The sequence below is a fragment of the Talpa occidentalis genome, unplaced genomic scaffold (assembly GCF_014898055.3).
Source record: "Talpa occidentalis isolate TD23 unplaced genomic scaffold, MPIMG_talOcc4v2.1 talOcc4.4, whole genome shotgun sequence".
Taxonomy (NCBI): Eukaryota; Metazoa; Chordata; class Mammalia; order Eulipotyphla; family Talpidae; genus Talpa; species Talpa occidentalis.
The window spans coordinates 95,777,043-95,849,131 of record NW_023604295.1 but is presented as its reverse complement, the minus strand read 5'-3'; the positions used below and the strand labels follow the sequence as shown (position 1 = coordinate 95,849,131).

General features: G+C 40.7%; 2 protein-coding genes and 1 pseudogene across 2 annotated transcripts in view; 2 read left to right on the top strand and 1 right to left on the bottom strand.

Annotated features, from left to right (window-relative positions):
• Positions 1–1,433, bottom strand: part of LOC119258202 (2'-deoxynucleoside 5'-phosphate N-hydrolase 1-like) — a 14,889-nt gene extending 13,456 nt beyond the window's left edge. Inside the window, exon 1 of the mRNA XM_037526660.1 lies at positions 1,343–1,433. Coding sequence (XP_037382557.1) covers positions 1,343–1,433 — 91 coding nt within the window. The remainder of the gene's footprint in view (positions 1–1,342) is intronic.
• A 3,221-nt stretch (positions 1,434–4,654) lies between these two features.
• Positions 4,655–7,853, top strand: LOC119258201 (keratin, type I cytoskeletal 18-like; annotated as a pseudogene).
• Positions 7,854–24,279: 16,426 nt separating this feature from the next.
• On the top strand, positions 24,280–68,517 carry ATP1B3 (ATPase Na+/K+ transporting subunit beta 3). Its single transcript, XM_037525862.2, has 7 exons — positions 24,280–24,446; positions 48,542–48,670; positions 54,519–54,626; positions 60,548–60,732; positions 62,555–62,605; positions 65,001–65,087; positions 67,789–68,517. The coding sequence occupies exons 1-7, from the start codon at positions 24,338–24,340 to the stop codon at positions 67,957–67,959; spliced, it is 840 nt and encodes a 279-aa protein (XP_037381759.1). The 5' UTR covers positions 24,280–24,337; the 3' UTR covers positions 67,960–68,517.
• The last annotated feature ends 3,572 nt before the right edge of the window (positions 68,518–72,089 follow it).

The window sequence follows — 72,089 nt, the reverse complement described above, 5'->3', positions numbered from 1 at the left end:
TGTTGCTGTGAATGGCATTAGTTTATCTTTTTTTGATTGCTAAATAGTACTCCATTGTGTGTATATACCACATCTTCTTGATCTAGTCATCTATTTTTGGGCATTTGGGTTGATTCCAAGTCATCTATTATAAATAGTCCTGCAATAAACATAGGGATGCAGGGCCTCCCCGGTGGCGCAGCGGTTGAGCGCTGGTTTGTGAAGCTGCCCACGGCCTCTGCGGCACCGGTTCGATCCCCGGCTGCTCCCCGGCCACAGGAGGAGGGTCCCACATGGCGCGCAGACCTCTCCTGCTGCCCACTGCTCCCCTCAGCAGTGTACTTGGGTCCTTCTGCCTGTTCTGCTCCCAGCTCTGGCTCTGGTGAATTCTCTCACCCTCCTGCGCTTCTGACTATACCCAGTGCATGTACAAACAAACAAACAAACAAATAAATAATACATGCCTCTTTTATAAATAAATAAACAAACAAACAAACATAGGGATGCAGCTATACTTTTGAATTAATATTTTTGTGTCCTTTAGGTAGATCTCTATGAGTAGAATTGCTGGGTCATATGGGAGCTCCATTTTTAGTAGTCTGAGGAACCTGCATACAGCTTTCCATATAGAAAGCCCAGAAATAAGCCCACACATATATGGACAACTAATCTTCAACAAAGGAGCAAAGAATTTACAATGGAACAAGGACAGTTTGTTCAATAAATGGTGCTGGGAAAACTGGACCACCATAAGCAAAAGAATGAAACTTCGCACCATACACAAAAATCAACTCAAAATGGATAAAAGAACTGAACATAAGACCTAAAACCATAAAATATATAGAGGAAATATATAGGTAAAACACTACAAGACATACATCTTAGTAATCTTTAAAGACTCATCTCCCAAAGCAAAGAAAGTGAAGGAAAAAAATATACTGAAGAGCTTCTGTACAGCAAAAGAGACATCAACCAAACAAAGAGACACCCCACTGATCAGGAGAAAATTTTTGCACTCCATACAACTGATAAGGGTCTGATCACAAAGATATACAAAGAACTCAAACAACTCAACAAAAATAAACAACCCAATCAAAAAATGGGCGGAAGAATTTAAAAGACCTTTCTCCAAAGAGGAAATGCAAATGGCCAACAGGCATATGAACAAATGTTTAACATCCCTCATAATTAGGGAAATGCAAATTATAACCACAATGAGATACCACCTTACACCAGTAAGAATAGCACATATTAAAAAAACAAGCAACAACAGACATTGCCAAGGATGTGATGAAAAAGGAACTCTCCTGCACTTCTGGTGCTCCCACTAGTGCAAACTAGTCCAACTCTTTTATTGACAAACCTGGGAGCAGGAACTGCTTCAGTTTCTCTGTCTTCTCTTTGTGGTGAGGAAGTATAAAGGTATCTGCTGCATTGAACTTCACACTTCGCATTATCCTTGTTTTTCTTGATCTTGATAGATTTAGTGTCTTTTCAACAACTTTGAGAAGCAAGTCTTTGCTTTCCTCAATTTTATGAGGCATATTTACCAGCAGTGAGTGGCAGGGAGTCAAGAGGATGGAAAAGCAGACAGCAGTTTCAAATGATAACATTTTTGCTATCTTGGGTTACATAAAATGTATTATCAAAATTAAGTTCATCGGTTTCTTCAGCATTTTTAAAAGTAGCCTCTAGAAAATCTAAAATCACACGTGGCCAGCTTTATAGTTCTATCAACAGAACTGGTCCCTAGCCTTGGGTGCCTGCCTGGATCCTCTCCCTCTGGCTGGCAGATAATGAGGGAGGGAGTAAGTGAGGGCTGCAAGGGCAGTTTCCAAATTCCTTTGTGTAGAACTCAGCATGATGCCACAGTTACTACAAAAGAGGACGGGAAACAGTCTGCTCAGGAAGGAGAGGAAACAGATTCGGTGAGCAGCAGGCTGGGCTCTGGCACAGCTAGGGTGGAAGAACAAGATTCCTGGAAGAGAGGAGGTCCAGATGCCAGCAGGCAAGGTCTTAGCAAGATTGTCCATATGGGTTTTAATATGACCACGATTTTGGAAATAGTTACCGGGAAGAAAAATCTTCAATACCCCCAGGGCCCACAGTTGACTCAACAAAGAGGAACGTTTAGTAAATGCAGCCTGATAACAGGTGCTTCCAAGGTAAACCCTCTGAGGCAAGAGGACAATATTCATACAGCAATGATCAGGAGAAATGAGGACACTGGACACTATCCCAGCTCAGTTCTTCAAGGTGTATAAGGCAGAGGGAAAAGTCCTTACTGAAAGAGTTTTGTCCAGAGTCTAGGGTTCAATATATCCCCTTAAACAAGTTGGTTAACCATCCTGCTTGAGGTTTCCTTATCGTAAAATAAGGATAATAATATTTATTCTAGAAGGTTGTTGTATTCAACACTAAAATACCTGCAAAGTATTTAGCTTGTAAAAATAACTATATAAAATAATTTCTTAAATTTGTACTTAAAGTACACTGGCCTCTCTTTTGTTTATGTCTTCTGTGTGTTTCCTTTGTGCATGCTTCATCTGATTTTGCTCTCTGTGATAAATGAAGCAATGTGTGAGTTCTGCTCTCATTCTAGAACATGATTCAGCAGCAAAAATCATCAGTTTCATGTAAATTTATGTTGCCACCCAGAAGAGAGGGTCAGTTCTGATTTGAGGTGAAATCAGTTTCATCTTAGATGATAGTTTGAGAAAGGAGCATACATTTCCTCTATAAATAGCATAAAAATTCTCATTCTCAAAAGGAAAAAGCTTTGTGTGTAAAAAGGGAAGTCCTGGGAGGAGGGTGTGGCTACTTTCCAGATCACAGTTGATGAAATTGCAGAGATATTTTTTTCCTATTGCCTAACATAGACTTGTTCATAAATGGCAAAATGAGGAGAGAAGTTGGGTGCGCCCTTCAATATTCCTCTTTTTTTCACACCAGTTCCAGAGCAGTACCCAGAGAATCCATGCTTCCACTAATGTTGGCTGTAGTGAGATATCTAAGCAGAAGCTTCTGTGTATAAGAATTTAATTATTGCTCTGCAATACTGTTTGTTTTCCAGAGAGGACATTCCATAATCACTCTTCTAATGGTACACCCGAAACTAAAATGTTCTTAAGGCCTTCCTCTGAAATGTGATTATGCACACAGCTCAGGCTAGGAAAAGAGGTATAGGCTACTCCCCTTCCCCATGGCTAGATTAAAAAGCCGTGGCTAGAAAACTTCATCCTGTGCATGATTTTAAAAAATGTGTCTGAACTGTTCTTTGGTCTAGGAGATGGGAATCTGACCCTTTGAGATGGTTTTGTGAGTTTCTGTGCACCAAGGCAGGCAGAACAAGGCACTCTGCCAAGCATCGGGTGGGTCTGCCTGGCCCGCCCTTCACCCTTACTGCTCAGAAAGTCACAGGCAAGTCCTGATTTTAAAAATCAGAACAGAATTCAAAGCATCCAGGACACTTCCAGAACATGATACAATTTTTAACATTACATTTTCAAAAGTTTCTTTTACATGGTTTGTCCCAGCACCTTCATGTCAATTCTTATCAATCCCCCGCAAGGAAGTTTGAATCTTGGAGTCCTTGCCTCTTTCCTCAGGCCACAGGGTGACAAGAAAGGTCAGAGACCGAGTCAGACTGGCCCTCTGGTAATAAGGGCTCTCCCAAAATGTCCACCCTGTCTTGTGGCTGAAAACTAAACTAAACGAAAATAAAATTAAGTATGGCTTCCTTGTCTATCTAATTTTATAACAGAGTCACTGTGACCAGTGATTCAGAGTACATGGCACCCATTTTGTCTCCTAGGGGCCAGTCCCAGCTTCCACAGATCCTGGGTGGTAATATTCTCAGAGATATTTTCAGTGTGTGAAATCCTAGGCAAATCTAACACAAACGGAAAAAAACCAGGCACGTTGCTCTATACCTGCTTCGTTTTTTTCACTTAGTACTTTCTCAATGATCTCACCATATTAGTTATTAGTAACCAATAACATCTGAGTGTGGGGTAGGTGAGATATTTCTGAGCTTGATCATTACACACTTAAACTCAAGAATCTTGCCAACAATTCCTTCCTCTCATGCTGAAAATCCACAGTAAGTCTTTAGCCTGGAATTCAAGCCTATGTAACCAAAACAACCCTCTCAACCCAGCCCTAACCCACCATTCCAGTTTATTCACGGCAATCCTCTATAAAACAATATGCCCTCTTCAGCTGCCCTCCAAGCCCACAGCTTCACAAGATGAACTGCTGCCCAGACTCCAGGCCTCATTCCAACCCTACCTCTTTCAGTGAAACTCCCCTCACCTCTAGTTAGGAGGTATCTTGTACCTTAATATGTATCTTAATAACACTGATGGTTTGATAGCTAATGTTTATTGCCCCATCATCTCATCTTATGATAAATATTTGTTAACTGAATGCATATTCCCACATGGGAAGAGAAAGCTCTATTTTACAGAAGAATCATTTTATAATCCCAATTGAAATTATTGATTCCGACAAGGTTATCAACCGATGTTAAAACCTCTAGGAAGGGGGTGCTCATTATTTATATGGTACCAAAGTGTAACATTTTGGCTACACTCTGGTGACAAAGATAAAAGAATGGCTACATAATAGAGCAGATTGTGCCCATCTTAACCTGTTAGTCACCTAACCCATTAGCATGACTAAGGGTGAGGTAACCATCTTTGATGTCTTGTGATGGGATACAATAGGAAGCATACAACCTTTCATCTATTGTATTCTAGTAAAAAGTGTCATGTTTACATCTAACTTATTTACACGAACTATGAGGGTGAGAGGCACAAGTTCAACAACAATATGGGGAAGCAAACAAATCTAAAAGGTAGCACATTCTTCAGGACAGACGACTAGTCTGGGTTCTTCAACTAATCAGTGTAATAGGAAAAAGGAATGTTCTAGATTAAGAAAAGCTCAAAAGCATAGTAGTTAGAACTGTGGCCACCCAAGTCAAGGCAGTTCAGACATCCAGAAAGTTTCTTCTGCACTTTGACTTTGTATTAGTTAAAAGAAGTGCAGCCCAACTTGTAACCAAAGGAGGCATCATGCTTCCAGAAAATCTCAAGGATACGAATTTCAAGCAACAGTATCAGCTATTGGATGGGGCTTTAAAGGGAAAGGTGCAGAGATTCAACCAGTTATTGAAAGTTGGAGACAAAGTTCTTCTCCCAGAATGGGCCTCCCTGGTGGCGCAAGGGGTTAAGTCTCAGCACTATGAAGCTATCTGCAGCCACTACAGCCCGAGTTGGATCCCTGGCCAGAGAGCTAATCCACATGGTGCAGCAGACCTCTCCTGTCTCACCCTCTGCTTCCCTCAGCAGTGTATTTCAGTAGATCTGTCTGTTCTGCTCCCCACTCTGTCTCTGGTGAATCCTCTCACTGTCCCCCCACACACACCTCTGGCTTATACCCCAGTTCTTGTATGCATAAACAAACAAAATCTTTAAAAAAAAAAAAAAAGTTCTTCTCCCAAAATATGGAAGCACCAGAGTAGTTCTAGACAATAAATGTTAGGGGGGAAAAGGATGTCCTAAAGCTAATTCCATACAGGCTTTGTGGACTCCACCCCCACCCCAGGCCAAAGCCAAAGACACTGGGAACACCAAATCCCATTACCACCAAAGGGAAGTGGCTGGGACCTTGAGGGTGGGGTTAAGCAGCCAGGTTGATATAAGGCAGACACGTGGGCTTTGGAGGGGTCCCCCAATTTGGCTCTCTACCAGCTAGGAGCATCCGGCCAGCTCTGAAAGTGCCTTTGGGTTTCCAGGTTGGTGGATCGGGTAGGACGCATTAAAGACTTTATTTCCCTATTTTCTCCCTGAGTTATACATTTTCCTTATTTCCTTTTCCCTTGCAAATAAACATTTTATTAACCTTTTGTGTGTGCCTGTAGTGGAGTATTAATAAGTCCTTTTTAAGTGCGCGGGTGAGGACCCACAGCCAGGCAACCCGTTCAATATCGGGGCTGCCCTATAACATAAGGATTATTATTTTGAGATGTTGATATTGCTAGAAAGTACATAGACTAAATCACAGTTCAAATGGTATCACATGAAGGTGCCTGTTCCACTGAAATCTTTCATCATGTAAATAATTTCCACATCTCTCTTTTATAATAAACTAATGATATCCCCCCCGGAAAGGTGGGGGCAGAGGATGAACATAACAATCAAATGGAACCTCTGGTTCTGGATTGCTTCATGATTTCTGTAAACCAACTGGAGAGCATTTGGGGACCAATGAAATTTGAATATGGATTAAGTAACAGGTAATAAGAAGAAATCATCACTAGTTTTGTTAAATGTGAAAAATGTCATTTTTGGTTATGTAGGAAGTTCATCATATTCTTTAGAACGCATACTGACTTGACTGCATCAAGAGTTGTTTTTTTAACATTTTTTTTTATTATTTATGCATACAAGAACTGGGGTGTAGGCCAGGCGTGCCGGGGTTGGAGAAAGTGTGAGAGGATTCACCAGAGACAGACTGGGAAGCAGAACAGGCAAATCTACTGAAATACACTGCTGAGGGGAGCACCAGGCACAACAGGAGAGGTCTGCTGTACCATGTGGGTTATCTCCCTGCCTGGGGGTCGCACTCATGCCACATTGGCTGGCCATAGCTTGATAGCGCTGCACCATCAGGGAGGTGCACCTCCCTGCACCATCAGGGAGGCCCTGCATCAAGAGTTTAGAATAGTAACCCCAATCTGATTCCTGGCCTCTCACCTTTGTGCTCAAACAGCATGAGCTTCACCACCCCTCCACCTCTCCACCAACTAATGGTCCCTGGTCTCTATGAAGTTGCCCAGCCACAGAGTCCAGCCAGTCAGCAGCCCAGTCTACATCTCCCCAGATCTCGGTGTCCCTCTCTGCCAGCTTCCAGGGCTCTGGACAGGGGTCTGGAAGGCATGGGGAGCATCCAGGGCAAAAATGAGATCATGCAAGACCTGAACAACTGCCTGGCCTTTTATCTAGACAGGGTGAGGATCCTAGAGGCTAGTAATTGGAGTCTGGGGAGCAAAATCCTGAACACCTAGAGAAGAAGAGACTCCAGTTCAGAGATTGGAGACATTACTTCAAGACAATTGAGCAACAGAAGGCTCAGATCTTTGCAAATTCTATGGACAATGCCAGCACCGTTCCTCAGATTAGTAAGGCCCATCTTGCTGCTGATGACTTCAGAGTCAAGAAAGAAATGGAACATCCATATGCCAGTTTGTGGAGATTGCCATCCATGAACTCTACAAGGTCATTGATGACACCACTCGACTGAGAGGGAATTAGAGATAGAGGTTCTCAAGAAGGAGCTACTCTTCATGAAGAAGAACCACAAAGAGGAAGTAAAGGCTTTAAGCCCAGATTGCCAACATTCAGTTGATTATGGAATTAGAGGTCCCCAAATCTCAGGTAATCAGCCAAGACTATGGCAAACATCAGGGGCCAGTATGATGAACTAGGTCAGAAGAACCTAGAAGAGATGGACAAGTACTGGTCCCAGAAGATTGAAGAAAACACTACAGGGATCACCACACAGAGCACTGAGTGTGTAACAACTGAAATGACCCTCACAGAGCTGAAGTGATGGTCCAGACCTTGGAGAATGACCTTGGAGAAATTCACAAGAAATACAAGAATACAAGTCCCTGCTGAACATCAAGTTCAAGCTGGAGGCTGAGATGGCTACCTACTACCACCTGCTAGATGCTGGGGAAGACTCAGTCTTGGTGATGCTCTAGACATCAGCAACTCCATGCAAACCATCCAAAAGACCACTTTGCACAGGATGTGGATGGCAGAGTGCTGTCTGAGACCAGTGAAACCAAAGTTGTGAAGCACTGAAGCAGAAGAAGTGGGGCACCCTTTGGGGAGCAGGTCAATAAAAAGTTGAGGTCACTGCACATCAAAAGAGAGAGAGAGAGAGGGAGAAAGAGGGAGAGAGAGAGAGTTTAGGGCCTCCCTGGTAGCGCAAGGGGTTAAGATGCAGCACTATGAAGCTATCCGCAGCAACTACAGCACGGGTTCAATTCCCAGCCAGGTAGCTGACCCACATGGTGCAGCAGACCTCTCCTGACTCTCCCGCTGCTCCCCTGAGCATTGTATTTCAGTCGATACGCCTATTCTGCTCCCCACTCAGTCTCTGGTGTATCCTCTCACTGTCCCCCCCCCCACACACACACACACCTCTGGCTTACACCCCAGTTCTCGTATGCATAAATAAATAAATCTTAAAAAATAAAGATTTTAGAACAACAAAGATTTATTTTTCATTAATGCAGCATTACCACTCCAGGTCAGCTGCCACTCTCCTTGTCATCCTCAGTCTGGAAGCAGGCTGCATGAACAGCATTTTCTAAGATGCTGCTGGTCTCCTTGCAGAAAGAGAAAAAAAAGGTGGTGGAACCACACTGTGACTCTTAAAATATAGGCTTCCTTTCCACTCCTATTTTGTTAACTAAAGTGAGTTGCACAGCCAAGTCTAGCGTCAATGGAGTAAGGAGGTACAATTCTCCCACCAGTGGGACAGTGTGATTATTTAGAAATCAGTGACAATGAGAACAAAGCATCTCAAACTCCGAGTCATAACAAAATTGTTTCTCAGGGAGTAAATTATGTTAAATCCAGATGTCAGAAAGAAAGAAAGGTTGAAAGTAAATGAACTTAACTTTCAACTCTAGAAACTAAAACAGAATAACAAACCAAAGAAAGTAGAAGGAAGGAATTAATAAAGATAGAATAGATAATGTGAAATAGAAAACCAAAACAATTGACTTAAATTCTGTTTTGACATCAAAACATAGGAAGCCTTTGGCGAGTAGGATCCAGAAAAGAAAACAAAAAAAGACATAATAGCATTAGAAGTGAAAACAGGATGCAGAGATTTTAAGTTTTGTAATGCTATTTACAACTTTATCTCAATGTTTTAAAAATAAACACATACGATGCAGAATGATTTTACAGAAAAATAGAAAATTACCATATTGACTCAAGAAATAGAAAGTCTGAACTATCAAGAATAGCATAAGAAAAGGGAGTCAAAGATCTTCCTTCTTTTTTTTTTATTTATATATATTTTTTACATCTTTGTTCATTTTTAAACAATGCTTGCTTCACCCCCCCTCAGGTGTAGTCCCCATAGAATTTCCTTCACAAATGCACCCGTGCACCATCATCTCAGTCCCCTGTGCTCCTCCCTCCTCCTCCCCTGCAGGATGTCTCTGATTTATAATTGTCTGTCAAAGATCTTCCTTCTGAAAAGGAAACAAGTGCAAATGACACACTAGGTTGGATATTTACCAAGCATCAAGGAGGTAACTAAACCCCATATAATATGAAATGTCCCACAGCTCAGTGAAAGATGGGAAGCTTCTCTGCTAAATATACCATGTGGGGCCTCCCTGGTGGCACAAGGGGTTAAGTCTCAGCACTATCAAGCTATCACCAGCTACTGAGGCCTGAGTTTGATCCCCAGCCAGAGAGCAACCCACATGACGTGGCAGACCTCTCCTTTCAGGCCCGCTGCTCCCCTCAGCAGTGTATTTCCGTCAGTCTGCCTGTTCCGCTCCCCACTCTCTCTGGTGAATGTTCTCACCAACCTCCCCCACTAGCCCCGCACCTCTGGTCTACACTCCAGTTCTTGTATGCATAAATTAAAAAAATAAATCTTTAAAAATAAATAAATGAATATACCATGTGACTACATTGTGACCAAGTTCTGGCCAATGAGCTGAAAGAAGAGGGAGTAGTGTATCTGCTTAGGGGAAAGGTTTTCTTCAATAAATAAAGAAGAATGTATGAGGAACTGGCTCATCCTGCTCTGCTGCTGCAGCGACCTTGTGACCCTGCGGGCACACACATCTGCCCCATTGAGGATGAGATGGGCAGAATTTGGATGGAATGTGATGTTGCACTAAAACAACCCTACATCTGATGCAACCCTTCCTCAGAAAAAGGTATTCTTTTTTTTTTTTTTTAATAAATTTTATTTTTATATTCCCCCATACAATTGCAAACGCCCCATTCTGACCCCAATCCTTCCCCTCCCGCCCCCCACCCCCCAAAAAGTGTCTCTGATTCATAGTTTTTTGTTGATTTTGATTTTCACTTTCTTATATTCATTTTCCTGGTCCCTTATTTAAGTTTTCTAGATTCCTGCTATGAGTGAGACCATCCGGTATTTTTCTTTTTCTTTTTGGTTTATTTCGCTGAGCATGATCCCTTCCAGCGCCATCCATGTTGCTGCAAATTGCATGTGTTTATCTTTTTTGAATGCTGAGTAATATTCCATGGTATATATGTACCACATCTTCTTGATCCAGTCATCTATTTTTGGGCATTTGGGTTGTTTCCAAAGCTTAGCTATTGTAAACAGTGCTGCTATAAACATAGGGGTGCAGGTGCTCTTTGGAATTGATGTTTCTGTGTCCTTTGGGTAAATACCTAGGAGTGGAATTGCTGGATCATATGGAAGCTCTATGTTTAGTAGGTCCAGAAATCTCCACACAGCTCTCCACAGTGGTTGGACCAGTTTGCACTCCCACCAACAGTGCAGGAAAGTTCCTAGAAAAAGGTATTCTTATTGTGTAAACCACTTTTCTTTGATTTTGATTTTTGTTGTTGGCAGTTGAGAGCGCTCTAACTAAAATACATGAATGCTATCAAATTTTTACAGAATAAACATCCTAGGTAATATCAATTATTTCAAAGCCCAGGAAAAGTTCCTTTTGCATTTCACTTGTTGGTTTTGGATATTCCTGGTACTACAACTGGATGCTTTTCTATACCATCTCTGAGGGGAATTTTACTTTTTTCTTTCTTTTTTCCTTACTGAAGTAACATTGGTTTTAAACACTGCTTGTGATTTAGGGGAATAGATGTATTTCCCGCAGATGTATGTTACCGCTTCACACCTACCATCCAAACACCCATAGTCCTTTACCCTAGACCATTGTTCCCCTCCTGTCTTTGCCCCCACAACCGCCCTCCGTGGAATTTTTTCTTTCAAATCCTATACTGTAGTCAGTCATTTTGGTGATAAAATAGAGACCAAAAAACACTGTCTTTCAGAAAAAGATGCTCCAAACAAGTTCTCATTGTCAAAGTGACACATTTCCTTTTTCCTGCCAAGTTAACTTAGAGACAAAACAGAATGTAGTGGTTTTCTTCTTCCTGTTTGAAACAGCAAGATGATTATGGCAATTGTTATAACTATGATTCTTATTTCTTACGTTTTTGATCGCTCTTGAAAACTAACATGGGATTCTTGACCATATTCTTCAGCAGGTTCACATTTTATTTTTTTTTTAAAGATTTATTTATTTATGCATACAAGAACTGGGGTACAGGCCAGAGGTGTGGGGGGTGAGAGGATCCACCAGAGACAGAGTGGGGAACAGAACAGACAGATTGACCAAAGTACACTGTTGAGGAGAGCAGCGGGTGAGCCAGGAGAGGTCTGCCGCGCCATGTGGGTAGCTCCCTGGCTGGCCGGGGATCAAACTCATGCTGCAGAGGCTGCGGATTGCTTCATAGTGCAGTGCTTAACCCCTTGTGCCACCAGGGAGGCCCCGGTTCACATTTTATTTAAATATTTGTACTGGTTGTTGTCCATATCACATAGATATTTAAGCTCCTCTTGCATATGCCCAAGTGAAAATATTAACACTCTTACTGTTAAATGAGGATTCCATGTCAAGGAGGGATGAACTATATCAGATGATTCAGCATAGCAATTTAAATCACACAAATCTAGTTACTGGAGGAAATAGGGGACCATAACCTCACTGAGAAACTGGGAGGAACGCCAAAATACTAAAGACTCGGGAACAGGAGACAGCCAGGAACAAGAAGATGGGCGGATATTTGGTTACTGGAAGCCAAGATCAAGGTCATGGCAGGTAAGAGCAAAACCAACTCTTTCCTGAGTCAGTGAGTTTCTGGCCTGGATTCTGCAGGCCTCTTGCCCACAAGCACTGTCTACAGTTGGACGTAGTACTGGTGGGAGGTGGTCGTAGTTAAGAGCCTAGCAGCAGCTCCAAGAGGAGTTCATTATACCAGACAAATAAACTACTTGCTTAGAATCTCAATCAGGCTCAGAAAAACTGAATACCACTGCTAGAGCCATGGGTCAAAAAAGACCTCCTGGTTCTAAAAAGATCTGACTCTGGTGAAAATTTTGAAGGCATGTATGTAAACCCCCTTCCAACCACCAAGTTAACTCCAGAAATCAAACTACATTAACTTCAGAGAATTGACTTCTTCAAGAAGTCCAAAGTACCTAAAGAATATGCCCTAGCCCCTCTTTCAAAAGACTTGCAAGTAAGAGACTTTGCTCTAACTTCCAAAGTAACCATTTGAGGATCAACTCTATTTGTTAATCTGGAAAACACAAAAGGAAGTTAATCTAGGCTGGTACTAGCCTGTTGGAGAGAATCCATGGCTATGGGCCACAGTGGATGTGTCAGTTCAGAAGCTATGCCCTTGGGGGCTGTCCTACTGAAAGTGAGCAGGGGACCAAGATGGGTACAGAACTTGGACGTGCGTTTCTTCCTGATCAATCTGCATTTGTCTTAGAAATAAACACCACCTTTTTCATGTACTGCTCTTTTCTTTTTCAATGACACCTAAGGGACTTTCACTAAAATATTTACTATAGACATGGAGAGTCACATCTTGGTAAGAATCAAAGGACACCTTTTTTCCAAGTGAGGTCACAAAGCCTGATTCTGTCTTTCTCTAATTTTCCAATGTGTCTCCCTTTTTCCATTTCTTCTCCCACATTCCAAATTTATTATATGCGTTGCTGCCCTCACGCAAGTTACTAGAACAAGTTCCAAAGTCTCCACTAGAGGATCAGAGTGTCCTACTGAATACCAAAACATTTCTTCCCCCTGGTAAAGCAGATAGATATAAATGAATCCTCAGGGTCCACAAATTTAAAGAGAGGGAGAGAGAAAGAATTGTCTTCATCCCAGGCGATGGTATAATTACCGAGGCCTCTGTTTTTTCCTAGATGATATTCTAGGTGTGTAGTAACTTCAGTTATTTCAGAATACTTTCTACAGGCACAAAGTATGGATGCAAACATTTCGGTTGTGTGGTCTTTTATTTTCTCATGTGTTTTTCCAAAGGCTGCTTTCTCAAAGGGAGCTTGGAAGAGGCCTGAATCCTCTGTTATCTCTCTTGCTGCTTCCGCTCAGTCAGTGGGAATATCCAAAATATATGAACACTTCCTGTCCCTTCCTATTTTATATAGCCCACATGCTAGAGAGATTAAGTTTTCTGATCTAACTTGAGCTGGGCCTTGGGTGGCACTTATGAACCATTAGATGCTGTAACTGTTCCAGGGCAGGGTGAGGGGCATCCCAGAACCCCCAAACCTGCCTATTTTAAATAGGTTCTACCAGGGCCTCCCCTGGTGGTGCAAGGGGTTAGATGCAGCCTATGAAGCTATCTGCAGCCACTGCAGCACAAGTTCGATCCCTGGCCAGGGAGCTACCCACATGGCACAGTAGACCTCTCCTGACTTGCCTGCTGCTCCCCTCAGCAGTGTATTTCAGTCAATCCGCCTGTTCTGTTCCCCACTCTATCTCTGTTAAATCCTCTAACCGCCCCCCACACACACCTCTGGCCTGTACTCCACTTCTTGTATGCGTAAAATAAATAAATCTTTAAAAATAAATAAATAAATAGGTTCTGCCATCTGCCACATCAAGACAAAACAGACTCTAGTGCACAAGATGTTTAATGAAAAAAAACTTTAATACAATTAGCATGCAATACAGAAAAGGGGAAGAATGTTTCCAAAACAAGCACCCAAAGTTACCCATGCCCTCGTGAGAAAATGTCCAACCAAACAGGGTTGGCCCAAAGGAGGGCCACTGAGGTCCAAAAACCTGCCAAAAGTCTAAGGCACTTCCTGGTGGGGATCCATAAGAAAGGGACAGAAGTGGCCCAGCACATCTGGGACATAAGGAGCAAAACCAAAATCAAGATAAAAGCTGCCATTTTTAAACTTCCCACAGGTCTCTCACCCATGTCTGTTTCAACCAATCCAAGGCCAAGAAGCAAGTGCAGGTTCTTCACATGCCTCTCTGCTCCATGTGCCTCCTCCAGGTCTTTTTCTTGCTCCCTATCTTTCTTCCTTCTCCCAATCTCCTCTTCAGCTTCTTCTCCCTGCTCAGCTCCACCCTTTCTTCGGTAGGGCAGGGAAGCTGGAACCTGGAACAGGGTAGGAACAGATGCTCTGCCAAATTGGAGGTATTGGTTTCTTCATCACGAATCTTTCATGAGTTCCCTTACCCTGTTACATAACTACCCCTTCCCTCAAATTAGGTAAGATGTGATCTCCGCCAAAGAAAGAAAAGCTGTTTTCAAATGTCACAGTCAGATAATAATGTTGTAAATCTATGTTCAGAATTGGATCCTTTATCCACTTTAGAGATCATCTAATCATCTAACCTAGGCCTGTGAATGGTCTTGGAGGCCTCTCTTAACCTCCCAAATTGTGACTGGTACACCAGGAAGATGTGTCCTGGGTCAAATCTTTTCAAAGTTTGGTCCCTGGGTCAAATCTTATCAAAGTCAGTAACCTCTGGTCTTTAACTGTGTTCATCTATAAATTCTCCTTATTGTTTAAGTCCATTGAGTTTGCTTTCTGTTTCTTGCCACAGAAAGATCATTACCTAATATAAGCTTGTGTGATTTGCAGGAAGTTGAAACACAGTGTGTGCTTGATATGGAGATTTCCTAATTCCCAAACCAACATTTAGCTAAAAGACCATTTTCTGCATAATATCCCAGAAGGCAGAATTATCTATTTGTATACAATGCATTAGAGATAATGAATTTGTATAAAAGTAATTACGCTGTGGGTATACAGTGAGGCAATTGCAACACAATAATTAGAATCAAGGAACTTGAATTCCCACGCCCCTAGAGACATTATCAAGTCTCTTAGGAAATAATGTGGAGATATTGCCTAAAGTGACATTTAAATTTTCCCTCATGTTCCTCTTAGTCAGATTGTGACAGATAGTTCCTGCTTAAAAAAACATAATCATTTCTCTGACACAGTTATCGTCTAGTAAAAGCAAAATATCAAACTCAAAGCAAAAGAGATTGTTTATATAATATTAAGTTATTTATTAATACTATCAGATCCTGGCAACTAGAAAATTGGATTCAAGATTTGAATTGTTCTAGCCTTGCCCTAGGAGTCATCTGGCAAACACGCCAGAAGCCCACAGCTTATTTGAATACAGGGAAATGAGCACTGATCACTCTTTGTGAGATGTCTTTGTTCAAATAAAGATGGAACATGAAAAGAAAGGACCTGCAATTCTTTAAGTTCACATTTTCTTATTCATAAAAGGATGCCCTGGACTTCAGGATATGGAAAGTATTTTGTTTACCATCATTATTCCTGACCTCTGAGGGGCAACACGTTTTTATTTATAGAACTTCTGGACAATCCTGATTTTCCAGGTTTATAAAAGTCCATTTTTAACTAGTTTTATTTTTACAGCACACTGATTTTTTTTTTTTTTTTTGGATGGTAAGTTTCTGAGTGAGGAAAACAACACAATACAACAGAAAAAAGACCTTCCCAGGAGCTGACCACCCTGGCCCCACCATGTAGGCTGAACCTTGGGGTCTCTCAGTGTCTCAGTTTCCTCATCTGAACAGAGGGGCTTAATCCAGTTGATCTCCAAGGTCCCTTCCCTAAGAGAGAGATGAGTCTGTGAGGACTGTGTTTATCTTTCTATAATGTCAAGAACCATAATTTGAAGCTACATAGCCTCTGTAGCATTTAGTCTTTGATGATATCAGAAATAAATTGTCAGTTATAGAATGTCAATACTCATGAAAGATTCGTGATGAAGAAACCAATACCTCCAATTTGGCAGAGCATCTGTGTTTCATAAAATATAGAAACAGAAACAAAGGCCTTAAGACTAACTCCTACTGGGGCCTCCCCTGGTGGCACAGGCGGTTGAGTGCAGCACTGTGAAGTTGTCTGCAGCCTCTGCAGCGCCGGTTCGATCCCAGCCAGCCGTGAGGGTCCCATATGGCGTGGCAGACCTCTCCTGTCGCGCCCACTGCTCCTTTCTTCAGTGTATTTCGTCAGTCTGCCTGTTCTGTTCCCAGCTCTGTCTCTGGTGAATCCTCTCACCCTCCCGTGCATCTGGCCTGTAACCCGGTTCTTGTATAAATAAATAAATAAGTCTTTAAAAAAAAAATGACTCACTCCTATCATTCAATTACTAACAAGTTTTGCTGTAAAACAATGATTAAGTATCAGGTATTATTTATAAGTCTGCTTTGCCCTTGTGTAAGGAAGCTGTTTCTGGCCCCTCTTTAGTTAGAGCTCCTCGTGAAAGAAGTAAATGGGAAAAAATGTAGTCTGTATTACTTCAGTATAGTATGAATCTAAGGGACCTGATGATTTAATAGATGCCTTCACATGACATCTTTTTAGTTTTAAATCTGAATTAAATTAGGAGGTTGCTTTGCAATAGACATTTCAAACAAAAATAAACCAAAACTCACTGGAGATTGAAGGTTTAGCCTTTTTTATGATTGCAAATAGTTCTGTGTTTTTAATTGTTCTCTGTGGGGTTTAAAAATACTTTTATAGTCAAATTAAGTAGAAAATTCAATTTTAAAAACAAAATGTATGCTGTCCATACCATAATTGCAGTTTTGACTTCACTTTTTTAGTGAAAAGAGCATAAATTAAATAGACTCGCATGAAATTGTGCTCTTCTTAGGTCAAAATTTCATTTTGGTTTTATATAAAACCTTGTAAGTCATTATTTTTTAAATGTTAGTTCTTACCCTGTTACCAAAAACTTAAATCTTCCTTAAGGATGAAAAAGTTTGCAGTTAAAAAATGTGAGTTTCAGAGTTTGCAAAGAAGGAACCATCTACATTAAAGTGCTTTTCTTACCATTTAATTTAAACTATCAAACTAGGACAAACTAGTGGTTAAAAAGAAAAACTCAACTGTACAAAAGTAAAAAAGGAAAAGTATACTTATCCTGTCCCATTTCTCCCTGGAAAAACATATATGAAAAGTCACTAAATTCCCTAGAGGCACTTTAAACCCTTTCTAGCTTTAGTTCATTTGATCACTGCAATGGTATGAATGTTTGGGTCCACCCCACCCCTACTTCCAAATCCATACACTGAAATCCTAACCGCTGAGGTGATGGTATTAGGAGATGGGGCTTGGAGAAGATGAATAGGTCCAGAGGGTGGAGCCTTCAAGAATGGAATGAGCGCTCTTAGGAAAGAGGTTTGGAAGAGGTCCCCCTCTCAATTCTCTTCTGCGGTGCGAGGAGACAATTAGAAGTCTGCAGCCTGGAAGAGGTCTCTCACTCCACCGAACTGGCACCCTGATCTTGAACTTACAGCTTCCAGAACTGAGAAAAATAAATTTCTGCTGTTTTCGAGCCACCTGGTCTATGATACCGAGTATCATAGTATTTTGTTATAGCAGCCAGAACATATTACGACACTCTCTCCTTAGCTATCAATAATGTGCTTATATACCTATTTTTTAAATCGCCAGCTTTTGCTGCCAAGGAAGCTATCAATGAGCAATTTATGTATTATGTCCCACTTCATCCTCCAATTCATATTTTGTTGGCATTAGTATGATGTCAGTATTAATAATATATGGTGTTATTTAGTATTTACTTTGTTTTTCTATAGGTTGTATATATAACTTGAAAGAAAATACTTACCCCCCATTTCATATCTTTAAATTCTATAATTCCTCATGTTTCTACCTCCCTTTTGTGTAAGAAAAATAATATTTCTACATTTTCCTTCAACTTTCTTCCTTCCTTTCTTCCTTTGCTTTTCTTCTTCCTGTTTCCTTTACTTCCTTCCTTTCCTCCATAGACCTCTTAACGTCTGTCAACTCCACTGTTACTCTTACACTGTCAGAGTTCATAGCATTGATATTTTGTCTGTGAATGGCCATTGAATTGACTTATGTATTGAAAGTCAATGAACTGCAGCTCTGCCATTTTGATTATGTGAATAGTGTTCACTGTAGGATGAAATGCATCAGTTAGGAAAGGTACATCACCAGAAAGGATGCCACAAGCATCAAGGTCAAATGATTACATTCTGAAACACTCTATTTGTTGTCAAAAATAATACTATGTTTTGGAACACTTTTTTTTTTTTTTTTTTTTTTTTTTTGCTGTTCTTGTTTTCCATTTTCCTTCCTTACAACAGAAGCACATGCCTGTAGCATATAACTAAATCTATCCAGGATCTTAATCCCTCTCTGTGGTGTGCAATCTACTTTCCATTTGAAGTCATTTCTTTTCTTCAAAACCAGTTCTTCTTTTGGCCTGCTCTACAGCTGTTACTCCAGTCTTCTCTTCCTTGCACTCCTGGGTTAGGACTTGTTTCTTGGGAGCCAGGTTTTTCTCATACTTGGGGTCCTTTTCTTTTCGCTGCTCCATCGTTTTTCTTTTCTTTTCAAATAAAATGGCGGGCCTCCCCGGTGGCGCAGCGGTTGAGCGCTGGGTTGCGAAGCTGCCCGCGGCCTCTGTAGCGCCGGTTCGATCCCCGGCTGCTCCCCGGCCACCGGAGGAGGGTCCCACATGGCGCAGACCTCTCCTGCCGCCCGCTGCTCCCCTCAGCAGTGTACTTCGCTTCTGCCTGCTCTGCTCCTCGCTCTGGCTCTGGTGAATTCTCTCACCCTCCCGCGCTTCTGACTGTACCCAGTGCATGTATAAACAAGCAGACAAATAGACAAACAAATAAATAAATAAACAAACAAACAAAAAAAAACAAATAAAATGGCATGCCATACTTAAATACTTGGTATAAAGGAATTACAGTCCCGGGCCTCCCTGGTGGCGCAAGGAGTTAAGATACAACCTATAAGGCTATCCGTAGCCACTGCAGCACAAGTTTGATCCCTGGCCAGGGAGCTTCCCACCTGGCACAGCAAAACTCTCCTGCCTCACCCACTGCTTCCCTCAGCAGTGTAATTTCAATCTGCCTGTTCTGTTCCCCACTCTGTCACTGGTGAATCCTCTCACCCCCCATAACTCTGGCCTGTACCCCAGCTCTTATATGCATAAATAAATCTTAAAAATAAATTAAAAAAATAAAGGAATTACAGTCCCTATGACATACATAACACCCTCTCTATCTGGCACAAATACATTCAAACATGCAATGTGAAGTATAATTTCCATTTTATTTCTCCCTGAGGAGTTCTTTGGTCTTTAAGGAATTTGCTTCTTCACATGGGCTTTGGAGGACGGTATGGGGCAGCACCCACAGGTCCAAATAGGGGTGGAGGTGTGCAATCCTTCCAAGCTTCAAGAGATTCTTAACCACCTTGCTGTAAATGGCACAACTCACTCAGTACTGTAGTTTCACATGCAGCTTGGGAAGCACATTGGTATCAAAGGTGCTCCCTTCGGATATATCCCTGACAGCTCTGGCCTCCACTATGTTTCAAATGATGAGCTTCTTGGTGGCCTTGTTCTGGGCACACACCAGGCACAGTTGGTGCAGCAAAGAGGCTGCACATGACTGCCGCCCTTTCCTAAATGACCAGTTTCCTCTTTTCTCGGTCCTCTTGGAAGCAAGAACCCAAGAATTAGTGATCCATCCTTAATTGATATTTCCAGAAAAACTTTGTGAAAGGTGGACTTTCTGAGACCTCCAGGTCTGAACACGTCTTTGTCTGGGTAGTAGCTTGGTGGGCATAGTATTCTGAGCCTCAGAACTCTGAGGGCAGAGCTCCACTATCCACTGGCACTGACTGTTAAAAGCAGGTGCCAATCGGATTTTTGTTCAGTTGTAGATAACCTGTTTCTTTGGTCTCTGGAAGCTTTCAGAATCTTCTTTTTTTCTTTTTAAAGATATTTATTTATGTATAGAAGAACTGGGGTACAGGCCAGAGGTACAGGGGTTGGGGGGGGTGAGAGGATTCACCAGAGACAGAGCAGGGAACAGGCAGACTGACTGAAATACGCTGCTGAGGGGAGCAGCAGGCGAGACAGAAGAAGGTCTGCTGTGCCATGTGGGTAGCTCCCTGGCTGGCCAGGGGATTGAATTCTTGAGCAGAGGCTGTGGATAGCTTCACAGTGCTGTGCTTAACCCCTTGCACCACCTGGGAGGCCCCAAGATCTTCTCTTGGTATTTTATATGCTATATAAGCCCAAGGTTATGGTCAAGTATGGGGTTTTTTTTATTTAGTATGTTTTGTACTCAGTAAGCACTTCCAGTCTAAAGACTCCCATTTTACTTTAATTCTAGGAAATTTTCCTCTATTATTTCTCCATTAATTTCTCCTCTGCATTGTCTGTTTCCTATTAACTGTCAATTAAATATCCCTCCTGGATTCATCCTATATCATCTTTGAACATTTAAAAATATTTCTTTTCTGTTGCCTTTTTGCTTCACACTTTGGGAGATTCCAGTGACATTTTCTTTCAGTCCTAGCGCCGATTTTTTTTTTTAAGAATTATATTTTTCATTTCAATAATAACTTTTGTCTGATTGTTCCTAATACACACACAAACACGTGTCAACTTGTTTTATGGGTACAATAGCTTCTCAAATTTTCCTAGGGACACAAATTAGAACACACACATAATAAATTATTTTATATTCCTGGAATGATCTGTTTCCTATGAGGGAGGTCAGCTTAAAAAAATAGATTTTCTAAAAAATATTAAATATATATCTTCTTTTGGTTATTTTTCAACTAAATAAAACAAAAATAAATGTCAGGAAAATTGTGTATCCTTTTCCCATAGTAGAATCATGGTTTCTAAACATTCTATTACAGAAAGTTTCAGGGATACAAAAAGTAAACAAAGTATAATGAACTCCATGTACCCTTTACCCAGCTTCAATATCAACATTCTGCCATTCATTTTTCACTGACACCTCCACCTACTCCTGTAAAATTTGTAATTACATCATTAACTAACCTTTCATAGTGAGTTGGTCATTTGAATTTATTTTTCACTTAGTAAGCTATCCTGTTAGATCATATCATATACTTTTTCATAAAACAATTAATAGTGGATAGCAGTATTAAATATTATAACAACACAAAAACCCAACCATTTACAATGCCCATGCTTTGCACACACTGGTTCGTTTAAGATGATCAGTAATGCAAGCAACTGCTTTTTAATCTGCAAAAGATGTAGAGATGCTTTTTGTTGAAGGATTAGAAAAGGCATTCAATATTAAACCAATGCGTGGAGAAGGACATTTTCTGTAAAGCAGAGCATGTTTTCACAACAATGTTTGTCAGATGCAATAAAATGCCAATACAAATACAGCTCCTGCTTGTTGGGAAGGACTAATGCTAAGGAAATTTTACTATCTGTTCTCTGAGAACAAACGGCCTTTCAGCGACTCAGTGCCAAAGCTCTATCAGTTACAACACCAAGTTATAAATAAGATGCTGCTCTAAAAACAGAAATTCTTTTGTCTTTATGCATGATTCTAAAATTTGGAAATAAACAAAAAGTTTAGCAAAATAGAAAGTAGAAAATAGATTGATTATTGGAGAGTATACTCAACCAGCAGCCCACAACTGTTTCTCTCATTCTGCCTCATTGAACTTTGTGAAGTTCCCCCACCTTTCACTGTGGTGTTGGTACTGGCTGATGGAGATGGTGGACACTTGTATCTACGTGCTGTTTGATAGCTTTTTGACCATTGGCAAATTAATTTCTTTAAACCTTAGTTTATTTACAAAATTAGAAAAACAGTATCTCCTTTTTAGGGTATGTATGAAGATTAAAAAATAAATGACATTGAGCAAGTAGTACAGGTTCTACAACTCCAGTATGTATAAACAATCTTTGTTGTTTTTTCAGGATTCAAAGGTATCTCCTGTCAGGCAGGTAGCAAGATACAGCTAGTATCCTGGGTTTAACTTTGAATTTCTGATCAACAAGAATCATTTTTTAACCTAAGTATGTCTCAAGTATTATATGGAATATATTTGAGTATCTATTGTCTATATGAAATTCAAATTTAAGTGCATATCTGTATTTCAACTGGCAAAATAACTTTTAAAAGTGAACTGAGCTTTGGCAAAGTAAAATAAACCTGCAGAGGAAACATTGTGACTAAATTTGATAATTTATCTTGGTGGACTGATATCCCCCCATACACTCAGTATTCTCTCTTCCAGGTGATGCTCAAGTTATCGGATCTGAGAAGCAGGTAATTCCTATGAAGTAGGATGTCAAAGATTCCCCAAACTGAAGTCTATTGGATCTACACTTGATCTTAGCCAAAAGGCTGAGAAGTGATGAGGTCTATTGGATCTAGTTATTATTTTAAACTAGGTGTAGGTTTTGAAGTTACTTACTGAATTATGTTTGTATTTAAGTTTCTTATTTGGAAAACTACAAAGCACTATATAGGAAAGCAGCAAATATGACCACTGGAAAATACAAATTGTAAATCTCTGACAGCATTCAATTTATTTGAAACATTATCTCACGATGTTCTTGTTTACCATGGTTTCTTGGGTGTGCCAGGTATTTATTTCTCAGTATTTGTAATTAGTGTGCGCGCACACACGAAAGCAAAAGGGTTCATATCTTCTTCTTACTCAAACTGATGAAACTGGTGAAGCTGTCTGCTTCACCAGTACTTTCACTCTCCTCTAATTTGTAGTTTTATTTTTAATGAGAAAAATTAGTTAACTACTTCCATTCCTCAGTTCTGCGTCAGCCTTGTTCATAAACTAAAAAAAAATACATTCGACTGTTCGCATGGCTTTCATGCCAAATTTTACAAAACACTTCTACAGATAATTCGATGTCAGTGTCCTCAAGAGTAACAGGCTTTCTGTTGTCATTCCCAAAGTTATAATTATAAATTTACCTTCCTTAAATACAGGGAGAAGGCCACTTGAGAGCGATAACTTCTCCTATCTCTTTTCCAATCGTGAAAGACATAATTCATAATTCCTTGCTTTGATAAGTGAGCAAATGAGAAATGTTACAATTGCAATATCTACGTACTCCTTTAAAAGCATTTGCAGGTTGTTTAGACTTTCAGATGGATTACAATTCACCAGTCCGAGTAGTAATGTGTGTGCTACATCTCTTCATTCATGATTTTATTTGCTAATAAAACAGAGGCACTGTTCCACTGCTATTTTTTTCTAAAAACAACGCACTTTCCGCCCCAGCTCGAATCCACTGAAGCCTTTCCAACTTGCTCGGCCGTCGCAGGCGCGCTGAACTCTTCAGCTCCATCCTGTGGAGGAAAAGGCGGACGACACCGTCAGCTCCCACAGAGGGGCGAGCCCAACGCCGCCGCGGAAAAGATGAGAAGCCGGGCGCGCCAGGCGGGCCGCAGCCTTAGACGAAAAACTGATTTCCTGGAGCTGAAGAGCCTAAGGGTGGAGAAAAAGCAGAAGGTCTTTTAGTTGGCAGGAAAGCGTGTGTGTCGATTCCATGGGCAAATTCAACCCAACCTGGCGAAAATGATACTCCGTGTACTTACACGGGCAGCACCGGCACAGAGTGACACTCCGTCGCCCCGAGGTTCCCCGTGAAATCCGTTACCCGAGCGGCGCGAGCACCCTGAGGCGCGGCGCCCGCCTCGCACCTGCCCCGCGCGCCCCCGCGGCCGCGCGCCTTTCAGTCACGTCACAGAGCCCGCGGGAGAACGGAGGGGGAGGGGGCGGCCGGGGGGGGGCGGCACGTCCCCTCCTCCGGGAAGGCGCCCCGGCCCCGCCGCCGCGCTTCTGGCCGCCGGGTCCCGCGCCGCCGCGGGCGAGGAGCCGAGGAGACGCCGGGCCGGGCCGGCCCCGTGTCTTCCTCCGCGAAGCCTGCGGCTCGGGGCGCCCGCCTTTCGCCCGTTCTTGTAAATTTGCTTCTTACTCAGCCCTCGTGATGGCAAACACGCCCTGTGCGGGCCCGGCGCCCGCCCCGCGGCACAGGCAGCCAGAGCGTGGCCCGCGGCCCGGCCCGCGGGCGGGGCCGGGGCGGGGCGTCCTCCGGGCAGGGGCCGCGCCGGGCGGCCGGCAGGAGGCGGTAACGGCGGCGGCGGCGCGGGCGCAGCGGCGCGGGGATTGGCTGCGGCGGGCGGAGACGTCAGGCTCCCGCGGCCAGAGCGGCCGCCCGGCCCGGCGCGGCGCAGTCGGCTGGAGTGAGCTTCGCGGCGAGGAGTCGCCCGCCGTCCTCCCGCCTCCCGCCGCTGCCGCCGAGCCCCGCCGCTAGAGCCGGGACGCGCCTCCGCGCTCCGCGCCGCCTCCACCCCCGCGGCCGCCGCTCCGCCGGCCGTCGACGCCCACCATGACGAAGAAAGAGAAGAAGTCCTTCAGCCAGAGCCTGGCCGAGTGGAAGCTCTTCATCTACAACCCGACCACCCGCGAGTTCCTGGGGCGCACCGCCAAGAGCTGGGGTGAGCGGACGGCCGTTGGGCCCGGAACCCGCCGCGAGCCTCGGGGCGCCGGGCGGGTTCGGACGGGAAAGGAGGCGCGGAGGCGACTCCCCGCGCGGGGGCCTCGGCGCCAGCCCAGCCTCCGGCGCCCTTCGCGGGTCGCGCCCGGGCCGGCGACGGCGGAGCCCGGCCCCATTCATTGACCGCCGGCGGCCCTCGGCTCGCTCTCGCGGCGGCGGGGCCGGCGGGCGGTCCCGGGCCGGCTCCTTCCTCCCGGCCCCGAGCGGGGCGCACGTGCTGCCCGGGCCTGCCGCCCCGAGCGGCGCCGGAAGCCGGGGACCCCCGCTGGAGCCGAGCCGGGGGCGTGCGGGGGCCCGGCGCTCGGGCCTCCTTTTGTACGGGGCGCGCCGACCGGTGGAGGCCCCGGCGGAGCGCGGGGCGGTTCGGGGAAGCCAGCCCCGGCCCCACGCCTGGGGAGAGGAAATTTCCACTCCCGCCGCTATCTTGTGACTCGTCCCCGCCGCCTCCCGGACCGGTCGGAGGAGTGAGGGCGAGAGTCGAGCGTGTGGGTGCGCGGGTGCGCGCGGGGAGCGGGTCACACAGGAGCACACGCGAGTATGCTCGTGAATTTGGGCAGTGGAAAGACCTTTTAAAAGGCTGATTCATCTCTGATTCCTTTTTAATGACCAAGATTTTCTTCCAAATTCACTCCTTTGGGGAGCGTAAATCCTGCCTGGACAGCAGTTCGTGTGTCTTTCCAGAACATGTGATGGTTGTATATGTTAATAGTTTTTCTCTGCAGAGTTCTTTGTTTTTAAAGAAATGTCTAAACCATCCATCAGTGTCGTGCTGCTGTAGGGTGTCTTTTTTTTTCTTCTTCTTCTTCCCGAGAAGTTAATGTCGTAATAAAGACTTGTGCTCTTGCTTGTTTTCATACTTAAGCAAACTCATTTTACTCTTCTCTGCCCTTTGAAAAATATTTTGTTAGTGAGTCTCAGCAGACCTTTTTTCCTGAATGCATACATTTCTAGAAGAAGTGTATTCTAGAGAGCTACTTGGGCATGACATGTTGAGAAGCAGGAATCGAGTAAATTAGCTATAACTCAGAAAACTTGCTGCTGACTGAAATCAGCTCCTCCAGACTGGAAAGGCTTCTTTAATTGCTATCACAAGCTAAAAGGGGCCTTGGAGGTTTTTTAGCCCAACCCCCACACTAAAGATAAGAAAAATGAGACCCAAAGAGGTTGTGATTTTCGCTGTTTGGAAAATTACATATTCCTTAGAGCCAAGAAAAGGACACTTTTCTCCTTTAACCCTAGTGCAGCAGTTGTATTCTTCCACAGATGCCATGCCTAACTTGCATGGTAATTACAATTTTTATTGAAATAACTGTCTTTGGGGGAAGCCCCCCAATAGTGTGGTAAGGAAATCTTGCATCCGGAGTTAAAAGGAAGGAAATGGTGAATGATCATTGGGTTTTAGAATGTACTAACTTTGCTGAAATCTTTAAGTGGTAGAGAGGGATTTTTTTGTTACTTTTTCCTTCCATTCTTCCGAGGTGCTTTCTCCTTTCCAATATTCACCTTTCTTATTGCAGGCGATGTCTCTTCTCTAAACTTTGTATTATATGATGGAGGGGTAGAGATTTTATTTGGTATACACATTTAAATAACTTGTGCATAAGTTTTCAAAATATAGGGCATTTATATGAAGATAGTACAAGTGAAGTTGGGTTTAGTTTTAGGATTAAGATAATATCCTTTTTCAAAAATAAAAGTAAATATTAACAAATAGTGAATTTCTGTTTACTATATGAATGATAATAAGAAACCCATGCACAATGCCTTAAGTCCCTGAAAATTATTAATGATCTTATGCAAATGTAAAGGCATCCCTCCAAGAATATGCTGTGTGGGGGAATGATTAAGTGGAAACTGAAATCCATACTTAAAAACTCTGGGTATCCGAGAGCATGAGGGTCTACTGAAGAATTCTCAGAAAGGCAATGTGTGGACTGTTTGATTTTATCACCCTGGAGATACTCACTATTAACATTCCAGTGTATATCTTTGGGGGCAGACTTAAGAATGTGTACAACTTTTATGGTGTGATCTCTTTGAATGTAATACAGATGAATTTAATGGAATATTGAATTTGGTAAAATTGCGGAGTCTGTTAGTATGTAGAGAAAGGACTTTCTACCCCAAAGATTTTGTAAAGACATTTGTTTAAGATGTTTTCTGTTTCGTTTTGTTTTTTCATTCAAGTCTTTAGTTCATTTGCCCCATTCAGTGTGGCGGTTCCTTACCAAGTACAGTAGACATAGTAATACCACATATTTAAAAAACAATTTTGTAGTTGATATTTGGGATAGAGTAAAAAATATTGCATGTTATATCACATTCCTATTTGAAACCTTTTCTGTATAGCTAATTGTATATTTGACTAATATCTTAAACTTGGTGGAACAATTTCAGAATGCTTACATTCATATATAATCACTTCGTTTGATTTTCACAACCTTCTAAAGCACACTAGCAATGGAAGCATACCTAGAATCCTTCTCAAACAATAAGGACACATTGGGAATAAGTAGTGTCATTTATGAAAACACAGGAGAAAGAAGACTTAGCACCCTGTGGCTGCAAATATTAAACTAAATGCATTAAATACAGTTAAAGTGAAAATACTGAACTAGATTATAGAGGCCATTTAGTGTTATTTCAACTCTAAGTAGTGGGGTCTTGTGTTTTAGTTGCGATTTTTAAAAATAATGAATAGTAAAAATATCAAAGTTTTTAATATTGAGTTTTTTCTAAGGAAAGACATTTCATGAAACCTCTATTATTCGTGTGTATACATGGATATACAGATATCCTAATGTAAAATGTATTTCTTAACTATGGTTCACAGCACGCCCCCCCCAAAAAAAAAAACTTAAAAGTCACTAATTTAGCCCAGTGTTTCACTTCATAGGTGAGAGCATGGAACCCTCTGTTGTGATTATCAAAATTCACTCACTTAGTGATAGAATCCTTGAGCCTTTAGACTCTCTCCAAGGTCTCATTGGAATTCATTATCTTGGAGTTATCTGTCAAATGCTTTTTAAATGAAACTAGTTGCTGATTTGCAAGCATCTACAGGATTCTGAACCAGCACCATTAATACCTAACATTTCATTCATGTTCCTTTTCTTCTAGCCTATGAAATGCATTTTCTTAGTCTCCTACTGGTGTTCTGCATCATACCTCAGTAAATACACTGCTTTGCAGCTCAGACTCCATCCTTGGGTGTCTGGCTGTAGAGGAGGAGGCAGGTGTATTTATTCTCCCAGTATCACATGATTTTGTAAGGGGCTTTTCTTTGTCCTGTGGAATGTGACATATTAAAAAAAACTTTACACAGGGCCTCCCTGGTGGCGCAGGCAGTTGAGCGCCGCACTGTGAGGCTGTCCGCAGCCTCTGCATCGCGGGTTCAATCCTGGCCAGCTGACCGGCAAGAATCTCACATGGTGAAGCAGATCTTGCCTGTCTCGCCCACTGCTCCCCTCAGCAGTGTATTTAGGTTCTTGTATACAAATAAATAAATCTTTAAAAAAAAAAAACAACTTCACACAAATGTGCACCTTTGGGAAAATAACAGAACTTGCCTGGCCCTTTGTGCCATCTGTAAATAAAGGTCTGGTGGGGTGGTCGTGCCATCACACAGCAGGAGACCATTTCCTGAACTGATGGTAGTGGAAGGACAGACAGGGGTAAGATTATGTTGTATTTCAGATACTACTGTAATTATGGTAGCTTGTGCTTTACTATTGTTAAAGAACACCCTTCTCCCACCCCCAAAATAATTTGATTCCTTTCAAATTGATTTTTGACTTTATAGAACTAAATTACATGTATTTAGAAGTTTAAAATTCCTGTCTTTATTACTTTTCCATGATTTTGCACTTTTCATTAAGGACTGATTGTAATGGAAAAACAACTTTGAAAGATAAAAGTATTTTTTTTAAAGATTTATTTATTTGTTTGTTTGTTTATACAAGAACCTGGGTATAGGCCAGATGTGCGGGAGGGTGAGAAGATTCACCAGAGACAGAGCAGGGAACAGAACAGGCAAACTGAAGAAATACACTGCTGAGGGGAGCAGCGGGCGTGCCAGGAGAGGTCTGCCTCGCCAAGATAAAAGTATTTTTTAATTAATGCGCTTATTACATTGATTTTTGACATAAATTGCCTGTAGTCTTTAACTGCTCACTGTTAATATTTGATAGTCTTTTTCCTGAGTGTAAAGAAAATGTTTTTAATGTATAAGCAAAATGTTAAAGCATACAGTTAGATACCAGATTTATCACTTAACGTTTAAGGAGAATGTTTCTTATTCCTCTGCCACCTTCTTAGAAGTTGATATATTGGGGGTGTTCGTGGCCATCTACCTCACCTCTGGGAACTGTCCATGCTTCCTGTAAGAATTTATTCTGGTGGCTTCCGTTACTGTCTCTGTTGGGGCTTCCAAATCTATCACTCGTCCACATTGCCTTTATATATTTATTTTTTTTAAACCAACTGTATAAATCTTCAGTTGGGTGTTTCATAGGCACTTGGAAATCTCCATTGTCCTCAGGAGCTCCTTAGCATAATGTAGCTACTCTTTATAATCTCACTGGTTTATTTCCCTCCTATCATCTGCTCTACCAAGCCACAGTTTTCTCCTACCCCCTTTGTCCCTATTTCCTCACGTATAAACCTCTTTCTTTACCTTGCTGTGTCTGCTCACTTGTCAACTAAGCTTGCTTGATAGCTAGTAAACATCTTTGAACCATTTCTTTGTCTTAGGCTGGAGTGATTAAATGCTCCTATGTATCCCATAATACCTTCTGTTCTTAAAGCATTTATGATTTTATACAGTGTTGTTGCTGCCCATTTACTACACTATAAACTTGTTTGTGTCTTACTCATCTCTGATTCCCTAACACCTAACCTGTTGCCTGGCAATAAGTAGGAATGAAATAAAAGTCATTTGAATGAATGAGCAGTATTATGAACTGTTCCCATGCAATTAGTCTTCTGCAACTTTGTTTTTAATGTCCTTCATGGCATTGGTGTGTCAGTATAAAAGTACCCCCAATGCTTGGGCATTTACCCCCTCCCCATTTTTTTGTGGTTGCAGCACTGATGGGTTTTCATAGAAGTTCAATCTTCAGCTGCAGCTTCGACTTTTCTCATTGGAGACTCATCTGAGTTTGTGAGACTCAACTGAGTTTGTGACACGCCTGGTTTATGCGTCTGGTTGGGATAACCAGGGTTATCATCCAGGTCTCCCACTTAATGCTATGTTGCACATTGCAGCTTTTTGGCTTTTTACACTGTTCTCATAGGAACCTTGTAAGGATTTTATCTCTTTTTAAACTTAGCTGCTCTCATATTTGATAGGTTATTGCTAACATTATTGAAAAGAATTCTCTAAATGGCCTCCCACACCTCTTTAAACTTTGTGACTCAGTCAGTGTTTGGCTCACGGGAAGGTATAACTTTGGAGCTCATCTTCACTTGAGGCACGGGGTACTTTTCTTTTGGTGTTTTCAAGCCCATTAAAAAAAAAAAGTGGCCCTTTATATATCCTTACCCCAGCACCCACTTTTAACCGTTCCTTTCTTTTTTCATTTGTCTGCTCTTCCTTCTCGTTTCCTAAATGCATAGTCTAGGTATTGTCTTTGGCCTTATTTTCGACCTTTTCAGGCAATCTCATAAAACAATTGCAAAAGTTACAAATTTTACTTCTTGTTTAACGTCTGTCTTAAATTTCATTTGTTTCCCATAAACTGGATAACACAAGGATTAGGTGTTTTAACTATATACCTCCAATCCTTAATCTCTACTGAAGTTCGGAGTTGCTGCTATATTTGCACCTTTTAAAAGCAGCATCTGTATTTTTTTTCTGGGCCTCCCTGGTGGTGCAAGGGGTTAAGTATCAGCACTATGAAGCTATCCTCAGCCACTACAGCACAAGTTCAATCCCCAGCCAGGGAGGTGACCCACAGACCTCTCCTGTCTTGCCTGCTGCTCTCCTCAGCAGTGTATTATTTAGTCAGTCTGCCTGTTATGTTCCCTGCTCTGTGTCTGGTGAATCCAGTCACACACACACACTCCCCCCCCCCCCGCATCTCTGGCCTGCACCCCAGATGTTGTATGCATAAATAAAATCTTTTTTAAAAAAAAATTTTCATCTTGGCTCTAAGCAACTGGCCCAGTAGTGCCAGATCTTCTACTACAGCATCTCTTGAATCTTCTTGTGACCCACACATTCACAACCACTACCACAGTTAATTCAGGAATTAATTTTCTGTGACCTGTAGACACCCCCCTCCCCCTCTAGCTTATAGAAACACATTCAGGGGGAGTGTGCTCATTTTTCCTTGCTTCATAACACTAACTACCCATTTCAAATGTCATATCACTTAACACTCCTACCCGTTCTATCCCTAGCATCTAGTAGTGCCTTTTCTTCTAAATTCTGATTTTAAAACATCAGATGAAGAGCTTTTGTAACTTTTTCAAAGTTGTTTCAAGTTTAAATAGACCATAAGACTTTCCAGCTTTGCTGCTTTGAGTGATGATGACTTTGGGAAAGGAAGACTTTTTACTCCTAATTGATTCCCAGGAAGATCCAAAGAATCACTTGAATCACTGTGACCTAAACCAGTATAAACTCACTGCAATCAAATTATTTCTAAAGCTGCAGCTTTGATCATAGTACTCTCTATATCCAAAATTGTTTAGATCCCTGCTGCTTTCAGAAGGTGTCAGTAAATTCCAAGCAGCTTGGCTATCTAGGCTTATATTCCATATTGGCTTATGGAAGTAAGTTTCCAACCTTATAATCTTTCATTTCCCACCTTACTCCTCATATTCCACATGTCATAACCAAATGAGTGTATCTGTGGCCCTGTGGTCTGGGGTACCCTGTTCATTCTCTGCTGCATAAATTCTTCCAAATTTCAGAGACCTAGGTTGAGTGCCATCTCTGCCATATGCCTTCTCTGATATGCTCAGGTAGCTATAATAAACACATTTATCTCTCATAACACCTAAAACTTTGTATCCTAAACTATAGTTTCATATGTATATAAAAAATATTTTTATATGTTTATATAGGTATTTACCTCCTACTAGCTGGATATTTTCACAGAGCATGATATATATCTGCATTTTATATCCCTACAGCATCTAGCACATAGTAAGCACTTAACTACTTTGATAAACAGTTGCCATTTAATCCATTTCAGCTTGTGGTATACCTATTTGTTGTGCTAACATTGAGAGTATATTGGGTTAATTGGGATATTTGTGCATAAAGGCATGCTTGCCTTAGCTCACTCTGATTCTGCTCCCTTAAGCTTCTGATTCATTTTGAATTTTCTAAATACATGAAAGTAAAATTAAACTGTGGACATAAATGTATTTTTACTTGATAGATCTTAAAAGTATACCAATAGGGGCCTCCCTGGTGGCGCAAAGGGTTAGGATACAACCTATGAAGCTGTCCGCAGCCTCTGCAACATGAGTTCGAACCCCTAGACGGCCAGGGAGCAACCCACATGGCGTAGCAGACCTCTCCTGTCTCGCCTCCTGCTCCCCTCAGCAGTGTACTTCGTTCATTCTGCCTGTTCTGTTCCCCACTCTGTCTCTGGTGAATCCTCTCACCCCAACCACCCCCCCCCCACACACACACACACAAACTCACACACACACCCCCTGCCTGTAGCCCAGCTCTTGTATGCATAAATAATCTTTAAAAAAAAAAAAAAGTATACCAGTAGACTGGGGAAATGACCAGGCTAGAACTCAGAATATAGACCTAAATTCTAGTTACACATACCCATCTAAGCTTAGATAACTCATTATCTAACTTAATATCATCAGATGAAATCTGGTATTTTCATTTCTGCTATAAGAGAAACTATGAGATTTAAATGTCACTTTGAAATGAAGAGGCTAATGTAAATACGCTTTAGAAAATGAGGCAGCAAACTGTCTTGTTTTCTTTTTTAAGGATTAGTTAACATTTTAGGTTTTGCAAGCCCATACTGTCCTGCTGTTGTTATAGCTTGAGAGTTGCCTTAAGCATATGTAAACTGAAGAGCTTAGCCATGTTTCATATTTCATTTACAAAATCTAGCAGCAGTCATGGTTTGCTGACATGCTCTAGAAGTTAGTAGTGGATGTTGACTCAAGAAACCTGAACCTGGTCTTTAATGAGAGTTGGACTGTCTCTTGCCTTTGTTCTTTTCATATAACAAAAGTAACACTATTGTTTTTTTTTTTTAAGATTTATTTATTTATACAAGAACCAGGTACAGGCCAGATGTGCGGGAAGGTGAGAGGATTCACCAGAGACAGAGCCGGGAACAGAACAGGCAGACTGACGAAATACACTGCTGAGGGAACAGCAGTGAGACAGGAGAGGTCTGATGCGCCATGTGGGTTTCTCCCTGGCCAGCCAGGATTGAACCCGTGCTGCAGAGGCAGCGGACAGCTTCACAGTGCGATGCTCAACCACCTGCGCCACCAGGGAAGCCTTACAATATAGGTGTAATAAGTTCACTGTCATCCTCAGCTTCTTCCCTGAGGAACTGTTAACGTAATGCTTATTAAAATCTAGCATTGCAGTATATCTGCTTTTGATGAAGGTTTGGCAGTTTCTTAAAATGTAAATATACACCTACCCCATACCCAGCAGTTGTACTTGTTTACCCAAGAAAAACAAAAACATCACGTCCACAAAAATACCTGTACACACGTAGAGTATCTCCAAACTGATAACAACCCAGGTGTCCATCAGCAGAATGGATAAACTAGTGGTTTGGAATTTGAATACTACTGAACAGTGAAAAGGAAAAAATTGCAGATACACAAAATATGGATAGATCTCAGAATTAGGCTGAGCAAAGAGAAAATACATATTATATGATTTCATTTATATATGAAATCTATAACAAGCAATACTTACTATGCTGGAAAAATATGTTTTTTCCAGAATGGTATTTTTGTCCCTAGAGTGGTAAACTTGGGGAGGACAATGAAAGAACTTTATGGTAATGTTCTGTATCTTTATAGGGGTTGGTAATGGTACATTGGAAATGTGTGTATTTCACTGAATGTAATTTTTTCCCTTCAAATTTTATTGATATACATGCTGAAGTGTTGAGGGGTAAAGTGTACTGACACCTGCAATGGGAAATACATTAATAAGCTAGATGGTGAATCATATAGAACATTACCTATGGAATCTAGGTGGGTTTTCAAATATACACTTTTCTGCATTTATAAATATTCCCAATTGAATGTTGGACAAAGAAGAATGTGTGAATACATTGATGTTTCTCTTGATTGCCTTCTACCAATATGGAGTCTTTCCTGTGAATAATGATAGTTTTTCAGTTTTCCTTCCAGTTCTTTTTCAGTGCATTCATATATGTATGTATGTGCACATTTGTGTGTACGTATATATGTGGTTAGTAACAGAAATGTATATCCTTTTACTCACTTTGTCTTAACTATGTTTACATGTCAGTAATAAATTTCTCATTCTGTTGAATCATTGCCTCATTTTCCATAGTATAGAGATAATACATCCAATATGTGTGTGTATATATATTTTTCTTTATAAATATATATATATGTTTCTTTGTGATGAAATTTATTTTCAACTTTTCTCTTAAAAATTGTTGAGTGGGGACCTCCCTGGTGGCACAGGGGTTAAAGTCTCATTACTATCAAGCTATTGGCAGCCACTGCAGCATGATTTCGATCCCCAGCCAGGGAGCTTCTGCACATGGCACAGCAGACCTCTCCTATTTCACCCGCTGCTCCCCTCAGCAGTGTATTTCAGTAGGTCCACCTCTTCTGTTCCCCACTCTGTCTCTGGTGAATCTTCTCACCCACCGCACCTCTTGTGTGCATAAATAAATAAAATAAATCTTTAAAAAAAAAATTGTTGAATGGGCACATGATGACCTCTCACCTCCAGCTTGCTGCTCCTCTTAGCAGTGTATTTCATAAATCTTTCTTGTTCAAAAAAAAATTGCTGAATGCATGTGTGAACTGTATTTATCTAGGGTGGATACTGAGAAAAGGTATTGCCAGTTTATAGTATATGCTTATTTTTATTAATAGATTGCCCTCCAGGGGCCTACTTGGTGGCCTAGGAGTTAAGCCTCAGTGCTGTCACTCCTACAGCCTGAGTTTGATCCCCAGCCAGGGGGCTAACTCACATATGGCACAGCAGACCTCTCCTGTCTTGCCCACTGCTCCCCTCAGCAGTGTATTTCAGTCAAGTCTGCCTGTTCTGCTTCCCACTCTGTCTCTGGTGAATCCTTTCCCCATCCCTCCCCAGCCCACACTTCCCAGTTCTTCTACACAAAAATAAAAAAAGATTTCCCCCCAAAACCTGTACCAATTTATATTCCCATCAGCAGTGGGTGACAGTGCCTGATACCTTCAACTTTCTGATAGGATTATTATTTATTATGATGTTATTATCGCTTTTTAAAAATTTTTGCCAGTTCGATGAGATGCATCTGGTTAAATTTTCAATTTCTCAGATAATTGCAACTGAACTTATTTTTGCATTTGCTCCGTTTCCAGTTCTTTATAGTAACTTGCTCATATATTTGCTTTTTTATCTCAAAAATTGTACTTGTTTTTAATTAACATACCAAATTTAACAATCTCCCATGGGGGGTTCCTAATCACTTAACCCAAAATATATTGAACAGTCAGTCCATTTCTTCATGGATTTGAATGGCCACTTTGTTACAGGCAAAAATCCATTTTATATGGATTCTTTCTTGGATATTGTGTTCCGTTTGTATCTCTAGTCCTGTGTCCTCATCACACTAAAATATATAAGTTAAATATAAAGAATAGAATAAAATGTGGGAGGGGCCTTCCTGCTGGCACAGGGGGTTAAGTCTCAGCACTGTGAAGCTATCAGCAGCCACTACAGGATGAGTTCCATCCCAGCCAGGGAGCTGACCCATATGGCCCAGTAGACCTCTCCTGTCCCATCTGCTGCTCCCCTCAGCACTGTATTTCGTAGATCCACCTTTTCTGTGCCCCACAATGTCTCTCACTCTCACTCCCCCTGACACCTCCCCCCCACCCCCGCACCTCCAGCGTATACCTCAGCTTTTGTATGCATGCATAAATAAATTTTTTTTAATATTTAAAATAAAATATGGGAAGTTTGTGAATGTACTGTCTATTCAGTTTTGGTATTTGTATAGTGCATGCCTAATAAAAACCATTTAGGTGGGCCTCCCCTGGTGGCGCAGCGGTTGAGCGCTGGGCTGCGAGGCTGCCCGCAGCCTCTGCAGCGCCGGTTCCTTCCTCGGCCAACGGCGAGGGTCCCACAAAAAAAAAAAAAAATTCAGGTAACTTATGGAGTATACAAAAAGTAGTTTATGTACAGAAAAAGAATATTCCTTGAAAATGATTGGTTAGGGGATTGATTAGAAAAATGATGTAGTTGAAGTCATTTAGACAAATTGCCTCTTATTTTTAAAGATTTATTTATTTATTGCCCAAAAATAGATGACTGGATCAAGAAGATGTGGTACATATATACCATGGAATATTACTCAGCATTCAAAAAAGATAAACACATGCAATTTGCAGCAACATGGATGGCGCTGGAAGGGATCATGCTCAGCGAAATAAGCCAGAAAGAAAAAGAAAAATACCAGATGGTCTCACTCATAGCAGGAATCTAGAAAACTTAAATAAGGGACCAGGAAAATGAATAACTATAAGAAAGTGAAAATCAAAATCAACAAAAATCTATGAACCAGAGACACTTTTGGGGGGTGGGTGGAGGGAGGGGAGGGATTGGGGTCAAAATGGGGGGGTTGAAATTGTATGGGGAATATAAAAATAAAATTTATTATTAAAAAAAAAGATTTATTTATGCATACAGGAACTGGGGTACAGGCCAGAGGTGCGGGGATGAGTGGTGAGAGGATTCACCAGAGACGGAGGTGGGAGCAGAACAGGCAGACTGATTGAAGTACCCTGCAGAGGGGAGCAGCGGGTGAGACAGGAGAGGTCTGCCTCAGCATGTGGGTTGCTCCCTGACCGGCTGGGATCAAACTCTTGCTGCAGAGCTGCGGATTGCTTCATAGTGCTGTGCTTAACCCCTTGTGCCACGAGGGAGGCCCCAAATTGCCTCTTTTAGAGGTAGAGCTCTGATTTACTTTTTGTAAACACTGATTTGAAGGTATTTATTTTCCTAAAAAAATTTTTTCAAATTTATTTGAAAACTGATTTTATTGGTCAAACTTAAATGATTTTGTAAGTCATACATGATTTGAGTTAGTGCATGTAAGACTGAATTTTCTTTGTTCTGCTTGGACTACATTATTTAAATTTTGATTTAATATATTCACTTTGATTTTAGAGAATGTAGCCTCAATTTTTTAAGTTATTTTTAATTTTATTTATTTATTGGTAATTTAAGCCATGGTCTTTTTGGAGAAAATGGCCCAAGTTTGTAAAGACTATATTTTCTGGGGCCTCCCTGGGTGGCGCAAGGGGTTAAATCGCAGCCACTGCAGCACCAGTTCCATCGAACCCACTCCCAACACCCAGCCCCCACCAGAGAGCTGACCCACATGGCCTCAGCGGACCTCTCCTGTCTTGCCCACTGCTCCCCTCAGCAGTGTATTTCAGTCAATCCACCTGTTCTGCTCCCCACTCTGTTTCTGGTGAATCCTCATGATCCCCCCCCCCCCCGCACTTCTGGCATGTACCCAAGTTCTTGTATGCAAAAATAAATAATGCTTTGGGCCTCCCCGGTGGTGCAGTGGTTGAGCGCCAGGTTGCGAAGCTGCCCGCAGCCTCTGCAGTGCCTGTTCAATCCCCGGCTGCTCCCCAGCCACCGGAGGAGGGTCCCGCATGGCGCGCAGACCTCTCCTGTCTTCCGCTGCTCCCCTCAGCAGTGTGCTTTGGTCCTTCTTACTGCTCTGCTCCCCGCTCTGGTGAATTCTCTCACCCTCCCGCGCTTCTGACTGTACCCAGTGCTTGTATAAATAAATAAATAAATAAACAAATAAATAAATAAATAAATAAATCTTTAGGGAAAAAATAAAAATAAATAATGCTTTAAAAAAAAGAATATATTTTCTGGTGACTGCAAAGTTCTACATATATTAGATAATGGTTGTGTTTTTAAAATACTGCTCTTGTTATTGTTTACTCAATTTTTTTTAAAGGTTTTATACAAGAAACAGGGTACAGGCCAGAGGCGCAGGAGGGTGAAAGGATTCACCAGAGACAGAGTGGGGAGCAGAACAGGCAGAAGGACCAAAATACACTGCTGAGGGGAGCAGCAGGCGAGACAGGAGAGGTTTGCCAGGCCATGTGGGAATCGCCCTGGCTGGCTGGGAATCGAACCCGCGCTGCAGAGGCTGTGGACAGCTTCACAGTACTGAGCTCACCCACTGCGCCACCAGGAAGGCCCCACAATTTGTATTTTTTGTGTTTTAATTTACTTTTTATTAATACAAAATATCTTCACCCTGTTAATGCTTCTTCACTTGAATTCTTATTTGCTCATAGTAATAATACCACATTTACGTTTCCTTCTGTTAGCCAAGGTCTACTTTATTCTCAACCATTATGTGTTGAAAGTGTGTTTTTCCTTCTATAAATTGTATTCAGTAAAAAAAAAAAAATCAGTTGGGTTTTTGGTAAGATTTATTTTATTTCTTTATTTATGCATACAAGAACTGGGGTGTAGGCCAGAGGTGCAAGCATGAGAGAATTCACCAGAGACGAGAGTGGGGAGCAGAACAGGCGTATCTACTGAAATACACTGCTGCGGGGAACAGCGGGCGAGACAGGAGAGGTCTGCTGTACCATGTGGTTCATTTCCCTGGCCCGGATCAAACTGGTGCTGCAGTGGCTGGAGATAGCTTGATAAAGCACTGAGCCTTAACCCCTTGCACCACCAGGGAGAACCCTCAGTTCAGTTAGATTTTTTAACCCCACTTTGACAATGTCTTTTATTTATAATTCATTACTATTAAGTTATTCCTGCCATATTGTTAAACAATTTTTTTTTACTTTTTATAAAATACAAACTAATAGTAGTAGAAGGAGATTATTGACTGCCTAGTGACTGCTGTGTGGAGTGCACAGGGGCACAAGGACCCTTCTTCAAGCAATCTAATGCTCTGTCTTTAGTGTAGTTGTGGTTTCTCGGGGTATCTGACCGCCAAACTCATTGGGATTGTGCATTCGAAGTCAATAAAAGTTGTCATATGTAAATTTTTCTCAGATCTAATATGAGAAAGAAATTACAACCAACACTTGTTTAGATGCTACCAGTAAGTCTTTTTTTTTTTTTTTTAGATTTATTTATTTATTTATTTATTTATTTATTTATTTATTTATTAATTATACGAGCACTGGGTACAGTCAGAAGCGCAGGAGGGTGAGAGAACTCACCAGAGCCAGAGCAGGGAGCAGAGGGCGGCAGGAGAGGTCTGCGCGCCATGTGGGACCCTCCTCCGGTGACCGGGGAGCAGCCGGGGATTGAACCGGCGCTGCAGAGGCTGCGGGCAGCTTCGCAACCCGGCGCTCAACTGCTGCGCCACCAGGGAGACCCTCTACCAGTAAGTCTTAATGGGCATCTTTTCTCACCATTGTTCTGCATTTTTCCTCTGCCATAGATTCTTCAAGAAAACTTTAAAATATGAAAAAATTATATACATTTGTACTAATTTTTTTATGATTTGGTCTGTGAGCTTTGTCCTTTTTTTTTTTCCAATTAAATGTAAGTTTTTCTTGGGGAAAACATAAAAAGGAGATTAAGACAGTAAGTAGTTAAAATCCAAATTGTCTTTGATTACATCCCCAATCCCTACCTTCCTTTTTTAGAAGTAACCACTATTTATGAATTTGGTTTCTAAGTTTCTGGTCCTTTGACAATACTATGTATTTATAGATTTCTAGAATTCTGTAATTCTTGAATGTTTTAAATTTAAGCATGTTGTATGTATCATTTTGAGGTCACTTTCTGCCCCCAACACACACTGTATTTTACTTCTTTTTTAAACTATTATTTATAATTTTCTATCACACAGTTTATTTCTCCTTTGTTTTGTTTGAGGACATTTAGGTTGTTAGCAATCTTTTAGGTTTTTTTTTAAATTGGTGGTGGTGTTTTGTTTGTTTTTTCTGATACACTTCAAGTTTCTTTGTAATGAATAACCAGCAGTTCATTCCAGTAGAATTTTGAGGGTGGTGGATTGAGTCCTTGTTTTTTTTGTTTTGTTTTGTTTTTTTGAATGCTCTTTTAGTCCATGATCATTTTTACTCAGCTTGAAATATATTACATTTTGGGCTAGTGTGAGATCCGTTATCATCATAATTTCTACCTCAAGTAACCTGACTATCTTTTTAGAAATTTTCTCATTTTTGGTTTTCAGAAATTTCACTTTCAGAAATTTCAGAAATCGAACTCCTGTGTCTAAGGTATAGTAGATTCCACAAGCTTTGTTATTTCTTTGTACTTTCTTCCCCCTCCTCCCGTTTCTGATCTAATTCCTATTAGATTTGTTGATATACTGGCTTTGTCCCCTTTGTCTCAACAATTTTCACTTTCCTCCTCTTTTTGCCCTGTGTTGTATAGATCACTTTGGATTGATCTTTCAGCTCTCTGAAATTTTCTTTACCTTGGCCAGTTCTCTGGGTTAACCCTTCTAAGTTTCGTTTTTTCAGCACCTTCATTGAAGGGTAATTGACACAGTATTTAAAGGGTACATCTTGAATTTCGACATATACACATATGTGCATGTACATACTATACTCATGAAAACTATCATCTAATCAGGATAATGAGCCAATTTATAACCCCCTAGATTTTCTCTTGCCCCTTTGTAATCCAGCTCTCTCTTCCAGCCTCCCCAGTCTTTAAGCAAAAATAGATCTGCTTTTTGACACATTAGTTTGTATTTTCTGAAAAGTTAAATACATGAAATCATACAGTGTATACTCTTGGGAATGGCTTGTTTTATTCAGCATAATTACTTTGAGAAATAGTTCATGAGTAGTGTTCTCTGTTATCTATTCCAGACTTTGTTCATATGTTGACATGCACTTGGGTCATATGCTGTTTCAGTGATTACAGAACTGAATATTTATAAACCTTATCTATGAATATTTATAAACCTTATCTTCTGTGAATATGTGCTTTTTTTGTTTGTTTTTTGGTCAAATATCTAGGAATGAATTGGCTAAACCCCAGCATAGATACAGGTTGCTTACTTTAAAAAATGTCAGACTGTTTTCCAAAATACGGGGTTTTTTGTACATTCCCACTAGAAGTGTACAAGTTTGTACTCTTCTTTGGGGCCATTACTTGGTATAATCAAGTTTTTTAATTTCCCACACTCACTAGAGCGTGTATTGGTAGGTAGCTCATTGTGGTTTTGATTTGCCCTTCCCTGATGACTGAGGATGTTGAGCAGCTTTCCGTGAACTTATATTTGCATTCTTTACATCTTTGGGGAAGATTCTGTTCGAATTTTTTTACCCGTTTTTTAAAAATGTATTTTGTTGTAAGAGTCCTTCTTTATATATTCTAGATGCTAGTAAGTCCTTTATTGGTTACATGTTTTGCAAGCATTTCTCCCAATCTTTGGTTTGCTTTAAGTGTCTGAATTTTTCTTTAGCTTGATAAACTGCTGTTTTAGAGTTACTCTTGCCACCACCTTTGTATTTTAATCATATTTGTTCCTGCCCCCTCACTGTTTGTCGTTGATTACTTTCTTTTAAAGATTTATTTATTTATGCATACAAGAACTGGGGGTGCGGGTGAGAGGACTCACCAGAGACAGAGTGGGGAACAGAACAGGTGGACTGACCTAAATACACTGCTGAGGGGAGCATTAGGTGAGACAGGAGAGGTTTGCTGTGCCATGTTGGGTAGCTCCCTGGCCAGCCAGGGATCGAACTTCTGCCACAGATAGCCTCACAGTGCTGTGCTTATTAACCCCTTGTGCCACCAGGGAGGCCCTCTTTATTATTAAACTCTCCCACCATAGCATACAGGGATGTGTACATAGCATATGTAGCCAAGAGAGTTGGTTGAGGTGCGGAGACTCCTTTATGTTTTTGCCAACCCACCCACAACTTTGTCCAGATTTTCAGCCCTAGCACCCATGTGCCCTGCTCTTGTGTCAGGGTAGATCAGTATCTAGTACTGTTAGTAGTTGCCTGGAGCAGGAAATGTGTGCATTGTAGGTTGGAGCAAAGTTATGCTCACTTAACTGTTCCTGCAGTGGAATTATCTAGACTTTGACCTAGCATTACCTCCTGTTCTCTATCTTTGGTGAGCTAATTCATTTATTTCTGAGAGACTTATTGTTGTGAAGTCTCTTTCCTTCCTCCTCCTGCTAGAGGGGGTGGATTCTTTTTCCTTTTTTTTAAACATCTGGCACTTGATGTCTTTAATTCTTCACACAGAGGCCTCCCTGGTGGCATATTGGTTAAGTCTCAGCACTTTGAAGCTATCCACAGCAGCACAAGTTCAAGCCCGGGCCAGGGAGGTGACCTACATTGCACAGCAGACTTTATCTGTCTTCACCTGCTGTCCGCACAGCAGTGTATTTCAGTAGATCCGCCTATTCTACTCCCCTCTCTTTCTCTAGTGAATCCTCTCTGGCCTGCACCCCAGCTCTTTTATGCATAAATAAATCTTCAAAAAAAAATTCTTCACACAACTGTCACTCTGAAACAGGACTCTTGAAGAGAAGAAACAAATTTTATTGTATGGAAATATTTAGCACCCAGAAATTTCTGTCATTCTCTATTAACAGGATGCTTGAACGATATATTTTTCAGAGAATAGGAATTTTAACTATACAAGGTAACAGTCTCAGATTTCCAAGGAGTACAGGCCAGATAAGGTACCACATGGAGAGGTAGTCCTCTGGATGTTTTTCCTACTGGTAGGTTAATCTTAGACAGGTTTTTAAGTGTTGTTTAATCTTTATATTCCTGTAATTTTAATAAATATATAAAATGAGTTTGTTTATACATATACCTTTTATTATAAAATGCAGTATGTTCAGGCCTCCCTGGTGGCACAAGGGATTAAGCACAGCACTGTGCAGCTATCAGTAGCCACTGCAGCACGAGTTTGATTTCCCCACCAACCAGGGAGCTGCCCACATGGTGCTGCAGACCTCTCATGTCTCACTCGCTGCTCCCCTCAGCAGTGTATTTCATCAGTCTGCCTGTTCTGTTCCCTGCTCTGTCTCTGGTGAATACACACACACACACACACTTCTGGCCTATACCCCAGTTCTTGTATGTATAAATAAATAACTCTTTAAATTAAAAAAATGGCAGTATATTCTCAGTAATTTCAGAAAATTTGCTTTTTGAATGGGGAAAGACTTTTTTTTAAACAAATAGTACTGGGACAACTAGATATCCACATGCAAAACAATGAAGCCGAACTCCTTTCTCACACCATGTACAAAAGTTCACTCAAAGTGGAACAAAGATCCAAACCTAAGAGCTTAAAACTATAAAATTCTTAGAAGAAAATATAGGTTCAAGTCTTCAAAAAGATCTTAATATACAGTTCTCCCAAGAGAAACAAAGATCAATAAGCTCATGAAAAGATGTTCAACATCATTAGCCATTAGGGAAATGTAAATTTGACCCACAATGAAATACTACATCCCACCCTCTAGGATGGCTGTATGAAAAGACAATAAGAAATGTTGATGAGGCTGTGGGGAAATTGGAACCCTGCTGGTGGGAATGTAGAACGCTACAGCTGCTTTGGAAAATAGTCTGGCAGTTACTCAAAAGGCTAAACATAAGAGCTACCATATCATCTAACAGTTCTACCCACAGGTAAATGGAATGTAAATTATGCCTCACTGAGTCATTTTTAAAAATTCAAACATACAAAGGATTTTAAACTTTCTTTTCTTTTTAAAAATTATACTTGCCCCTGCTTTAAATTTTTAAAAACTAAACAGTGCAAGATTTATCCAAGGAGAAGTAGTTTGTGATCATCAAAATTCATTGAGGAGAGGACATTATTTTCTGGTTCCTCAGATAACTAGAAGTTTGCAGTAGTAGTGCATCAGGTCACAGGGTCTCAAAAATGTCGAGTTGGCTGTGCATGTCCAGTCTTTGATGAAGCCTAATGAAGCCTCCTGTTTCCAGATTATGTGTGCTGGTGTTATAAGTAATTTTTATTTGTCCCAGGTTTCTGGCACAGAGCCAAAAATACCAGGTGGAATTTCCTGAGTGATGGTAGGAGCACCTTTTTTATGCTAATGCAGTGCTTTTGGTAAGACCCTAGATGTTTCTTCGACATGGGGCCTTTTTCCCCAGAAAGACCAGACCTGTTATTAGAGTGTAGGGAGATTGGGTTCATTCACATGGCCAGTGATTTGATCAATCATACCCACTTAATGAAACCGCTATAAAGACTCTGGGCACCAGTTTAGTAGAGCTTCCATGTTGAATACCACATTGATGTGCTGGAAGGGTGATATGCCCTGACACTGGTGAGGAGGGGACAGACACAGGGACCTACTTTTCCCCCCAAACCCCCAACCTCCTAGATAATAAATTACAGTCCTTCTGTAGTGCTTTCCCGAGCTCCACAAATAATTCTAATAAATCATCAAACTAGGGGGCAATGGGAATTTCAAAGATTGGTAACCAGTTGTTCTCAAGTTTGGGTGGCATCTGAAGTGAGCATATTCTTGTGGCGGACTGATTCCTGAACTAATTGGAGTCTTCTTGTTCAAGGGTTGATGTGTAGAACTGAATTATTAGATACCCATTTGAGGTTGAAAAGTTAACTAGATAAAACCATTTATTCCTGCTTAGTTTCACTTGTAGAATTCATATGTTAGACCTTAATGTTAAAACAGTTTTCTGATAGTAAAGCGCAGTTGAGTAGGTTAAACATTAAACCTTAGGTTTAGGGCCTTCTCTGGTAGCCTAGGAGTTAAGTCTCAGTGCTACCACCACTGTGGCCTTAGTTGGATTCCTAGTCACATATGGTGCAGGAGACCTCTTGGTCTCTCCTGTTCTGCTCCTCACTCTGTCTATGTGAATCCTCTCACCCCCTCACCTCTGGCCTACACCCCAGATATTCTACCAAAAAAAATAAATAAATCTTAAGTTTAGCCTTAAGGGCTGGTTGCAGTATCGTTGCAAAAATGTTTCTAGAGGGCTGGGTCCCTGGTAGCTGGCGCAAGGGGTTAAATCTCAGCACAATGAAGTTAGCAGCAGCTGTAGCTCCCCTGCCAGGGAGCTGAGCCACATGGTTCATCATACCTCTCCTGTCTCATCTGATGCTCCCCTCAGCAGTTTATTTCAGTAGATCTGCCTGTTCTGCTCCCCACTCTGTCTCTAGTGAATCCTCTCAAGCCCTCCCCCCCATACACACACACCACACCCACCCACCCCGCCTATACACCAGTGATTAGATGCATAAATTAAAATATTTTTTTTAAAAAAGTTTCTAGATTGTTTTTGTGTCATCAAATAAATCTCCTGGCTTTTATCTTGCTTTCTGTAACATGAATAATGTTTTGGTTTTTTTTTTTTTTTTTTTTTTTTTTTTTTTTTTTTTTTCCCAGATGGGAGTAGATTAAGGATACTAGGGAGCAGGAAAGTGGTCAGGCAGTATATAAGCCAAGTCTTGATTCTAGCATAGCCCCTGCTGCACTGCCTGCAGCAGCACCTATTATACCAGAGTCCCATCACCAAAAATGAGAGTGGGAAGGGATTTTAAAATAGGGACTCCTCAGGCCTCCCCCATGGCGCAGCGGTTGAGTGCTGGCTTGCGAACCTGCCCCCAGCCTCTGCAGCACCGGTTTGATCCCCGGCTGCTCCCCGGCCACTGGAGGAGGGTCCTACTTGGCGCGCAGACCTCTCCTGGGGCCCACTGCTCCCCTCAACGGTGTACTTTGGTCCTTCTACCTGCTCTGCTCCCTGCTCTGGCTCTGGTGAGTTCTCTTACCCTCCCGTGCTTCTGACTGTACCCAGTGCTTGTATAAATAAATAAATAAATCTTAAAAAATAAAATAAAATAGGGACTCCTCAAGGAAGAGAAATGAAGAAAGTGGAGGTGGGTCAATTGCTGTTAGGGTGGGCGAAAGTTTTTAGTCACTTGACAGTTCCTCTGTTGTGTGCCCTTCAATCTCAGCGTGGAAGTATAATACGAAGTAGCAGTTGTTGTGCTTCTATGACAATGTGATCATGCAGAATTGCCAATTATAGCATTAAACTTTTTCCAGAGTAATTATTTTGAGTGTCTTTTGGTAATTTTGTTGATGTACAACTATTTAAAAATAATGATGTTTCTTCATAGTTGAATCCATATGTCTTTAGCTAGTTAATAACATAAGGAAATTCTTGATAAGCTGGGGAACATTAGTTATAGAATAAACATTGTTCAGGCCTCGTTGTTTCCTGTTTAACACAAAGACAAAGTTCTCTGCACTGCTGCGTACTACCAAGGGTGACTCACCCTAGTTTGATCCCTGTCATTGTGTTAAACCTGTCATCAAATTGCCTGAGTAACTGCAAGTTTATATAAAGACAGAAATTTAGACAGCTTAATGTGGGTTTTTTTGTTTTTTGGTTTTTTATCCTTCCTCCTGTGGATGTGTTTGGTTTATTTTTTTGTTTATTTTTTTATATAATTCTTACATCATTTTTCATTTTTGCACAATGTATGCATTATCATTTTGGTTATATTGCCCACACAGTTGCATTCCCCTCTCCCCCTTATTTTGACCCTAGTCCTTCCAATGTGAGGTTTTTTTTAAAAAAAATTTATTGTGCATACCAGAAGCATGGTGTAGGCCAGATGGTGGAGGGGGGGCTCCCCAGGGGGGTCCTACTGCAACTGAATGTTTTTAAGTGTCAGGTTTGGAATCTGTCGGAAGGATCTTAACTCAGAACTCTCTTCTGTACTGAAAATTTCTTATTTCCTTTCTTTACACTCCCTGCATTCGAGGTTGACTCAATGGCTGTGAGTATATGGCATTGGATTTAGGACATGGCTATTAATTTCTGCATCTGTTTTACAAATATAACTCTTTATAGTAGGCTTTTAACACTTTTTCTTTGTGTAATGGTTCTTTAGAAGCAGAATTTGATCCAGCTTGTTCACGTGTGCTATATGTGTTTTATAACTGTTTTCCATATTTCATTTGTTACTTTTCCTAGAAAAAAATTTTTTATAAAGATTGATTTATTCATTTACACAAGAACCAGGGTATAGGCCAGATGTGTGGGAGGGTGAGAGGATTCACCAGACAGAGCGGGGAACAGAACAGGCAGACTGACTGAAATACACTGCTGAGGGGAGCAGCAGGTGAGACAGGAGAGGTCTGCAGCACCATGTGGGACCCTCGCCGGCTAGCCGGGATCGAACCCGCTCTGCAGAGGCGGCGCACAGCTTCACAGCGTGGCACTCAACAGCCTGCGCCACCAGGGGAGGCCCACTTTTCCTAGAAATTTAAAAGCAGATTATGCAATTTATTTTGAGATGACTTAAAAACATGGCTAAATAATTATACTCATCACTTCATTTCAGACTTTTCCAGTTTAATATCTTCTACATGGCTTCACAAACTATTATAGCCACACTCTGTGTGTTTTTGTGCGATTTTATTGGAACACAGTCTGATCGTGGTCTGCTATATGTGGGATTTTATCCACTCATTACTACAAATATCTAGATATGAAAGAATCATTTCATGATTCTTCTGTATCTTTTTCTTTTCATTTCCCTTTGTGGTAAACTGATCATTTCTTTGAGATTGGTCTACCTTTTCTTTTTCTGCAACAGGATCGCAGTGTGTGGTAGGAAGGTGATGCTGTCTGAAGGTGACATGCTGCCCTCCTTCCTTCTGTCCTCTCGCTTCCTATTTTGGCCTCCTGGTAATTGGGGTGGTGGAGGTGGGGGATGGTAGGGCGGCTAGTCTATACTAAAACGAAATTATTTTACCTGAGGGGGTGGGGGGGGCCAGTTCCTGGCCTGCAATTAAGAAATAAAAAGTTTATCCAACTTTTAGGTATAATCTGTTTCGGGCTTATGGGATCTACTGAGAATAAGAAAAGGCTAGACTGGGAAATAAAACTAATGGTAATTCAACTCAGGGAAATTAAATGTTCTTCATTCATTACTGCCTTATCTGGGGATTATTTAATCTCATCAATTTTAAACATTTTATATTGTGTGATTTTAACAATATATCCTAATTATAATTTTGATGGTGATTGCTTCTGATGTTAGAACGTTGAACGTAGACATTTGAGAAAAGGAATTGGTTTTAGATGTTCCCAAAATAAATCACTGGGTTTGGATAGATTTGTCTTAGTTTCTCCAGATTGTGATGGGAAAGATGCTGACACTGCCAAATCTTGATTTGTGCTGCTTAGCAGTAGACTTGTGAAGTCACTGATTTGGGGTTTTTGTTACTGATCTTGCCCCTCTGGACTTCTGCATGAGCCTTCAACTCAACCAGTGTTTCTTGAACTTTATTCATTGAATGCCATCTTCTTGATTTGCCTTCTCTGTACTTTCCTTGGCTATATTTTTAATCAACTCAGTTTTTAAAACTTAAAGTTATGCAAATAATGGCTGGGAGATATGGAATCAATGCATTAACTCTTTTCTATTTGGCACTTAAGGGAACATGTACATGTTCGGTACTTTGTCCCCAATCTAAAGTTTTCTTTCTAAAGGCCATCAAGTCCATTTTGGGAAACACTCCCCTGTGTGCTAGAAAATAAATCTTTGACCTTGAATTTGAGATTTCTGATTTAACTGATATAAAACTAGTACTAAAAGCTACTTCTGTACCTGGAAATACCAGAGGAGAGAAAGGGTCATGAGCTGGGTGGGTGCTTCAAAGTATAGAGGCACTTGACTGTGCATGGCAAAGCTTGGAGTCCTAGCCTTGCAGTGGTTGGTTTGTTTTTTTAAGCTGGTATCTGTGTCTCTCACCCACAATGTATTTGTGTATCTCAAATTTTCATAAATTTTATTTTTCTTTACAGGTTTGATCTTGCTCTTTTACCTAGTCTTTTATGTGTTCCTGGCTGCACTCTTCACATTCACGATGTGGGCTATGCTTCAGACTCTGAATGATGAGGTTCCAAAATACCGAGATCAGATTCCTAGTCCAGGTAATTATGTTGCAGTTATCTTGACTTTTAACAACATTAGGTTATTTCTTTACACCATAATTCTGATTTCTATAGCAGATAGAAAGTAAGTCATTAAATCTTGGAATTAGAGGATGTGAAATTTTTTTTTAATATTTAAGTATTAATTTAAAGATCTTCAAACTTATGGGCTGGATCAACAGGAGTCTTTTGCCAGAAGCAAGCAGAAATGAATATTGAGAATTATACTGAAACAGGTTTTTTCAATAACCATATTTTTTAAATGCCATCATTTCAATATTACCTGGTAAGTTTTAAATACTAGTTTTAGGGCCTCCCTTGGTGGCGCAGGCAGTTGAGTGCAGCTCTGTGAAGCTGTCCACAGCCTCTGTGGCATGAGTTTGATCCAGGCCAGCTGGTGAGATTCCCACATGGCGCGGCAGACCTCTCCTGCCTCGCCCATTGCTCCCCTCAGCAGTGTATGTATTTCAGTCTGCCTGTCCTGTTCCCCACTCTGTCTCTGGTGAATCCTCTCACCCTCCCACACATCTGGCCCTTACCCCGGTTCTTGTATGCATGAATAAATAAATCTTAATTAGTAAATAAAATACTAGTTTTAACAGATACATACAGCACAAACACTGCTCATGTACACCCCTCCTAACACATACTAGCAGGTCCCAGCACGCACACACTATCATCCCAGTGGTTTAAATTGGAAGGAGACAAGAATTACTTTATTCTGTTGTTGATCTTGATTTTGGGCAAGGAATTGCATGAACTAGTCAGCAGTGCAGCTGTACTGCCCGTTTCTCCCATGGTTTTTTACTTAAGCGTTTCAAATAGACTCTTAAGCATTAGATGCTAGTGCTCCAAGACCACTGCTAGGTAAGATCTAGGAAGTTGAGCATCAGAAATGCAGTTTCAGACAGCTAGGTGTTAAGACAAAATTTTTGTAAATTGAATCATTTAAAAATCCCCTTAGAAATTAGTCATGTAAGGCCTCCCCTGGTAGCGCAGTGGTTGAGTGCTGGGCTGTGAAGCTGCCCACAGCCTCTGCAGCGCCGGTTCAATCCCCGGTTACCGGCGAGGGTCCCACATGGCGCGCAGACCTCTCCTGCCGTGCCCGCTGCTCCTGTCAGCAGTGTCCTCTGTCTCTCTGCCTATTCTGTTTCCCACTCTGGCTCTGGTGAATTCTCTCACCTTCCCACGCTTCTGACTGTACCCAGTGCTTGTATAAATAAATACATCTTTTTTTAAAAAATAATTTAAAAAAAAAGAAATTAGTCATGTAAAAAAATGCGGTTTCTTTTTTATAAAGAATAGACCTCTTCAATTTGGAAGTCTGGATTTTGTTTGTTTGTTTTTTAAATCAGATTGTTTTATGGTTGAGTTTTTCTTCAAGTCGAATGTTTTTATACAGTTACATGCAATTTTTTATTTTTTTACTGGCAATATATTATATCTTGTTACTGCTATAAAACCTTAAAAATAAGAATAAGCAATCTCAGATGTAGACAGGCGGTCATGTCATATACTGGTTCATCAGAGGTGTTATTCTATATTAAACACTTAAAAATCAGAAAAGTATTACTATTTTTATTGTGATTTAGCAGTGGAAAGGAAACTAGACCTATAGGATCATCTAAATCTAAGTGATCTGATACTTTGATGTGGTAGGTGAGTGGGGAGTTTAATCAGAGACCCCTGTACATGGAGGTAAAGACATGCTCTGCTGTTTAGCATCATCATGTCCTTTTGGGTAGTATTGATTCTAGTAACTCAAGAACCTTTCAAATCAAACTGGGTCGCTACATGCAAAAGAATGAAGCTTGACCACTACCTCACACCATACACAAAAATCAGCTCAAAATGGATTAAAGAACTAGACATAAGACCTGAAACCATAAAATACATAGAAGGAAATATAGGCGAAACACTACGTGATATTCACATCAAAGACATCTTTACAGACACTTCACCCAAAGCAGTGATAGTGAAGGCAAAGATAAACAGCTGGGACTCCATCAAATTAAAGAGCTTCTGCACAGCAAAAGAGACAATAACAAAAACAAAGAGAAACCCCACCAACTGAGAGAACATTTTTGCACACAACACTAATGATAAAGGACTGATCACAAAAATCTGCAAAGAGCTGATGAGACTCAACAACAACAAAGAAAATAATCCAGTCAAAAAATGGGCAGAAGAGCTAAAAAGAAACTTCTCTGAAAAGGAAATGCAAATGGCCAACAGGCATATGAAAAAATGTTCGACATCACTTGTAATCAGGGAAATGCAAATCAAAACTATCATGAGATACCATCTTACACCAGTGAGAATGGCACATATTAAAAAAACTAGCAACAACAAATGTTGGCGAGGGTGTGGAGAAAAAGGAACTCTTCTGCACTGTTGGTGGGAGTGCAAACTGGTCCAACCACTATGGAGAGCTGTGTGGAGATTTCTGGACCTACTAAACATAGAGCTTCCATATGATCCAGCAATTCCACTCCTAGGTATTTACCCAAAGGACACAGAAACATCAATTCCAAAGAGCACCTGCACCCCTATGTTTATATCAGCACTATTTACAATAGCTAAGCTTTGGAAACAGCCCAAATGCCCAAAAATAGATGACTGGATCAAGAAGATGTGGTGCATATATACCATGGAATATTACTCAGCATTCAAAAAAGATAAACACATGCAATTTGCAGCAACATGGATGGAGCTGGAAGGGATCATGCTCAGCGAAATAAACCAGAAAGAAAAAGAAAAATACCGGATGGTCTCACTCATAGCAGGAATCTAGAAAACTTAAATAAGGGACCAGGAAAATGAATAACTATAAGAAAGTGAAAATCAAAATCAACAAAAAACTATGAACCAGAGACACTTTTTGGGAGGTGGGTGGCGGGAGGGGAGAGATTGGGGTCAGAATGGGGGGGTTGCAATTGTATGTGGAATATAAAAATAAAATTTATTATTAAAAAAAAATTTAAAAAAAAGAACCTTTCAAATCAACACAGGAAATCATTTAGGACTTCAAAGGAACTGGATCTGATCTAAAAAGCATTAGATGTCATTGAGCAACAATTTTAATTTTCAGATTCAATGAAAGGCATATCTATAATAACTGACATGGGTAATATTTAGAAACTAGTAAAAAGTTTAGGATTATTTTAAGAGTCTCATGTTCTACCAAATGAGTTAGCCAGACATTTTAGGATTATCTTAAATCACATGTGCATTAATTCAAAATGAACTAATGATCTATTTCTGGACCTCCCTGGTGGCCTAGGGGTTAAGTCTCAGCATCAGCACTACCCCCACAAAGGCCTACCATGAAGGCCTGAGTTCAGTCCCAGGCCAGAAAGTTAACCCACATATGGCACAGCAGACCTCTCCTGTCTCACCCACCCCCTTAACAGTATATTTCAGTATATCCACCTGTTTTGCTCCCCATTCTGTCTCTGGTGAATCCTCTCACTCCCCTGCACCTCTGACCTGCACCCCAGTTCATCCACGCAAAAATTAATAAAAAATATTTTTTAAAGGGCCTCCCCGGTGGCGCAGCAGTTGAGCTCTGGGTTGCGAAGCTGCCCGCGGCCTCTGCAGTGCCGGCTCGATCCCCGGCTGCTCCCCGGCCACCAGAGGAGGGTTCCACATGGCACGCAGACCTCTCCTGCCGCCCGCTGCTCCCCTCAGCAGTGTACTTCGGTCCTTCTGCCTGCTCTGCTCCCTGCTCTGGCTCTGGTGAATTCTCTCACCCTCCCGCGCTTCTGACTGTACCCAGTGCATGTATAAATAAACAAATAAATAACTAATACATGCCTCTTTTATTACTTTTTTTTTTTTTATTTTATTTGTTTGTTTGTTTTGTTTATACATGCACTGGGTACAGTCAGAAGCGCGGGAGGGTGAGAGAATTCACCAGAGCCAGAGAGGGGAGCAGAGCAGGCAGAAGGACCGAAGTACACTGCTGAGGGGAGCAGCGGGCGGCAGGAGAGGTCAGCGCGCCATGTGGGATCCTCCTCCGGTGGCCGGGGAGCAGCCGGGGATCGAACCGGCACTGCAGAGGCTGCAGGCAGCTTTGCAACCCAGCGCTCAACCACTGCGCCACCGGGGAGGCCCCTACATGCCTCTTTTAAAAAAAAAAAAAAAAAATATATATTTTTTAAAGATGATCTAGTTATAATGCTTTTTAGAGGCATTTTTTTTTAATTTATTTTATTTGTTTGTTTTTTTGTTTATACATGCACTGGGTACAGTCAGAATCGAGGGAGGGTGAGAGAATTCACCAGAGCCAGAGCGGGGAGCAGAGCAGGCAGAAGGACCGAAGTACACTGCTGAGGGCAGCAGCGGGCGGCAGGAGAGGTCTGCACGCCATGTGGGACCCTCCTCCGGTGGCCAGGGAGCAGCCGGGGATCAAACCTGCACTGCAGAGGCTGTGGGCAGCTTCGCAACCCAGAGCTCAACCGCTGCGCCACCGGGGAGGCCCTATGATGCTTTTTTTAAAAAAAAAAAAAAATTCATTTATGCATACAAGAGCTGCAGTATAGACCCCAGCTGGGGTATAGAGATGCAGGGGGTTTGGGGGGCAAGAGGGGACGGTGAGAGGATTCACCAGAGACAGAGTGGGGAACAGAACAGGCAGACTGACTGAGATACACTGCTGAGGGGAGCAGCAGGTGAGACAGGAGAGGTCTGCTGCACCATGTGGGTTGCTCTCTGGCCACCAGGGATCAGACTCGTGCTGCAGAGGCTGCGGATTGCTTCACAGTGCAGTCCCCAACCCCTTGCGCCACCAGGGAGGCCCCTAGTTATAATGCTTTTTTAAAAAAGGAAATCTTGGGCCTCCCTGGTGGCGCAGCGGTTGAGCGCTGGGTTGCGAAGCTGCGCGCGGCCTCTGCGGCGCCGGTTCGATCCCCGGCTGCTCCCCGGCCACCAGAGGAGGGTCCCACATGGCGCGCAGACCTCTCCTGCCGCCCGCTGCTCCCCTCAGCAGTGTACTTGGGTCCTTCTGCCTGCTCTGCTCCCCGCTCTGGCTCTGGTGAATTCTCTCGCCCTCCCGCACTTCTGACTGTACCCAGTGCATGTATAAAAACAAAACAAACAAACAAACCAGCAAACAAATAAATAAAGCATGCCTCTATAAAAAAAAAAAAAAAAAAAAAAAAAAAAAATAAAAAAGGAAATCTTATATTAAAAGTTGTGAGCCTGCTGTATTTTGAAATGTGTTTATATTTTCTCTTTAATAAACTCACAATATGTTCTATACAACTGAGTGTTGACTGCTAATACGAAATTGTTGGTGGTTACACTCCAAATTCATTATGGAAAGTCATTTTTAATTATAGAACAGTGCTTATTTTTTGAAGTTAAAATTGTGCAGGCCTCTTTCATTGAAAAAGGTAAGCTGTCTTTATGAATGTTTTCATATAGATGTAATTTGAAAGACAAGAGTCTTTCAACTTTGATTTGCTAAAATATTTCCCTCTGTGTTAATGATGAAATGACAAAATCTAAGTGATAGAAAAATGAACATAGAAAGTAACAAAACAAAACTTGCTTAGTAAGGAACAGCAGTTATAACTAACTGCAGATAATCAGATTTAGGGGAGGTTCCTGACAGTTAACATCTGAGATAACTTTGAAGAGTTGGAATGCTTGTTTATTTTAGATGTGTCTGTGCTTTCATACTCAGCAGGAGTAAGTTCTTAATAATTTCAAAATATCTGTGAACACAATTTTCCATATAATTTACTAAGCTTTACCTTTTAGGGATAAGAGGAGGAAGGAAGGAAGGAGAGAAGAGAAATTGCCACAGCTAATTCCCACTCACCCCCCTTTCATCTCTTCTTAGGACTTATGGTTTTTCCAAAACCAGCGACTGCGTTGGAGTATTCATTTAGTGTCGGTGATTCAAACACCTATAAAAAGTATGTTGAAGACCTTAAGAAGTTTCTAAAGCGTAAGTACATTTTTTTAGAGTCAGGTAAAAGATTTTAGTCCTAGCAGTAACTAGTTCCACATTATGATGCTTTTAGAAGCATCATTTTTAGAATTTGCTTTATCTTTTTTTTTTTTTTCTCTTTTAAACACAATCAGCTGAGAGGACTTGCCAGTTGATTTTATAATTAGTTGTGAAAATGCCCTAATTTTTCAAAAGACGTAAGGGTCTAAACTAATCGGCAATTGAATTAATTTTTCTTCCTGGCCCAGTTTTATCTACATTTTGCTTGACCTAACTCCACAGCATAAATGATTAATCACCACGTGCCCTAACCTATTGGTTTTTGATTGCTAGTCTCACCTTTTCCCTAGCCACACTTACCTACTAATCTTCTAGAACTTGTGGACTCCATTTCCAAAACCTGTTACTTTCCTAGCACAACCTCCTGTCATTCTAGTCTACTTTTTCGCTTATCTCACTATTCTTACATTTCATTGGGATTTTCAGTTCACTAACACTTTTATTTTATCCTGGTTTCCTCTCTTACCAAGCTTGTTGATTCCATGGTTTTTTTTTTCATTTAATTTTTACTTTATGCCAGCACTCTGAAATCCCTTGGCCCTCTCAGTTTGTTTTGTCATAAACTTGTAAATGAGGAAAGCCATTTAATTCTCCTAGATGAAGTTGTTCTTTGGAGTCTGCTTCTTGAGCAGCTGGAGAAAGATTTCAATAGGACTAAGTACTATCCCAATGGATATTTGATTACCTTGCTCCATCCTCCACTCCCTGACTCTCCTACTGAATTTCTCTGAATAATTCTCTGAGGGGATTATTTCAAACCTCTAACCTCTTACTTTTGCCCCTGTAAATCACTTTTGTCATGTAACCTGGTTTTCTGCTTCACAAATAAAAGTACTGGGCCTCCCTAATGGCGCAAGGGGTTGAGCACCGCACTGTGAAGTAGTCTATGGCCTCTGCAGCACAAGTTCGATCCCAGCCCTCCAGGGAGCAACCCACATGGTGGAGCAGACCTCTCCTGTCTTGCCCGCTGCTCCCTTCTGCAGTGTATTTCAGTCAGTCTGCCTGTTCTGTTCCCCACTCTGTCTCTGGTGGGTCCTCTCACCCCCCACATCTCTGGCCTATGTCCCATCTCTTGTATGCATAAATAAATAAATATTAAAAAAAAAAAAGGAATAAAGAAAAGAACTACCGCCGTCACCAGTAAAAGAAACGTACAGTTATAACCATTTTATCTGTAATACTGCTCCTGTTCGGTGAGGCCCCCTTTCTCTTCCAAGGCTACCAGTACCAGTCATGCTTTGGATCTCATCCTGTATCGCTGCCTCAGAAACATAATACTATTTGCTGTCTCTGCTCATGTCTTTATCTTTTCTTTACTGGATATGCCCTGTCAGTATGAAAAAGTCCACAGCTCCTTCCTATCTTAAATTAGGGACCTCTTATGATCCCACATCTTCTAGCTATTTCCCCGAGTCTCTTTTTTCCTTGATAGTTAAATATCAGTACACACTTATTTAAATAATTTAAGGATGTGGGCCTCCCCGGTGGCGCAGCGGTTGAACGCTGGGTTGCGAAGCTGCTCCCCAGCCACCGGAGGAGGGTCCCACATGGCACGCAGACCTCTCCTGCCACCCGCTGCTCCCCTCAGCGGTGTACTTCGGTCCTTCTGCCTGCTCTGCTCCCCTCTCTGGCTCTGGTGAATTCTCTCACCCTCCCGCGCTTCTGACTGTACCCAGTGCGTGTATAAACAAAACAAAGAAACAAATAAATAAATAAATAAATAAAACATGCCTCTATAAAAAAAATTAATAATAATTTAAAGATGTTTTGTGTCTATAATCCAGAGTTTCAAAATCAAGTAAAGGTCTATGATGAAAACAATAGTTCCCTGACCTTTCTAGCTACAGTCCCATTAATTCAACAAACTTTTTGAAGGTATTATTTAAGGAAAATTTGTCTTCAGAAATTTTGAAGACAGGAGCTTATAGTCTAGTGGCATATTAGAAGGTAATAAGTTCAGTGTAGGAAAAATAATAGGGTTGAGAGAGTTGGGAAGGGTTGCAGTTTTAATCAGGGTAGTCCAGGAAGACATCAATGAAAAGGAATGCTTGGAGGGAAATCTGAAGATGAGGGAAATAGCTATGAAAGTCTGCAACGGTAGACTTAAAATGCCTGTTGTGTTCAAGACACATCAAGGAAACTAAAGAATCTAGACAGAGTAAGCCTGGGGGAGAGGAGTAGGAGATCGAGGTCAGAGAGTTAAAGGACCAGATTGTTGTAGGTCCTTAGAGGACATTACATTCTTTGGCTTATACAGTGACCAACTTGGATCTTAGGCAGCATTTCACTCACGTTTTTTAAAGGATCATTCAGGTTGCCTTTTTTTTTTCCTTCTAAAATTTTTTTTCACTTTTTTTATTTTTTTTATAATAAATTTTATTTTTATATTCCCCATACAATTGCAACCCCCTTATTTTGACCCCAATCCCTCCCCTCCCGCCCCCTACCCCCCATAGAGTGTCTCTGGTTCATAGTTTTTTGTTGATTTTGATTTTCACTTTCTTATAGTTATTCATTTTCCTGGTCCCTTTTGAGATGAGGCTATAGTGGCGGGGAAGGAAGCTAGGAAGGAGACCATTACAATAACCATGATGTGTGTCAGTAGTGATTTGGCAAGCGGTGGGAGCACTGAAGGCAGTGAGAAAGAGTCTGATTCTGGATACATTTTCTGTAGGAAGTAAGTTCATGCTTTCTAAGTTTTCTTTATGAAATGTTTCTTCTGTATCTTTGTTATACTTTTTTGGTAGTTCTTGATTTATTGCATTTGTACATTGATTTATCAATTTTATGCATTGTCTTTATTCCTGCCATAATAGATGATGCTTTAATTCGCAAGTTTTAGGTGTCTCTCCCTCTTCTCAGTTCAGTAGCCATTTAAGTACTACTGGGAGTTTCAATATTGGTTTCCTTTTTATTATTTTTTTTAATTATCTGTAGACATGCTTCTTCTAAATCTCTTACTTGTATACTATTTGAAGTTTTTGTTTTTGTCCTTTATTTCTGGAGAATTCCTTCCTAGAGAATTTCTGGAGAATTCCTTCCTGTAATCTGTACTGGTTACTATTTAGGCCTTGGACAGTCCAGCTGTGTAGGTAGTTTATAACCTTTTTTCATTGAATGCACTGTTCCTTGGTTTCCTGCCTTCTTTTTTTCCTAATTTACTCCCTAATTTTGGTGGAGTCATAGTCTCAAGTAACTTTATAAGATATGAGAAATGTAAATTTTGAGTTCTTTCACTTCCAGAAATGACCTATTAGTGTCGCTGGATATAGAATTTTAGTTTATTTGTATTTGCCATTTTCTCCTCTGCAATGTTGAATTCTTTGTGTTTAAGTTTATTTGCTTAGAATTCTAAAATTTTTGTGTTTTGGTTTCAGTCTCCAAAATATCACTTTTCTGGGAACTTGATACGGGGTCTTTCAGGATAAAGACTTAGGTTCTCCATTTTAGTGAAGTAATCATCTCTCTTTACTTTGATAAGTTCCCCAGTTTATTTTTCTTGTTCTCTTTCTAGAACTATTCTGTTAGTTGGGTATTGAGTCCCCTGTTTGTCAATTTTACTGTGTTATACTCTGGGGAATTTATTTTTACTCTACAATGTTCAAAAAAAAAAAACTCTGTTTCCCCCAACATTTAAATTGCCTCCTGTTTTCCTATTCTAATTTCCTAATTAGAATTAAAAGTTTTATTTTGTTCACATTATATCTTTATGATCTTTTTTATTCTGTTTCTGTCAGTTTTTCTTTTTCTTTTTTTTTCTTATTTTTAGACTTTCCTCAAGTGTTATGGGTTCTTGGGTTACTTTTAATGTTTTATAATCATGCCCTTGACAGGGAGTCTTCATTCATACCCAGCTCCTTGCCTTTAAAAGGAAATGGAAGTCAGCATAATACAAACTTGTTGTTTGAAGAACTGGCCTATACCAACAGAGTATATGCAGAGGAAGCCCTTGGGAAAAATGGAATGTTTCTTGCCAAGTGATCTTTATGATTGTGCCAAGAAAGTAATGGGCAGCATATGCTACTGTTTTATTGTACAAGTTTACCTCTGGCCCCCAAATATCTGATTCAGTCTTTTTTTTTTTTTTTTTTTTTAATTTATTTATTTATTTGTTTGTACATGCACTGGGTACAGTCAGAAGCGCGGGAGGGTGAGAGAATTCACCAGAGCCAGAGCGGGGAGCAGAGCAGGCAGAAGGACCGAAGTACACTGCTGGGGGGAGCAGCGGGTGGCAGGAGAGGTCTGCGCGCCATGTGGGACCCTCTTCCGGTGGCCGGGGAGCAGCCGGGGATCGAACCGGCGCTGCAGAGGCTGCGGGCAGCTTCGCAACCCAGCGCTCAACCGCTGCGCCACTGGGGAGGCCCACCTGATTCAGTCTTTATATTTAAATGGGGCATAGCTCTCATGATACCTTAATTTTTGATAAAATTAAAACTTTTGATAGCAGGTGTTTTAAGGTAAAGACTCACATTTCCTTATAAAGTCATATGAAATTTTTGGTTCCTTTTTTGGTTGAATTCATTTGAATAGGCCTTTTTCTGGTGCTAGTTATACACACACACACCATATTTATTGAAACACTATTGCTTGCTGCATATCTTAATTGTTTATTAGCAAGTGTCTTTCAGTAGACTGGGCAGATTATCACATCAGGTTTTTGCTCAGAGTTGACCTCCTATTCCTAACTCTTTCAGGTATAGAGCAAACATCTGGAAAACTATGGGTTACTTCTTTCTCTCCTTTCTTCTCCATCTCCAATATGTAACCATTTTGTTCCTTTATTAGCACTTTTGGATCTATCTAGGCTATTAAAAACATCCTTCTCTGAGCTAACATTGCCTCACACTTAACTGTTAGTTCAGTTACAATCCCCTTTGCATAGACTGCCATCGCACTAAATAATCTTCACATCTTTCAGCTACTATTTACTGTCTTCCCCCACTACACTGTAAGCTCCTTAATATACCTTTTGGACCAAGCGCATAGAAGGCATTCAACTAATGCTATAAACCATGACTAGTGCTACCTAATGGTCTCAAAAGAGACTGATCTGTGGGCCTCCCTGGTGGCACAGGTGGTTGAGCTCCACATTGTGAAGCTGTTCGCAGCCTCTGCAGCGCGGATTCGATCCCGGCTGGCCGGCTGGAATCCCACATGGCGCAGCAGACCTTTCCTGTCTTGCCAGCTGCTCCCCTCAGCAATGTGTTTCGTCAGTCTGCCTGTTCTGTTCCCCTCTCTGTCTCTGGTGAATCATCTCTCCCTCCCGCACATCTGGCCTGTACCCCAGCTCTTGTATAAATAAAATCTTTTAAAAAAAAGAGAGACTGGGGCCTCCCCAGTGGCGCAGCGGTTGAGCGCTGGGTTGCGAAGCTGCCCGCAGCCTCTGCGGCACCAGTTCGATCCCCAGCTGCTCCCCAGCCACCAGAGGAGGGTCCCACATGGCGCACAGACCTCTCCTGCCGCCCGCTGCTCCCCTCAGCAGTGTACTTTGGTCCTTCTGCCTGCTCTGGTCCCCGCTCTGGCTCTGGTGAATTCTCCCACCCTCCCGCGCTTCTGACTGTACCCAGTGCATGTATAAACAAACAAACAAACAAACAAATAAATAAATAAAACATGCCTTTAAAAAAAAAAGAGAGAGAGACTGATCTGTAATCTAGTTTGTGTCAGTGTGGAAATGCAGTCAGCTATGCACCACTCAATAGCTGTTAAAGTTAACAAAACAAATTTAACATTTCTTCCCTAAAATTAATCTGGTAATCAGTGATCCTGACAAATGTTCTCCAAAGGATGTTATTCTCCTAGTTGTACTTAAGATCTTTTTTGGCTCATCCATGCACACATGTATGTTTACTTTTTAGCATATAGTGTCGAAGACCAGAAAAACCTCACAGACTGTCCTAATGGAGCACTTTTTGAACAGAAGAGCTTACCTTATGTTGCATGTCAGTTTCCGCTTCAATTACTTGATCTATGCAGTGGTGAAAATGATCCTCAGTTTGGATATGCCGGGGGAAAACCGTGTATTCTTGTGAAAATGAACAGAGTATGTACACATTTTGCTGCTGTTGCTCTTTTCTAACATCCTCTGTTAAGCTAGCAACTATTTACTGAATGTTACCTAATTTGTGTGAAAGACTATCAGTGATATCAGTAGACCTTTGGAAAATTAATCCAGAAAAAAATCCAAGATTTGTTCATAAGAGAAGGGATTTGTTCATAAGTTTAGGGAGTATAATGTGCATGCTGTTTGAATCCTGTGTTATAATTTAAAATTCCATGGTAAATAAAGTTTTGACTTAAGTAACCTTTTGTAAATATTTAGTCGCAAAGCATTGTTTTATAGTATATGTATATATAATTAAATAGTATAACTACAAGTAAACTTGCTTTCTAATGCATTCAGTGGGTTGGATTAGCCAAAGTAGCAGCATATTGCTATGATGTATAGAAGAGGTGCTGAATTGTATAACCATTAGCAGATTAAGAAGCTAATGTTCTCTGTGTAAATTAAAATGACCTGGGGTCATTTGCAAAGATGCTTTACTCATACAATGAAGTGATTCCTAAACCTCTGAGCCTTGCTACTCTATAAATGCGTTCTGCAGAGCTGTGTTCTGACAGTTATCCTATAGAGGCCTACAAAGTCTCCCTTGAAGAATGAGCTCATTTCTGGTCATTTACTCTGAGAAAAGGTGGTATTCTTAAATAGCTGTACACTTCAAGACCATGAATTCACTTATCACTAAAATCACAATTGATAAGCAAATTACTACCATCACTAATGAAAGTAACACTTGGATACTTCTGAAGTTGGCTTTGCTTAGTAAGGAGTTTCCCTGTAGGAGGTGCCAAATTTTAGGTGAACTAAATTTATTCACTTTTAATAGGGATTTTTTATTTTTATTTATTTTTTTTTTTTTTGGTAATGCCAATCTCCTAGGAGTGTCTTCATATGTACATTGCTAGAAAATGAGTATCCAATATAGAGCCACGGCAAGAAGTTCCGGTTCTTTCTCTCATAGAACCAAACCTCTGAGTTTATTTTCTTCCTCCACGTAATCCTCTTTGAATTAAGAGGATCTGAGATTGTACTTGGTGGTAGGGCCATGACTTTTCAGGGCTTGACAGGAAGATAACATCAGGCACATATACAGAAACTTAAGAAACAAGATGTGATTACTTTTTCCAAAGACCTTACTTGAGCAAAGAGGTTGTAACATTTCTTGTATTTTGAGTAGACATATGTAAATGCTTATAAATACAAAATGCAAAAAAATTCCTCTTGTGAAGCAGATAAATAATATCTGTTACCATTCATACAGTCATATCAACTATGCACATGAAAGTGGCCTCATTACACAGATCTAAATGGTACTTTGAGAATTTTAAAATGGGATTCTTCTCACTATGCATTTTATGGAAGAGAGGGATGTGATATAGTGAGGCTCTGTGGAAACCTATGAAAAGATATGTTGGTGATTGTGACCTAATACATTTTCACAAAAAACAGTAATTAAATTTTTCCTCTGCAATTCTTACTTGCATTAATGATTTGTTCATATAAATAATGAAGTTTAAAATGTTTTGTTTATTCCTTGTGTTAAGGATCACAAAGTATACAATACCATGTTTTGGTCAATTCTTTGGCAACTGATTTATTCTCTGTTGCCCCAGTACAGTAATAAGATAGTTAATTGGTAAGATGATTGAAAGGACCATTTTGTTCTGCTGAAGTCAGAGTAAAAAAAAGGTGATGTAATAGGATTAATGTTCATCTCAACCTTCCTGCCTTAGTCTGTTTGTAGCAATTAAGTCTGTTATTTATTTTTATGATGTTTCAATTAATCAGTATTTCTTTATCTTAGATAATTGGGTTAAGGCCTCACGGAGATCCAAAGATACAGTGTACTGCAAAGGTTAGTATTAAAAAAAAATTAATCAAACTTCTGTTACAACTTTTAAAGAGACTTTAAAAATAAGGAATTATAGTCATCTTTTTCTTCCATGTCACATTTTTATTACTCTAGTGCAATTCATAGAAGAAAAATATTCTACCAAACTTGGGGTAAACCATCCTTATTAGTGATAATTTGAAAAGACTTGTTTTCCATGTGTATCTGATTTCACACACTTTCCTTTACATTTACATATGCCATATTTCATTGATTCTAAGATTCACTTTTCCCCCCCTAGCTTTAATAACACTAAAATTGGGATGGCCGTATAATTGAAGTGACTTAATGTATCATAGTGCATAATTTGTATATAAATGGGCATCTGAGATTTAATGAAACATGGTATGTTTTCTTAAATTAGAAGCATTATTTTTCTCCCTTATCCCAACTTTATTTTTTTCCAGAGTGCTATGCATTTTTCATCTCATTACTTCTTTTGTTTTCTTTCCATGCTGCAAGTGCAACTAAGACAAATATGTAAATGATGGGTAAGAGTTCTGAGGAAAAACTGTTCTAAGTTCTAATTTTAATTTCATTATTGTGCAGAGTATTCACATTCCAACTCAAGTTGTATGTTAGAAATATTTTACTTAAAATGGTGCATTGAAATAGTTGTGAAGATAAATTAGAATTTCTAATTTAACCATGAATGAACTTTGGATTTGAGCAGAAACTTCTTAATCATGGGCTCTCAAATTCAGTCGTGCATCAGAATCACTTTGAGGACTTGTTGGACCTAAGTTTCTGACTATAAGATGTCTGGGTTCACCCGGAATTTGCATTCTAAGTTTTCAGGCAGTGCTGATGCTGCAGGTCTGAGACTTACACTTTGAGAGTTTGCACTTCCAGTTCTTCAGTAGGTAGAGAGCTGCTCACAGTTTCTGATATGAAGCCATTCATATACTTAGAAAACTATGACATGTATGTTTTACGCTTACGTATCTCGTCATTATTCAGGTATGTATTTCAAGATACGTAATTTCTAAATGCTTATTTTCATTGAAGGTGTAAAATGAAAGCTTAAGTACAAGCCTGCCAACAGGTGGTTTAGGTACAAGCCAAGAGAATAAGTTAAGAATCTGTCACACCTGGTGGTCTTGAGCATGTGACCTTAACTCCGTCCTCCTCTCTGTAATTGTTGCCTCTCACTCTGGGGACCTTAGGCCCACAGGAGGGGAACCAGTGAAGCACTCATATCAACATGATTTTCCCCTTCTTATATGAAATGCTATTGTAGGCTTTTTTTAATTAAGGAGTAAAAATAAAAGATAAAAGATGGCATTTGATTAGTGATTGAAAAATGGCTTTTATAATTTCTTTTGGCTTCGTTATCTCCTGCTCTTTGCACATATCTTTGACCTGTATCATTAGAGCTTGCCCTGTTTGTGGAGTGTCATCACTACGCCTTGCCCTGTCTTGCACATGTGCCACTCCATGATAGTTATGTGAAATAAGCAGAGAAGTAGGACTTCCAGTTCAGGTAGATTTGTTAGTTTTGCAATAATTTTCATGTGTGCTTTCAAAAAAAGATACTGGTTTATTCAAATCTAAAACTGGAGTATTTAGCAATGTTTCATTTTACATAGTGTTTAGTGAACTTACCACTCATTAATCATTGTTTTCTATAATGTACTCTTTATGTGTTACAAGTTATAGTCATTGAAATTTGGACTATTGGAATGTGTTACAGAGCAATTTCCACAAATTGTTTTTTCACCAAGAATAATGCTAGAGATAACTAAAAGCACAAAAGAATTGGATTATGTATGATTAGATTTGTATTTGCCATTTCTTTTTAATACAAGGAATGTAATCCCATTAGACTCATAGTGCTTCTGATTGATTTACACGTGTCTGGCAGATTATTCAAGGAAAATGTGATGTTTAAATTGTTTAGGAAGGCTTTTCTTTTGAAGTACCTTAAATTTTTCTTAATAGTTTTTGTCAGTCATATCATAGTTTCCCCCTTTGCTTATGGCTATTTTATCACATGAAACTTTTGGAGCTTCCAGGCCTGAAAGCACAATGTTTTATTCATTTCAGAAATACGCCAGTCGTAAACCAATATTGACATTTGGTAGTTGGAGTGCAGATAAGATTTCACAGACAGTACAGGAGTGGATCTGGCCATCAGAAAGGGCTCCCATCAAAAATTAAGAATTAGGGTGGATTGTGTCAAAGTTTAAATCAAAATAAACAAGTTTCTTCTCAAAAATAAACTTATAACTAATGCAATTGGAACAGCATATTACTAATCCAATTAATCATCATACTGCTGATAGTTGATACTGCTTTAATATATACTTTTTTAATTGTGTATATAGTCTAAAATCACTTATTTTGCTTTCAACTTTAGGATAACATGACATCAAAAGTAGTAACGTATCCTCCATCTGGATATATTGACTTAAAATATTTTCCATATTATGGGAAAAAACTGCATGTAAGTATTAAGAAGTCCTTAATTAAGTGGTTGTAACTCATGAAATTGGCATGTATATATGAAAACGTCACTTCTCAGTGGTGGGTAGCCATGTACTATATATAACTTGTGCATTGTCTATTATGGTTTCTAAATAAAAAGTGGAGATCCCACATCTATAATTCAAAACACAAAACCCAAGCAGATGGAATATATTCCTGTAGACACTTTACACTTTATCCAGATTTCCTAAATGTTAATACTTTTATCTCATTGGTTTTATTGTTTGCATACACTTTTTTCACCTGAACCATTTTTAAGGACAAAGTTTTCTTTTTTTTAAAGATTTATTTATGCATACAAAACCTGGGGTACAGGCCAGAGGTGTCGTGGATGAGAGGATTCACCAGAGACAGTGGGGAGCAGAACAGTCTGACTGACTGAAATACACTGCTGAGGGGAGCAGCAGGCGAGGTAGGAGAGGTCTGCCATGCCATGTGGGTCAGCTCCCTTGCCAGGGATCAAATTCATGGCTGCAGTGGCTATGGATAGCTTGATAGTGCTGAGACTTAACCCCTGCACCACCAGAGACCCCCAAGGACAAAGTTATAAATGCAGCGTCATCTTATACTAAATGCTTGAGTGTTATTTCCTAAAAATAAAGACATGATCTTTTATGACTATAGTGATTATCAAAGGAAGTTAACATTGATACAGAATATTATCCAGCCTACAGACCTTGTTGTAATTTTGCTAGTGTCTCAGTGATGTGCTTTATAGCAAAAGGAAAAGTCTGGGGGAGGATATTCATCTATAAGCTGGAACAGTCCCCCAGCTTATCTGTTTCATATCCTTATACTTTTCAAAAATGTGTACAGGCTTTTTGGAGACTTACTTTGTTAATGTCCCTCAACTTGAGTTTGTCCAGTGTTTTTCAGGATTAAGTATAGATTGTACATTTCACAATAATGTCCCAGCAGAAATGTTAAGTTCTTTTCAGAATAACGTATCAGGACAGACATGGTTTTGACTAACAGTGATAGAAACCTTGAGCACTTGACTAAGGTGGAGTTAGCCAGGCTTCTAGCTACTTGGCGGCGGGGGCTGGGGGGAACAGATTGCAGTGCAGGTACTTTTTCCCATAGCTTTTAGCATTGTTGATACTTGTCTGAGTCAGTTGCCATGAGTATTATATCCAGTTGTTTTCCTGGTCCCATTCCTTTCCATTTTTTAGTTGGTATTCTGTTGTAAGGAAGAGCTTTTTCTTCTCCACCATTTACTTGTGTATATATGTACATGCACATACATAACCTATCAAGATTTTTTCCTTAATTCAGAGGTTTATAATTGTTATTTATTTTTGGTGCTAAAATTGTCCCATACTTGGCCACTGAGAACCTTTAGGCTGACTGCTTTGCTCCTTTCAGCAGTTCATTACATTCTGACACCATGAGACATTTCAGGTTCATCTTGTAGTCTCTGCACCAACCCTAAAATCAGTACCTAATTCCTTTTAGTGAAGAATTGTATCTGGAAACCATAATGATGGTAAAATAATTATGAGTATATTTGCACCAAGTTATAGAGCAACCTGTAAATGAGGATATGATGTGAGAGACATAAGGAACATAGTAAGCTCTCTAAGAGCTGATGAATCTTGTCCATGTTTATGAAATAATAATTTATAATATATCAAATATTTGTATATATTAATATAATATATTGATATATGCTTAATATAATCAATATCTAATATATTAATATATAATTATTATGATACTCATTATGTTAATAATGAATACATATATCCTCCAGCACGGCTGGACCAGTCACAAAATTTGTCATAAAAATACACCCTTGAGGGCCTCCCCTGGTGGCGCAACGGTTGAGCACTGGGCTGCGAAGAGGCCCACAGCCTCTGCAGTGCCCACTGCTCCCCTCGCAGTGTATTTCATCAGTCTGCCTGTTCTGTTCCCCGCTCAGGCTCTGGTGAATTCTCTCACCCTCTGCGCTTCTGACTGTACCCATTGCTTATAGAAATAAATAAATAAATCCTAAAAAAAAAATACACCCTTGACCTCACAAAATAGTGTTTCTGGTGACAATTTGATGAACTAGAGATTAGAAGGACACTGTGGAAAGAGGGAGTGGGTGGAAAGGGGTAGTTCAGACCAAGGTTGTAGAACATCTAAGAAAGAATGGTAATGAGGGCCTCCCTGGTGGCACAAGGGGTTAAGCACCATACTACAAAGCAATCCGCAGCCTCTGCAGCACGAGTTCGATCCCCTGCCAGCCAGGTAGCAACCCACATGGTGCAGCAGACCTCTCCTGTCTTGCCCACTGCTCCCCTCAGCAGTGTATTTCAGTCAGTCTGCCTGTTCTGTTCCCCACTCTGTCTCTGGTGAATCCTCTCACCCCCTGCATCTCTGGCCTGTACCCCAGCTCTTGTATGCATAAATAAATAAATCTTTAAAAAAAAATGGTAATGAAACACAGCATAATCATAGTTAATGGGATAGATTTAGAACTATGCTCAGAGAACAGTTTGTAGCTACAAATATCAATAAAAATTAAGGTACTAAGGAATGAATATCCAGTTTCAAATAAAAGATAGGGAATAAATAACCCAATAGTTTAATTTACAAACTAAACCAACTTCTGATAAAGTATAGATAAAATTACTGTAGAAATTTAAATTAATGTGTTTTTCTTTATTTACCAGGTGAATTATCTACAGCCCTTAGTCGCTGTCCAGGTCCAATTTAATAATAGTGCTCCACAACGCGAAGCAACAGTCGAATGCAAGATTACAGGAACAACCAACCTACTAAATGAGGATGACCGTGACAAGTTTTTAGGACGAGTTGCATTCAAAGTCACAGTGCGTCCATAGTAAGAGTTAGGATATCTCCACGAGGAAATATGTTGCCTGTCTTCGTTTTATATCAGCTGGACCTGCCATTCTAGAACTAGGATACCACCTTGGAGCAAGGTGGGGTGAAACCTGACTGGGGTGACATCATGTTTTCTTCAGATCATAGTGTTCAGTGTCCTCCGAAGTAACTGCCTGTTGCCTCTGCTGCCTTTGAACCAGTGTACAGTCGCCAGACAGGGACCATGAACACTTGATTCTGAATATGTAGAGTGTGGGTCTTTCATATTTTCACGTGGTTTAATTGCCAACTGTCTAAAGCTTAATGTGTGCTGTGCTATGTAAATATTTTATAGAATTAACACTGGTTAACTGTCATATTTTGATGCCAGCCAAGTTTTAGGGATGAAATGGTACCTGAAAAATATCTTGACTCATTGTAAAGTAAAAAATGGGCGTTATATGGAAACGACAATAAAACAAATTTGAAACATTGTTGTCAATTTTTGAATTTTTTACATGCTAGATTAGTCTGGGTCACTTTCATTAAGAGCAGGAACTTTTTGTTAAATATGTTTTAAAAAATAGTTGCTACTGGGCCTCCCTGGTGGCGCAGCGGTTGAGCGCTGGGTTGCGAAGCTGCCCTCAGCCTCCGTGGCGCCGGTTCGATCCCCGGCTGCTCCCCGGCCACCGGAGGAGGGTCCCACATGGCGCGCAGACCTCTCCTGCCGCCCACTGCTCCCCTCAGCAGTGTACTTCGGTCCTTCTGCCTGCTCTGCTCCCCGCTCTGGCTCTCGTGAATTCTCTCACCCTCCCGCGCTTCTGACTAGACTCAGTGCTTGTATAAACAAACAGACAAACAAACAAATAAATAACATGCCTCTAAATAAATAAATAAATAAAAATTAAAAATAAAAAATAGTTGCTACTGTTTTAGTGCTGAAGCTAAGTCTATACATTAAAATATTTTACACCATAGATGAAACACAATTTTTAGGTTAGCATAAATATATATCTCATTTTTTTAAGATTTATTTATGCGTACAAGAACTGGGGTATAAACCAGAGGTGCAGGGGGTGAGAGAATTCACCAGAGAGAGTGGGGAGCAGAACAGGCAGACTCACTGAAATACACTGCTGGGGGGGGCAGCGGGCGAGACAGGAGAGGTCTGCTGTGCCATATGGGTTGCTTCCTGGCCAGGGATCGAACTCGGTGCTGCAGTTGCTGGCAGTAGCTTGATAGCGCTGTCTTTAACCCCTTTGCCACCAGGGAGGCCCTGCATCTCATTTTTTTTATGACACTCATGAGATTGTGAAATATCTTATTACTGCCTTCATTAGCAGATTGTGAACTGTAATGAAAAGTATCAATTGTGAAATATAAAAACTTGGAACTGAAGCTTCAAATGAGATAGTAGAGTTTTCTATCAATCAGCATTCTTTGCTAATTGTCATGAATAGTACCTTCATAGGTGTTTTGGTATGATTCTTTGTCATAATGTGAGCTCCTTTCTCCGGTATGGAAAAGTGTGTGCTCTCTGTGAAATGACTGCTATTTTAAAACCCATTTTACCCTCTCCTTTCACAAAGGGATAGCCAGGATAACAGGGACCCAACCCAATTGGCTCAGGAATGGCTGTTGGAGAAAATGTGAATCCTCTGGGTGACCTTGAGGGCCAAATGACCTTGGTGACCCAGTGGCAGCCCCCACACTGTGGTACTGGGCACTCATCCTCTTGGAGAGTTTTGTTTCTTCTCTAAGATCTCAGTGTTTTCAGAAGTCGTCTTTGCAGCTGATGTAAATAATTCTTTGAGTTGTTAACAAGGTAAATATGCTCTGGACTTTGATTTTCCTCTCAAAAATGTAAGACAAAGATAAAATATTGTGATGCCAGACCAATGGCATGGACTGTGGCCAGGACATCACTTTAGTTGGCCCAGCATGACCAGAACCTCAGCTGTCAACTATGGCTCATGTGAAATTCATATTAAATATTTGATTAATTTTGTATGTTTGTGTCTTTTGAAGTATAGATCTTAAATCACGATGTGGTTACCCAATAAACCCATTGTAAGTTGGAAATAAAAATTGGAAATTAATAGACCTTACCTACCAAAGATAGATTAGCCTAACCAGCCTTAAATGTGCTGAGAACACTTGAATTTGCCTGTTCTTTAACAAAATGTTGACTATCTTGTGTAATTACTGAATAATAGACTGAAACAGTATTGGTTCACCCTTATGATCTCTGTTGACTGGGAGCCGCTGCTGTTCAGCATTATAAGAGTATCCTACCACATTTTGCAAATCTGGGAAAAGATCAAAATTCAACTGCAGTTTCTACTGAATGCTTACCAGTGTTTGAAAAAGTTTAAATAAAAAGCAAACATTCTCAGAACATGAAACAAAAATTAGGATAGTCAAATCAAAGGAGTCAGTTTTAGGAAGGAATAAAATTAAACGTGAACATAAGTCACTAAATCATATTTGTGTCTCTTGGTTCCAAAGTTTGGGTGCAACTCAGCCCCTGGCTGCCTTGAGTTTTAGTTGACCAACCTTTTTTATTTTTTCCCCATGAAAATTGATTTATGCATCCATGAACTTGGGTGTAAGCCAGAGGTGCAGGGATGAGAGGATTCACCAGAGACAGAGTGGGGAGCAGAACAGGTGGACTGACTAAAATCCACTGCTAAGGGGAGCTGCAGCAGGAGAGACAGGAGAGGTCTGCTGTGCCATGTGGGTCAGCTCCCTGGCTGGGGATTGAACTCGTGCTGCAGTGGCTACGGATAGCTTCATAGTGCAGAGACCCAACCCCTTGCGCCACAGGGAGGCCCAAGACTGGTTTATTCTTTTTTAAATATTTTTTTTCATCATTTTTTCATTTTTGTACAATGTATGCATTTTCATCTTGGTTTTATAGTCCCCATAAAATTCCCTTGTTTTGATACTACTCTTTACCCCGCCCTCCCTCAGTGCATCTGGTTTATAGTTGCCTGTTGATTTTGATTTTACTTTATTATAATTATGCTTTTTCCTGATCCCTTATTTGGGTCTTTTAAATTCCTGCTATAATTGAGAATATCCAGTATTTTTCTTTCTGGCCTATTTCACTGAGCATGATCTATTCCATTGTGTATATGTACCACATCTTGATACAGTCCTCTTATTTTTGGGCATTCGGGTTGTTTCTATAGCTTGCCTGTTGTAAATAGTGCTGCAATAAACATAGGGGTGCAGGTGTCCTTTTGAATTAATGGTTTTGCGTCCTTTGGGTAGACACCTAGGAGTGGAATTACTGGGTCATATGGAAGCTCCACCTTTAGCAGATTGAGGAATCTCCACACAGCTCTCCATAGTGGTTGGACCAGTTTGCACTCCCACCAGCAGTGCAGGAGAGTTCCTTTTTCTCCACATCCTCACCAACATTTGTTGCTAGTTTTTTTAATATGTGCCATTCTCGCTGGTGTAAGATGGTATCTCATGGTAGTTTTGATTTGCATTTCCCTGATTACAAGTGATGTCAAACATTTTTTCATATGCCTGTTGGCCATTTGCATTTCCTCTTTGGAGAAGTTTCTTTTTAGCTCTTCTGCCCATTTTTTGACTGGGTTATTTACTTTGTTTTATTGAGCCTCATCAGCTTTTTATAGATTCTTGTGATCGGTCCCTTATCATTAGTGTTGTGTGCAAAAATTTTCTCCCAATCAGTGGGGTGTCTGTTTTGGTTACTGTCTCTTTTGATGTACAGAAGCTCTTGGATGTAGTTCCAGCTGTTTATCCTTTTCTTCACTATCACTGCTATGGATGATGTGTCCTTAAAGATGTTGCTGAAGTGTATGTCATATAGTGTCTCACCTATATTTCCTTCTATGTATTTTATTGTTTTGGGTCTTATATCTAGGTCTTTAATCCGTTTGGAGTTGGTTTTTGTGCATGGTGTGAGGTAGAAGTCAAGCTTCATTCTTGTGCATCTAGCGGTCCAGTTTTACCAGCACCATTTATTGAACAAACTTTCTTTGCTCCTTTGTCAAATATTAATTGACCGTAAATCTGTGGGTTTATTTCTGGGTTTTCTATTTGATTCCATTGGTCTGTGTGCCAAGACTGGTTTATTCTAAAGGTCCCTCTCTGAAACTTACTTTTGTGAAAA

Excerpts from the sequence above, each read along its gene's own strand:
- ATP1B3 (XM_037525862.2), top strand. The coding sequence starts at position 24,338 with ATGACGAAGAAAGAGAAGAAGTCCTTCAGCCAGAGCCTGGCCGAGTGG. Across the intron at positions 48,671-54,518 it reads AGATCAGATTCCTAGTCCAG|GACTTATGGTTTTTCCAAAA; the intron begins GTAATTATGTTG and ends ATCTCTTCTTAG. Across the intron at positions 65,088-67,788 it reads ATTATGGGAAAAAACTGCAT|GTGAATTATCTACAGCCCTT; the intron begins GTAAGTATTAAG and ends TTTATTTACCAG.